This window comes from Gossypium raimondii, chromosome 7 (assembly GCF_025698545.1).
Source record: "Gossypium raimondii isolate GPD5lz chromosome 7, ASM2569854v1, whole genome shotgun sequence".
NCBI classification, from domain to species: domain Eukaryota; kingdom Viridiplantae; phylum Streptophyta; class Magnoliopsida; order Malvales; family Malvaceae; genus Gossypium; species Gossypium raimondii.
The window spans coordinates 19,825,447-19,897,535 of NC_068571.1; the positions used below are offsets into that span (position 1 = coordinate 19,825,447).

The 72,089-nt window shown below is 33.7% G+C and overlaps 2 protein-coding genes and 1 pseudogene across 2 annotated transcripts; 1 reads left to right on the plus strand and 2 right to left on the minus strand.

Moving 5' to 3' along the window:
* Positions 1 to 30,741: 30,741 nt before the first annotated feature.
* LOC105799651 (pentatricopeptide repeat-containing protein At4g26680, mitochondrial-like) lies at positions 30,742 to 32,994 on the minus strand (annotated as a pseudogene).
* A 12,227-nt stretch (positions 32,995 to 45,221) lies between these two features.
* LOC105799642 (uncharacterized) lies at positions 45,222 to 48,513 on the plus strand. The gene is made up of 2 exons (XM_012630315.2): positions 45,222 to 45,546; positions 46,112 to 48,513. The coding sequence occupies exon 2, from the start codon at positions 46,226 to 46,228 to the stop codon at positions 48,335 to 48,337; it is 2,112 nt and encodes a 703-aa protein (XP_012485769.1). The 5' UTR covers positions 45,222 to 45,546; positions 46,112 to 46,225; the 3' UTR covers positions 48,338 to 48,513.
* Positions 48,514 to 62,079: 13,566 nt separating this feature from the next.
* LOC128042506 (uncharacterized) lies at positions 62,080 to 62,679 on the minus strand. The gene has a single exon (XM_052633868.1). It carries the CDS (start codon positions 62,677 to 62,679, stop codon positions 62,080 to 62,082), a length of 600 nt encoding a protein of 199 aa, XP_052489828.1.
* Positions 62,680 to 72,089: the final 9,410 nt, after the last annotated feature.

The window sequence follows — 72,089 nt, forward strand, 5'->3', positions numbered from 1 at the left end:
TTAGTTGATAATATGAGTTTATTATCCGTACGAACTTCCTAAGCTTTATAGCTTACTTTGTGTTATTTTTTTATGTTTATAGTGTTTCGAAGGCTCGCTCGGGTTGGAAGTCGTCGGAGATCCCATTAGACTATCCAGCTATGGTTTCTGTACTTAAAAGATTTGTAATTTTGGTTATGTGGCATGTATAGGCTAGTTGGTTTATTAAGTGTATAAGTGATTTTGGCTATTGGTGCCTATATGTTTGAAATGTATTGAGCCATGAGATTTGGCTTGTTTATAATGTGAGGTTTGATATGTAGATGACCATATAATTGGTATGTGATTGTGGTTATGTGGTAAGCTTTAATAAAGTTATTGATGCATTAGTGGAAGTGTCCAAATTGATATTCACGATTGATGAATAATAGTATTTATGCGTATTTTTGTATTGGTATTGAGAGGTTTGCAATTGAGATGATGAAAAAGGAATGGAGTATTTTAGGTCTAAAAGACATTGATTTACATGCCTTGTTAAATTTGTTTAAATGATGATTGTTTGGCTAAATAATAAATGATATCGGTTTGGTATGTTTGTGGTTAGGCAAAAGTTTGTGTATGAATAGATGAAATGGTTGAATTGGTATGGCATGTTTGATGCATGAATTCACAATTTTTAAGCTGTCTATTGTGTATAAGAATGGTATATTTTGTACTTGTGTAAGGTTGACCCTTATGGGTGGTGAATTTGCCTTGCAAATGACCTATATTCGTCCACACGGTTGTTCACACAGGTGTGTGACATCTGTTACTTAGAAAATTCTTAAAGCTTCGGAAATTTTTATGTGTAACCAGTTTAGTCCCAAACCTTCTTAAAAGCATGTTTTATATCTCGTACACCTATTTTTGGGACAATGTAATAATGAATGAATATGATATGATGATACATGATCAATGTATATGAAATGTTTGTATAATAATGTGAATTATTCGGTAATGCCTCTTAACCCTAGTCTGGCAATGGAAACACCCTACATAATGTTTGCCTCAGTCTCTATCAAGGTATCCCACTGAAGCAATCGAATGACTATGGTGTTCTTTTGATCTATTTGATTGTGATTGATATGACTTTTTGATCAACCTTTTTCTTAATCTCTGGCTTCAAAATCAGCTTTTCTTTTCTCTTTTCTAAGCTCCTCAGCTTTATGTGCTCTATCAACTAAAACAACGAATTGAAAGCTCAAACATTTCAAATCACATCAATAATGATATTAAAACCAATTCAAAACATACATATTGTCCCTTAAACGAGCCCTGAGGCCCTCAATACGCGTTAGAAACAAGTCAGGACTAAATTAGAAACTTAGAGAATTTTTCAGGAAACAAGGAAAATTTTCAAAGTTGCAGGGGTCACACGACAAAAAGACACGCTCGTGGCTCAGGCTTTGTGGGCACTCGAAGTAGGGGCACATGGTCGTGCCCTAGCCCATCTGTGCCTATGTAACTCACTAACTTGGGTCAGACGACCAAGCCACACACCCGTGTGCCAGGCCGTGTACCCTTCGAAATAGCCCCACACGCCCGAGTTCCAGGCCGTGTGCTAGGCTGTGTAATAGCCTAACTTGCAACCCTTCGAAAGCTACATAGGACACACGGCTGTGTCACCTTGCCGTGTGTCACACACAGTTGAGACACACGCCTGTGTCTCTGCCCGTGTGGACGAAAATAGACCATTTTACAAGCCATTTTTCTCACCCAACATGCCATGAACCTACAACCAATATTTCACATTTATGCAAGCCAAAAAATGGCACCAAATTCAAGCATAATCAAGCTACAAATTTAAGGTATACAATTATACAACCAGTATGCCCATGGGGCACCTCAACTCAACATTTAATCTTGTATAAATACGATATCAATTTGACTAAAATGTTCAACTAAACTTGAACTAATCTTACATTAATAACCAACCGTTGAATTCACCTACTAAAACATACCAATTGGTATCAAAATTTCCATTCAACAACTAGCACCAAAATGTACATATATTTCATATAAAACAAGGTACCAATTCATCACATTTCCAAAACATCACAAGACACTTATAGCTTCCATTTTAGATTACCATTTCATCCTTAATCATCCAAGAATCAAAATCAAAGGAAACAACCACTTAAAGACTAAATATTTACATATAAAAATAAGTTCACATTAACACACAAAATCCTAAATACAAGTCAAGCAAATGGCAACTTCAACAACCAAAAGCCTATACATGCCATTATAACCGAACTTAAAAATATACATAGGGACCGATATAGCCGATGGAGAGTGTGATAGTTCCCCGATGACTTTCCAACCCGATCGAGCTTCCGATGAACTACAAAATACATAAAAACAAACACAACGTAAGCGTGCCATGCTTAACAATGATCCCGAAAACATAAAAATCATTAAAATCATTAAAAACGGGACAAAAATCACTTACCTATGAGCAAGATGAAGTTGCCCAAAGTTTAAGCTCAACAATGGCTTCCTAAAGCCCTAATTTCGGTTGAAGAATAACTTAAAGATGATATTTTTAATTTCGTTTTATTTAATTTATAATTTATTTACCTATTTACATATATAACCTTTGATAACATTAGTAATTACACAAATGCCAAGCCATGTACATCCACTATCACTATTTATGGTCTAACCAATTAAGGACTCATACTTTAAGGTTCTATAGCTATTTAATCCTTTAGCTACTAGAACTAAACTTTTACACTTTACGCGATTTAGACCTTTTTATCAAATTGAACATGTAAACGGAAAAATTTCTTAACAAAATTTTTATAGTGAGTTGTATGATTGTATACCTTAAATTTCTTTATGCGATTTAGACCATTTTATACACTGGCCACACTCACTATAGACGTAGCCTGATGTTTCGGGCTATTACAACTCACTTGAATTTAACATAAGGTAAGCCATTATACATGAACATACTTCATTTGAATTCATGATTTCCATTAACATAAGCATACTTCTATTGAAGCTTACCATTTCAATCCTTTTAATAATAAAATGATATAGTTTATTTGAACACTTACCATTCCTTTCCTTTTCATGCCCGTTGAACCATTTAGAATATCATCAGATACTCGGGAAAGCTCACACAAGTGTGCTCACACGAGCTGTGAAATGGGCTCGCTCACACGAGTTGTGGGTCGGAATGTAAGCGACACGATACTCCTCACACAAGTTGTAGAGTATCCGCAACAAATGCAGGACCTCAGCCATGGGTAGGACATTCAAGACCAGCACCCGAAACACGAAAACCCTAATGACATGTCATTTGTATCCTATGAATTCCTAAAGTTCAATCGATACTCTCAATTGTCATATAATTGTTGGATATTCTTTACTCAATTACATTAAAACTAACATATTAACATATAATTGAAAATAACATTAAAACGACATTTATTCATACAAACTTACCTCGACGATTAGGGCATAAAAAAAGTTGATTAATCCGAGGCTTTAGCTTTTCCTCGATCTAGATTCATACGTGGTCTTTCTTGATCTAAATACACAAATTCAATCCATTTAATACTTCTATTATTCAATTCAGTCTGTATTTCATGTTTTTGCAAAGTTATTATTTTCCCTAACATTTTAACATTTTACAATTTAGTCCTTAAGCTCATAAATTGAAATCTAAACATTTTCATCATTTCCTCAAGCTAGCTGGTTTCTCTAAGGACCTATATCAATCTATACAAATAATAATTTCACAATTTTACCAAGAACTTTCATCATTTTCACCAAAAAGTCCTTCAATGTCATTTTTATCCAAAATCAATTTACAAAACTAGTTTATTCATCAACAAAGACTTATAATCTTTCACTAATTAAATTACTTTATTAACCTTTCATTTTAACTTAAAATCACTTAATTTGTGTCCATAAAAGTCCACCAACTATTTAAATGGTCTAATTACTATCTAAGTCTTCTCACTTTAAAGTTGCATAACCATTTGACCCTTTTACAAAGAGAACTCAATTTTTGTATCTTTTATGATTTAGTCCTTTTCACTTAATTAAGCATGCAAACGTCAAAATTTCTTAACGAATTTTTTATACGACCTTACTAAAATTCCATAGACATTAAAATAATAATTTACTCATCGTTATTTTGGTCCCAAAACTACTCTTTCGATTTCACTAAAAACGGGTTGTTACAACTCTCCTTCTAAAGGAATTATCGACCCCGAAAATCTTACCAGAAAATAAGTTCCGGTATTGCACTTTCATAGCTTCTTCCAGTTCCCAGGTGGCTTCTTCTCTTTCGAGACGTTGCCAGAGAACTTTCATAGCTATACTTTTATTTCTCAATTCTTTAACTTTTCAAGTTAGAATTCTATTCGGTTTTTCACTATACGTCATATCTGGCTGAATTTCAACATCAACAGTTGAAATCATGTGTGAAGGATCCGATCGATACCGTTGTAACATCAATACATGGAATACATTGTGAATCATTTCTAACTCTAATGGTAAAGTTAATCAGTAAGCTACTGGCCCAATTCTCTCAATGATATCATACGGCCTGATAAACTGCAGACTAAGCTTTCCTTTCCTGCCAAAGCGAAGAACTTTCTTCCAACGTGACACTTTCACAAATACCTTGTCACCAACTTGAAATTCAATGTCTTTTCTTTTCAACTCTGCGTAAGATTTCTGTCAATCTGAAGCTGCTTTCAAATTATCTCGTATCACTTTGAGCTTTTCTTTGGTTTCCCGTATTAAATCAACGCCAAATAACTTTTTCTAATTCAGCTTAGTCCAATATAACAGAGTTCGACACTTTCGACCATACAAAGCTTCATACGGTGCCATCTTAATGCTCGATTGATAACTATTGTTTTATGCAAATTCAACGATAGAAATCTCTCCCAGTTACCTTCAAATTCTAAAACACAAGATCGAAGCATATCCTAGAGTATTTAAATTACTCACTCGTACTGAATATCGGTCTGAGGATGAAACGTTGTACTAAAATGCAGTCGAGTACCTAGAGCTTCATGTAATTTGCTCTAGAATCGAGACATAAACCACAAATCTCTGCCAGAGTCAGAGATAATAGAAACTGGCACACCGTGGAACCTAACAATCTCAGCAACATACAACTCTGCCAATCTCTCTAGAGAATAATCCACTTGTACCGGAATAAAATGTCTGAACTGCGTCAAACGATCTACAATGACACACACAACATCTTTTTTTCTCGAAGATAAAGGCAATCCTGATACGAAACCCATCATGACACGTTCCTACTTCAACTCTAGAATCGTTATAGGTTGTAACAAACTAGAAGGTTCCTGATGCTCGGCTTTAACTTGCTGCCAAACTAAACATTTCGATATGAAATTTGAAATCACTCGTTTCATACCTAGCCACCAGTGCATCTACTTCAAATCGTCATACATTTTATTACTACCAGGATGAATCGACAAGCTACTACTGTGAGCTTCCTGTAAAATTTTCTGCATGAGATCAGAATTTCTCGGAACACAAATTCTGCCTTTCAAGTACAAACTATCATCGGGACCAACATGAAAATCTAAACATTTTTCATTTCAATTTATTTCCTTTTAGCGATAAAACATCATCACATTTCTGAGCTTCGCAAATATTTTGCAGATCTGTTAGTCTAGCTTTTATTTTAGCTAAAATTGAACCGTCATCAAACAACACCAATCATGTGTTCAACACTTCTAAAGCAAACAAAGATTTTCTACTCAGTGCATCAGCAACGACATTAGCCTTTCCCAGATTATAATCAATGATCAAATCATAATATTTCAATAACTTGAGCCATTTGCGCTGTCTCAAATTCAAACCTTTTTGCGATGTCAAATACTTCAGGCTTTTATAATCTGTGAAGATATTAAATTTTTCTCCATACAAATGGTGTCGCCAAATCTTCAAAGTGAGCAAAATAGCTGCAAGCTCTAAATCGTGTGTTGGATATTTATTTTCGTGTAGTTTCAACTGTCTAGAAGCATACGCTATTACTTTGCCTTCTTGCATCAAAACACAGCTCAACCTGTTCAATGAAGCATCACTGTAAATAAAAAAATTCTTTATCAAACTCTGACTGAACCAACATAGGTGCCTTGGTTAACAAAGCTTTCAACTAATTAAAACTTTGTTGACATTTCTTGACAAAGCTTTCAACAATCTCGTCAACGGCATAGCAATCATTGAGAATCCCTTGACCAATCTTCTATGATATCTAGCTAAACCTAGAAAAATTTTGACTTCAGATTCATTTCTAGGAGGTTTCTAGTCTACCACAGCTGAGATTTTACTTGGATCAACTCTATTGCAGAAACATCTATTGTAGGTTTCTAGTCTCATCAAATTTTTTATCTTCGCAAATCTATTGCAAAAACGTCAGTCTAGCTTTTAATTCAGCTAAAATCGAACCGTCATCAGTCAATGCCAATCACATGTTCAACGCTCATAAAGGAAACAAAGATTTTCTACTCAGTGCATCAGCAATGAAATTAACCTTTCCCGGATGATAATCAATGATCAAATCATAATCTTTCAATAACTCGAACCATCTGTGCTATCTCAAATTCAAATCTTTTTGTGACATCAAATACTTCAAGCTTTTATGATCTGTGAAGATATGACATTTTTCTCCCTACAAATTGTGTCGCCAAATCTTCAAAGCGAACACAATAACTGCAAGCTCTAAATCATGAGTCAGATATTTCTTTTCATGCAGTATCAACTGTCTAGAAGCACACGTGCCTCGGTTGACATAGCCAACCCGTTCAATGAAGCGTCAATGTCAATCAACACTTCTTTATCGGACTCTGGCTGAACCAACATAGGTGCCTCGGTTAAAAAAGCTTTCAGCTGATTAAAATTTTGCTGACATTTCTCGGACCATTCAAATTTAACATCTTTTTACTACAATTTCGTCAATGGCGTAGCAATCATCGAGAATCCCTTGATGAATCTTCTATAATATCTTACTACACCTAGAAAACTTCTAACTTCAGATACATTTCTCGGAGGATTCTAGTCTACCACAGCTGAGATTATACTCGAATCAACTCTAATACCATCTGCCGATACCAGATGTCCCAAAAATCTAACTTCTCCAAGCCAAAACTCACATTTTCTAAACTTAGTGAATAGTTGTTTTCGCGTAAAGTTTGCAAAACAATTCTCAATTGCTGGGCATGCTCTGTCTCATCTCGTGAATAGACCAGAATGTCATCAATGAACATAACAACAAATCTATCTAAATACGATCTAACTATTCTATTCATCAAGTCCATAAACACAACAGGTGAATTAGTTAAACCAAATGGCATCACAAGAAACTTATAATGTCTGTACCTAGTTCTAAACGCAGTTTTTGGCACATTCGAGTCTTTAACCCGTAACTGATAATAACTAGAATGAAGACCGATCTTTGAAAATACCATCACACCTTTTAACTGGTCAAACAGATTATCAATACATGGAAATGGATACTTGTTCTTGATTGTGACTTTGTTAAGCTATCCATAATAGATACATAGTCACATGGATCTATCTTTTTGCTTAAAAAATAACACAGGAGCACCCCAAGGAGAAAAACTAGGTCGAGCAAAACCCCTATCTGTTAAATCTTACAACTAAGCTTTCAACTCTTTCAATTCTATAGGTGTCATTCTATACGAAGCTATCGATATCGGAGATGCTCCCGACCAATTATAAATTCAATTATGAAACCTTAGAATAAAATATATTTTTCTGTTGACATAGCTGAAATAACATTAGACGTACTATCCGGTCTATCTGATTCAATTCAAAGTTTTTCACCATTCTGACATTTTAACGCAATATGCTTTCGTCAAAAATTCACAACAGCATCATGCAGAGTTAACTAGTCCATACCCAAAATCAGATCAAACTCATCAAAGGGGAGTAACATAAAATCAGCCGAAAAGTTGCAACCCCGAATCATCAAAGGACAATTTTTACAGACATTATCGACTAACACATACTAACATAAGGGGTTCGTTACTTTAACCATAAACTCAGTAGACTTGAAAGGCAATTTCTTATCTGACACTAAATTCGTGCATACATATGAATGTGTTGACCCCAGGTCAATCAAAGCATTAACGTTAGTATCAAAGATAGAAAATGTACCAGTAATCACATTAGGCGCTGAAGCTTCCTCTCAAGCACAGATCGCATAACCTTTTCCTGGTACTCGCGCCTCAAATCTCACAGCAGAGTCTTTCATCCCACTACGACTATTATCTGTATTTTCAGTGTTTTAAAGTGGTCTCCCTCTCGCAGTTGTATTACTTTATCGAGTAATCTGAGCCTTTTCCTTATCTGACCTTTCTGGGCAATCTCTAAGATACTGTTCATACAAACCACATTTAAAACATGACGCATCTTTCAATCCACATTCACTGAAGTGTCATCTATTACAATGTTGACATTCGAGCTTATTGTTTCTGACATTGCCTGCACTCGTTATAGACGTAGCCCGAGGTTTCAAGCTATTACAACTCACTTGAATTTAATATAAGGTAATTCATTATAAATGAACATACTTGATTTGAATTCATCATTTCCATTAACATAAGCATGCTTCCATTGAAGCTTAACATATCAATCCTTTTCATAATTACATGATATAGTTCATTTGAAGACTTATCGTTCCTTTCCTTTTCATGCCCATTAAACCATTTAGAATATCATCAGATACTCGAGAAAGCCCACAAAAAGTGTGCTTAACATATAACCGTAACCTTTCTTCTCACATGAGCTGTGGGTCAAAATGTAAGTTACATGATGCTAATCATATGAGCTGTGGAGTATCCACAAGAAATGAAGGACCTCATCCATCGATAGGACATTCAAGAACAGCACCCGAAACATGAAAACCTCAATGACATATCATTTGTATCCTACGAATTACTAAGGTTCAATCGAGACTCTTAACTTTCATACCATTGTTGGATATTCATCATTCAATAACATTAAAACTAACATATTAACATATAATTGAAAATAGCATTAAAATGACATTTATTCATACGAACTTACCTGGACAATTAGGGCGTAAAAACAAAGTCGATTAATCCGAGGCTTTAACTTTTCCTCGATCTAGATCCATACGTGGTCCATCTTGATCTAAATAGATAAATTCAATCCATTTAATACATCTATTATTCAATTAAGTCCATATTTCATATTTTCCAAAATTACTATTTCACCCATAACATTTTAACTTTTTACAATTTATACCTTAAGCTCATAAATAGAAATCTAAACATTTTCATCCTTTCCTCAAGCTAGAAAATTTTTCTAGGGACCCATACCAATCTATACAAACCATCATTTCACAATTTTACAGTGAACTTTCATCATTTTTACAAACTAGTCCCTAAATGTCATTTTCATCCAAAATCACTTTACAAAACTAGTTTATTCCTAAACAATGACTTATAATCTTCCATTAAACATCAAGAATCATGCAACAATATTCATGGAAAAACCCTAAATCTTTAATAGTTTAGCAAATTGATCCCCGAGCTAATTAGATTAAGCTACAACGACTTCAAAAACAAAGAAATCATTAAAAACGGGATCAAAATCACTTACATGCAAGCTATAAGTGAAGAAAGCTTCAAACCCTAGCTATGGCTTCTCCTTAATCAATTTTTGGTGGAAAATATCAACTAAGAAGATGATACATTTGTTTTTACTTATTTTTCTTTAACTTATTAATTAAATTACTTTATTAACCTTCCATTTTAACTTAAAATCACTTAATTTGTGTCCATAAAAGTCCACTAACTATTTAAATGGTCTAATTACTATATAAGTCCTCTCACTTTAAAGTTTCATAGCCATTTGATCCTTTTACTAAGAGAACTCCACTTTTGCACCTTTTACGATTTAGTCATTTTTACTTAATAAAGCATGCAAATGTAAAAATTTCTTAATGAAATTTATATATGACCTTACTAACATTCCATAGAAATTAAAATAATAATTTACTTGTTGAATTTGTGATCCTGAAAAAACTATTCAAATTCACTGAAAATGGGCTCTTACATAAGTTATCATCGTTAATGAAAAACAAGAAAGAAAATTGAAAACATGTTGAATAAAAAGAACAAGAACAAATATTAAGGAAGAAGAAACTTCGAATAATTTTGACAATCCTCCGAAAATTGATCGCGATGGCTTTCTCTGATCCTTGTAATTACTCCTTTGAAAAATGCTCCTCAATGTGGCCGCTAAGAGAGAATTTTCTCCAGAAATTGCTAGCTAATTGATAGCGGATAATGGATGGTTTATGTGTGAGAGGAAGGGGAAAAGAGATGAGAGAAAAGATGATACAATGTGAAGTGAGGGATTGAGGGATTATTGAATAAAGGATTGTATTTATAGTAGAGGGATGGCTAAAAAGTTTACTAAAAGTAGCTTGAATAGCCATTAGGTTTCTCCTTTTCTTGGCCAGCCATGAATTGTGGAGAGGTGAGGTTGTTGGTTGCTTGAGTCATGTTTGATTTCATGCAGGAATCAAGCAAGGGTTGGATGGCTTCTTGGGCGATTGTTGGGAGCTGAGTTTTAATTGTTTTAAAAATGTAAAGATCTCTGAATAAATCTCCCAAAAGCTTATTTTGGGCTACTCATATGCCCATGCAGATTTAGGCTTCTTTCCCCCTTGTTTGGACAGTTTTATGACCCAATTACTTCTCAAACTTGTTCTTCAGTTAAACCAACTTTAACTGGATCAAAGTGACCTTCTCTTGACCCAATTTGTTGTCCCTTGTCCTCAAACTAAGGTGAAATAAAGCTCATGTCCATGTATAATTAAAATAAGCTTATTAACTTATTAATTCCGTGGTTCCATTACAACAATTAAATAAAGGAAATTACTATGTAACATGAAATAATTAAATTATGTAAAAATTTAGTACATAAAAGCATAAAATTGTATAATTTACTAAATCATGTCCAATATTTCAACGTAAACAAAATTCACTTAATTTAATAATAAATACTCGAGATTAACATAATTTTCAAGTACAAAGGTGCCATAAACAACTAAAAACCCTATATAATTTAGAGTTTACAATATTCTGTTTCCCTAATCGGGCAACGGAAACAGGATAGGGGCATTACATTTAGTGGTATCAGAGCTATTGTTTAGTTAATTCTAGGACAAACGTAGCGCGTATTGAGTCTAGTATGTACATGCCAAAAATACAGGTGGTAGTGTGATGTTTTTTATCCGATCTAAACCTAATTTCTTGTAATTTAAAAGATGTTGGCCAATGCTAATCGTGTTGTTACTGATGAAATCGAAAGTAATGTCCTGGCTCCCGAGCAAGGAGCGAGTATCTAGCGTGCTAGCTCTGCAAATGTTCGAAAATAAGGTAAAGAATGTTCTTTTGGCTTAATAGGTCATTATATTAATGAAATTGTTATGAATTAATCTTGTGGCTCTACAACCTTCATTCCCCTACTGTGCCTACCCCGGCACCCTGTGGTCCTCAAAGTTTCCCTCCTGTATGTGTATCTAGATTTCCCATGGATAAGATTCATAAATGTGGGGCCGATGAGTTTAGTGGTAAAACATATGATGATCTAGTTAGAGTTGAATTCTAGTTAGAAAATATTTAGAGAACATCTGATGATTTGGCATGCTCACTTAATGATTTCTTAATTTGTACAGTGTTATTATTAAATACAAAGTGTATCACTGGTAGCACAGTACTATCTATTGTATCGAAAGAGAAAGTTAATTGGAATTACGAAGATGGATTGACTATTAAAAACTAAAATGTTGGTTCAAGTAATGTAAATATGGGGAATTCTTGATTTGTCTAATCGAGCACAATAAATGGAAGAGATCTATGATAGTAACAAAAAGGTTGAAACAAAATTTCGTGACTCTAGTAAAAGAAATATATCTAATTTTGGCTGCAGATAGTAACAATAAATCGACTTTTTCTCGTAGATAGTAGAAGTCAGTATTGGCAGTGTTCGTAATGTTGATAAATTTTGTTGTGATCATTTTTGAAAGTTCTACAGGGATATGCGTCGAGCTATGACTGGAGCTTGCTTTCATAGCTTCTTCCAGCTCCCAAGTGGCCTATTCTATTATGTGATGTTTCCAGAGAACTTTTACTAAAGATATACTTTTACTTTTAAATTCTTAAACTTCTCGAGTTAGAATTCTGCTTGGTTCTTCACTATACGTCATATCTGGCTGAATTTCAACATTAACAGGTGAAATCATGTGTGAAGGTTCTAATCGATAACATTAATACATGGAATACATTGTGAATCTTTTCCAACTTTGACGGTAAAGCTAATCGGTAAGCTACTAGCCCAATTCTCTCAATGATCTCATACGGCCCGATAAATTACAGACTAAGCTCTCCTTTCCTGCCAAAGCGAAGAACTTTCTTCCAAGGTGACACTTTCAAAATACTTTGTCACCGACTTGAAATTTAATATCTTTTCATTTCAAATCTGTGTAAGATTTCTGTTGATCCGAAGCTGCTTTCAAACCATCTCGTATCACTTTGACCTTTTCTTCGGTTTCCCGTATTAAATCAACAACAAATAACTTTTTCCCACTAAGCTCAGTCCAGTATAACGGAGTTCGACACTTTCGACCATACAAAGCTTCATATGGTGTCATCTTAATGCTCAATTGATAACTGTTGTTGTATGAAAATTCAACCAACGATAGAAATCTCTCCTAGTTACCTTCAAATTATAAAACACAAGATCGAAGCATATCCTCATGTATCTGAATTACTCGCTCAGACTGACCATTGGTCTGAGGTGAAACGCACTAAAATGCAGTCGAGTACCTAGAGCTTCATGTAATTTGCTCTAGAATCAAGATGTAAACCGCGGATCTCTGTCAGAGGTAATAGAAACTAGCACACCGTACAACCTAACAATCTTAGTAACATACAACTGTGCCAATCTCTATAGAGAATAATCCACACGTACAGGAATAAAATGTCCGGACTTCGTCAAATGATCTATAATGACCCACACAGCATCTTTCTTTATTGGAGATAAAGGAAATCCTAATACGAAATCCATCATGACATGTTCCCACTTCCACTCTGGAATCATTATAGGTTGTAACAAACCAGAAGGTACCTGATGCTCGCCTTTAACTTGCTGACAAACTAAATATTTCTATACGAAATCTGAAATCTCTCGTTTCATACCTGGAAACTAGTACATCTATTTCAAATCGTCGTACATTTTATTGTTACCAAGATGAATCAACAAGCTACTACTGTGAGCTTCCTGCAAAATTTTCTGAATGAGATCAGAATTTCGCGGAACAAAAATTCTGCCTTTGAGGTACAATCTACCATTGGAACCAACATGAAAATCTGAATCAGATGTCGTTTCAATCTATTTCCGTTTAGTGATCAAAAAATCATCACATTTTTGAGCTTTGCAAATCTTTTGCAGAACTGTCAGTCTAGCTTTTATTTCAGGTAAAATTGAACCATCATCAATCAACGTCAATCATGTGTTCAACGCTTGTAAAGCAAACAAAGATTTTCTACTCAGTACATCAGCAACGACATTAGTCTTTCCCATATTATAATCAATGATGAAATCATAATATTTCAATAACTCGAGCCATCTGCGCTATCTCAAATTCAAACCTTTTTGCAACGTCAAATACTTCAATCTTTTATGATCCTTGAAGATATTACATTTTTCTCCATACAAATGGTGTCGCCAAATCTTCAAAGTGAACAAAATAGCTGCAAGATCTAAATCGTGTGTCGAATATTTATTTTCGTGTAGTTTCAACTATCTAGAAGCATACTCTATTACTTTGTCTTCTTGCATCAAAACACTGCCCAACTCGTTCAATGAAACATCACTATAAATAAAAAATTCTTTATCAGACTCTAGCTGAACCAACATAGGTGCCTTGGTTAACAAATCTTTCAACTGATTAAAACTTTGCTGACATTTCTTAGGTCATTCGAAGTTAACATCTTTTTGCAACAATCTCGTCAACGGCATAGCAATCATTGAGAACCCCTTGACAAATCTTCTATAATATCTAGCTAAACCCAGAAAAATTCTGACTTCAGATTCATTTCTCAGAGGTTTCTAGTCTACCACAGCTGAGATTTTACTTGGATCAACTCTAATACCATCTGTCGATACCAGATGTACCAAAAATCTGACTTCTCCAAGCCAGAACTCACATTTGCTAAACTTAGCGAATAGTTGTTTTTGCGTAAAGTTTGCAAAACAATTCTCAAATGCTAGGCATGCTCTGTCTCAATAAGCATAACAAAAAATCTGCCTAAATAAGGTTTGAATATTCTATTTATCAAGTCCATAAACATAGCAGGTGTCTTAGTCAAACCAATTGGCATCACAATAAACTATTAATGTCCATACCTAGTTCTGAACGTAGTTTTCGGCACATCTGAGTCTTTAACCTGTAACTGATAATAACCAGATTGAAGATCGATCTTTGAAACAATCGTCCACCTTTTAACTGGTTAAACAGATCATCAGTACATGGCAATGGATACTTGTTCTTAACCGTGACTTTGTTAAGCTATTGATAATCAATACATAGTCACATGGATCCATCTTTTTTCTTAACGAATAACACAGGAGCACCCCAAGTAGAAAAGTTGGGTCGAACAAAACCCCTATCTGTCAAATCTTGCAACTGAGCTTTCAACTCTTTCAATTCTGTAGGTGGCATTCTATACAGAGCTATCGATATCGGGGATGTTCCAGACCAATTATAAATTCAATTCGAAAATGCTGGAATCAAATATATATATGAGATACGTTTCACAGCCTTTTCTAACATATTTCTATGCTGACATAGCTTAAATAACATTAGTCGTACTATCCGGTCTATTTGATTCAATTCGAAGTTTTTCACCATTCTGACATTTTAACACAATATGCTTTAGTCGACAATTCACAACAGCATCATGCAGAGTTAACCAGTCCAAACCCAGAATCAGGTCAAACTCATCAAAGGGTAGTAACATCAAATCAGCTGGAAAGTTGCCACCCCGAATCATCAAAGGACAATTTTTATAGATGTTATCGACTAACACATACTGACATAGGGGGTTCATTACTTTAACCACAAACTCAGTAGACTCGAAAGGAAATTTCTTATCTAACACTAAAGTCGTGCATACATATGAATGTGATGACCTCGGGTCAGTCAAAGCGTTAATGTTAGTATCAAAGATAGAAAATATATCGATAATCACATCAGGCGCTGAAGCTTCCTCTCAAGCACGGATCCCATAAGCTCTTCCTGGTGCTCGTGCCTCAGATATCACAATACAGTCTTTCGTCCCACTACGGCTATTACCCGCATTTCCAATGTTTCGAGGTGGTCTCCCTCTCGCAGTTGTATTACCCATCGAATAGTTTGAGCCTTTTCCCTATTTGACCTTTCTAGGCAATCTCTGAGATACTGTTCATACGAACCACATTTAAAACATGACCCATCTTTAAATATACATTCACCGAAGTGTCGTTTATTATATTGATGAAATTTGGGCTTGTTGTTTCTGACACTGGCCACACTCGCTATAGACGTAGCCTGAGGTTTCGGGTTATTAAAACTCACTTGAATTTAACATAAGGTAAGTCATTATACATGAACATACTCGATTTGAATTCATCATTTCCATTAACATAAGCATACTTCTATTAAAACTTACCATATCAATCCTTTTCATAATTACATGATACAGTTTATTTGATCACTTATCGTTCCTTTCCTTTTCATGCTCGTTAAACTATTTAGAATATCATCAGATACTCGGGAAAGCTCACAGAAAGTGTGCTTAACATATAACTGTAACCTTTCCTTTACATCGTTGCTCACACGAGCTATGGGTTAGAATTTAAGTTACACGATGCTGCTCACATGAGCTGTGTAGTATCCACAACAAATGCAGGACCTCAGCCATCATTAGGACATTCAAGACCCGCACCCAAAACATGAAAACCCTAATGAAATGTCATTTGTATCTTACGAATTCCTAAGGTTCAACTGAGACTCTTAACCGTCATACCATTGTTGGAAATTCATCATTGAATTACATTTAAACGAACATATTAACATATAATTGAAAATAGCATTAAAACGACATTTATTCGTACGAACTTACCTTGATGATTAGGGCGTAAAAATAAAGTCGATTAATCTGAGGCTTTAGCTTTTCCTCGATCTAGATCCGTATGTGGTCCATCTTAATCTAAATAGACAAATTTAATCCATCTAATACTTCTATTATTCAAATCAGTCCATATTTCATATTTTTGCAAAATTATTATTTTACCCATAACATTTTAACTTTTTACAATTTAGTCCTTAAGCTCATAAATTGAAATCTAAACATTTTCATCCTTTCCTCAAGCTAGCAAATTTCTCTAGGGACTTATATCAATCTATACAAACCATCATTTCACAATTTTCCCATGAACTTTCATCATTTTTACAAACTAGTCCCTCAATGTCATTTTCTTCCAAAATCACTTTACAAAACTAGTTTATTCATCCACAAGGACTTATAATCTTCTATTAAACATCAAGAATCATGCAAGAACATTCATGTAAAAACCCTAAATCTTTAATATTTTAGCAGATTGATCCCGAGCTAGTTAGATTAAGCTATAACGACCTCAAAAACATAGAAATCATTAAAAACGAGATCATAATCACTTACATGCAAGCTATATAAGTGACTAGAGCTTCAAACCCTTACTATTGCTTCTCCTTCATCAATTTTTGGTGGAAAATATCAATTAAGAAGATGATACATTTGTTTTTACTTATTTTTCTTTAACTTATTAATTAAATTACTTTATTAACTTCTCATTTTAACTTAAAAATCACTTAATTTGTGTTCATAAAAGGCCAATAACTATTTAAATGGTCTAATTACTATCTAATTCCTCTCACTTTAAAGTTTCATAGCCATTTGATCCTTTTTACTAAGAGAACTCCACTTTTGTACCTTTTACGATTTAGTCCTTTTACTTAATTAAGCATGCAAACATCAAAATTTCTTAACTAAACTTTTATATGACCTTACTAATGTTCCATAGAAATTAAAATAATAATTTACTTGAAAGATTTGTGATCCCAAAATAATTGTTTCGATTTCACTAAAAATATCGTTAATGAAAAACTAGAAAGAAAATTGGAAACATGTTGAAAATAAAGAACAAGAATAAAGATTAAGGAAGAAGGAACTCTTAATAATTTTGGCAATCCTCCAAAAATTGATCGTGGTTGCTTCCTCTGATCCTCGTAATTGCTCTTTTAAAAAATGCTTCTCAAGGTGGTCGGCCAATAGAGAATTTTCTCGAGGAATTGCTAGCTAATTGGAAGGGTATAATGGATGGTTTATGCATGAGGGAGAGGGGAAAGGAGATGAGAGAAAAGATGATAGCATGTGAAGTGAGGGATTGAGGGATTATTGAATGATGAGGGATGTATCAACGGGGAGTAAAGGATCGTATTTATGGTATAGGTATGGCTAAGGAGTTTACTGAAAGTAGCTTGAATATCCCTTAGGTTTCTCCTTTTCATGGCCAGCCATGAATTGTGGAGAGGTGAAGTTGTTGGTTGCTTGATTCATGCTTGATTTCATGCATGAATCAAGCAAGGGTTGGATGGTTTCTTGGGCGATTGTTGGGAGTTGATTTTTAATTATTTTACAAATGTAAGGACCTCTGAATAAATCTCCCAAAAGCTTATTTTGGGCTACTCATACGCCCTTGCTGATTTGGGTTTCTTTCCCCCTTGCTTGGACAATTTTATGACCAAATTACTTATAAGACTTGTTCTTCAATTAAATCATCTTTAACTGGATCAAAGTGACCTTCTCTTGACCCAATTTGCTTGCCTTTGGTGTCCAACTAAGGTGACATAAAGCTCATGTCCATGCATAATTAAAATAAGCTTATTAACTTATTAATTCCATGGTTCCATTGCAACAATTAAATAAAGGAAAATACTATGTAACATGAAATAATTAAATTATGCAAAAATTTAATACATAAAAGTATAAAATTGTATAATTTACTAAATCATGTCCAATATCTCATCGTGAACAAAATTCACCCAATTTAATAATAAATATTCGGGATTAACATAATTTTCAAGTAAAAAGGTGCCATAAACAACTAAAAACCTATATAATTTAGAGTTTACTATAATCCATAACCGTAATCTGGCAACAAAGACAAGATAGGGGTGTTACATTTAGTGATATCATAGCTACGGTTAGTCGATTCTAAGACAAACGTAACGCGTATTGAGTCTAGTATATACTTGCCACAAATAAAAGTGGTAGTGTGATGTTTTTTATCCGATCTAACCCTAATTTCTTATAATTTAAAAGATGTTGGCCAATGCTAATCGTGATGTTACTGATGAAATCGAAAGTAATGTCCTGGCTCCCGAGCAATGAGTGAGTATCTAGCGTGCTAGTTCTGCAAATGTTCGAAAATAAGGTAAAGAATGTTCTTTTGGCTTAATATGTCATTATATTAATGAAATTGTTATGAATTAATCTTGTGGCTCTACAACCTTTATTCCCCTACTGTGCCTACCCCGGCACCCTGTGGTCCTCAAAGTTTCCCTCTTGTATGTGTATCTAGATTTCCCATGGATAAGATTCATAAATGTGGCGCCGATGAGTTTAGTGGTAAAACATATGATGATCTAGTTAGAGTTGAATTCTGGTTAGAAAATATTTAGAGAACATCTGATGATTTGGCATGCTCACTTAATGATTTCTTAATTTGCACAGTGTTATTATTAAATACAAAGTGTATCACTGGTAGCACGATACTATCTATTGTATCAAAAGAGAAAGTTAATTGGAATTACGAAGATGGATTGACTATTAAAAACTAAAATGTTGGTTCAAGTAATGGAAATATGGGGAATTCTTGATTTGTCTAATCGAGCACAATAAATGGAAGAGATCTGTGATAGTAACAAAAAGATTGAAATGAAATTTCGTGACTCTAGTAAAAGAAATATATCTAAATTGTCTTCAGCTCCGCTCTCGAAGAAACTGAGGTACTCTTACTTGCAGTGTTATATTTTCTAGATTCACCAGAAGAAATAAGTCGAGGTAGAACAATTCGATTCTCATAGACAGCAGAAGTCAGTATTGGAAGTGTCCATAATGTTGATAAATTTGTTTGTGATCATTGTTGAAAGTTCTATAGGGATGTGCATTGAGTTATGACTGGAGCTTGCTTTCAATGTGGATATACCAAACTTTTGGTGAAGGTTTTATCAAATAAATCAAACATTTTCTTTTTAAAATCATGTTGTTTCCCAAATATTTGTTTCTCAAGGAGATAGGCTACTAAGTCAAAGCAATAATATCAGAATTTACACCATTTGAGTTAAAGAAAATACCTCTACCCCAGATATATTAACTAGTTATACTGAGTATGGGCTACTTGACTCTGCATGTTGATGAAGTGAATTGTACTAAAAAATGAATCATTTTGAGATATCAGATTTAATGAGTTAATTACTATTAAGTCAGACAGAACTGATTGTTGTGATTTTTACTTCGAGAATGGTCTGTAAAGTGTGTAAAGCATTATTAGTTCACTTTCTACATTCACGGGCATCAGAGTTGAAGATTGATTAGTTATTGACAGACAGAATGTACAGATATGTTTTTTGAAGAATTAACCGATTTATCATCAAAATAGGAAATTGAATTTACTATTGAGATAATGCCCAAAACTACTGTGGTATTAATTGCTTCCTATAAAATGGCTTCTGTTGAATTGAAAAACTTAAAGACACAGTTATAAAAGCTGGTTGATAGAAGTTTCATATGACCAAATACATAATTTGAGAAAATGACATTGTGTTAATGAGAATTATTTAATGATTTCAGATGACAAATTAGAGACAGCATGGTGAACCATAGTTTGTTATTTTATAGAGATGAATTAATTATTTTTAATAAAAGGGGCTACTGTATTTTTAAGTATTGAATTTTGACTAGATGGTTGCCAGTTAAGAGTTATAAGACAGATGTTTTGTTCAGACCTTTTGGTGATAGCTCTATCATTGATGAAATTGTTATAATTGTTAGTTTTGTTTGATTGAATAAATATCAACACAGTTCCGAACATACGAAAGTTATATTAACAGAAGTTTCAGAATTGAATCTGAGATGGTACAAATGTATAGACTTATTGAAAGTTTGTTATCTGATCCTTGATTATCAACTAGGGATTTGAAGAATTTTGGAAATATGATCTAAAATGGTTAACTAAACAGAAACTTGTTGAAAATGATCAAATTTCAGTGTTCATTTAGGATAATTGTAGGAATCTGTGTTTTCGAAATTGTTGATAGAAAATGGAAAATATTAGAGTTTGTATCCAAATGTTTGATCTGTCAACGGGTGAAAACCGAATATGACGTTCTGTCAGGTTTGTTGCAACTGTGATAATCTCTAAGTAGAAATGGAAGCGTGTCACTATAGATTTTGTTTCAGGATTATCGTCGACTCTGAAAAGAAAATATTTGATCTGGATTATAGTTAACGTGTTAACGAAATCTGTTCACTTTATTTTGGTTTGAATAGATTTTCACTTGAGAAGTTTGTCAAATTATATAATTTCTGAGATTTTTAGATTACTCAGTATGTTGTTATTCATTATTTCTGACTGTGATCCTAGTTTTTGGAACCCGATTAAATTTTAATATTATTTTTATTCGCAAGTAGATGGTCAGGCTGAGTGTGTAGTACATATTCTGGATTATATGTCATCATGCTGCGTAAATGAGTTTGAAATGGTAATAAAAAGTAATTACCGTTAGCTGAGTTTGATTACAATAACAGTTATCAACCGAGCATAAAAATAGCACAGTACAATACTTTATATGAGCGTAAATGAAGAAGTATGTTGTACTGAACGGAACTGAATGAAATAAACTTAGTTGGAGTTGATTTTTTATAGAAATTGAGAAAAAAGACAGAGTTATCCATAATAATTTGAAAGCAGTATCTGATCGTCAGAATCCTAAGTCAATCTAAAACGTAAAGATATGGGCTTTCTATTGTGAGAAAGTCTTTCTGAAAGTTTCGCCCTGGAGAAAAGTGTTACATTGAACCATATGAAATCTCGGAAGGAATCATAACTTGACGATATCCATAATGTTTTAATACCTCGATGCTTCGTCGTTATTGTCCTAATCCATCACATGTACTTTCTATGGATGAGATTGAATAGAAGGCGTTTTGGTTTATAATGCATAACTGGTTAAAAATTTTAGCTTAGGAAGTGAAAGAATTACAGAATAATATATACCGTTGGTTAAAGTATAATGGCATCGATACGAAGTTGAAAAAAGCTACGTCGAAAATAGAAGAATCTATAAAATCACAGTACCCGAACCTATTTTCAGGTAAGAAATTTCGAGGATGAAATTTTCTAAGGGGGAGAGTTGTAACAACCCATTTTCAGTGGTGTCGGAAATAGTGGTTTCAGGACCACAAATCTGACAAGTAAGTCCGTATTAATTATCATTTAATTCGTATGAGTCAATTATAATTTGATATTAAGTATTGACTTGGTGAATTTTAGTTAATTGAATAAATAGTTATGTATAAGTAGTTGTCCCGAAAGTCAAGTGGTTTTAGGAAATGAGATATCGAGGCCTTGTTTTTGAAAACTGAGCTCATAAATATTTTCATTAAATATTTACGGAGTTATTATTTAGGTATGTAAAGGATCAGTTCAAAAATTTTATTGTTTAATTAGTTAATTGAAAAGGACTAAATTGAAAAAGTCGTAAAATCTAAGCATTATTTAATTTTATTGATTAAAAAATTTATTTATTGGATGTGTGAGGACTTATGAAGTAATTAGCCCATGTTTCTTTAATAGTGGACGGGTAAGGCATTTATTTAAAGATTTTATAGGTTAACGATTAGTGAATTAATAATAATAAGTAAAATCATAAAGTAAAAATTAAGTATCATCTTCCTTACCTTTTTCCACCACCAAAAATACGGAGAAAAAACTCCATTAGAGAAACATAAGGTTCAGCCATTGTTTATTACTTGCATGTAAGTGGTTTTCTCAATTATTTCTTGTATTTTTTACGTTTTATAGATCGTTACAACTAGGTCTAGCTAATACGTACCTTCGTTTTTGAAACTGTTAAAGATTTTAGATTTTTCCATAGATGAATCCTAGTTATTTTTTATGTTAAATGATGAATTTTAGTTTTGATTTTTGTTTAGGACGATTTTGTAAAGTGATTTTAGTTAATTTTTAGTTAAAGGATTAATTTGATAAAATATTAAAATTGACGTGGAATTTTTGTGAATTTTGAAAAATTTGGACTATATTAAAATAGAAATAAGTTCGGGTAGCATTGGGTATTTGAGAAATTTTGTTAAATTTGAAATTTCGGGTTTAGGGACTAAATTGTGATAAATGTAAAAGTTTAGCGAAAATGTGTAATTAATCAAAATTAAGGGTTATATACATAAAATGAGTTGAAATTTTTATTTGAATTTGATATGTTGAATTTAATCATTATATAGATCAAGAATTAAATCTTACGGAGGTTAACTCCGGAAAAGAGAAAATTATTTATTAGTCCCTATGATTTAACCTAAGCATAATCTAGATAGGTTCATAGTATATTGATATGTATATGTGTACTTCTTTATAATTATATTATTTTTCACTAGTTAATTGTACAAATGTGAAAATTTTATTAGTTATACATATATTATTACATGTTTCAATTAAGTACAATTGGAAAATGAATAGTTAGTGATGGTAATTCTTGTGATTTCACCTTATTGAACTGAATGTAATAGATTTATAAAATGTGTACGAAAATATGAAAGTGCCTTTGAATAATTGATTTATTGATGTTATGCGTTTAAGTATAATGCCCGGTTGAATGTAGTAAACGGTTAGCATACAACTGGCATGCCAATGGGGTTTGTACACACGCTTGTACGGGATTGCACTTCGGTGTCTTTAATTGCATATTTTTACCTTTTTCTGCACTTTGGTGCCTCTGTAACAAATCTATGATGCCTTTGGTGTGGTTTAGTTACCTGAGTATCCAAGTCAAGTTACTATAGTTCATCGGGCTATGTGTTAATTGATCTACAGCTTAATTAATTGCTAAATTTTATTGCATATTTATGATGTTATTAAGTGATAAATGTTACAATGAAATTCTTGCTTATAAATGTTGTTGGTTATATTGAGAAAATGTGGTTGATGGAATTGGTTAAGCCTTTTTGGAAGGTGTCATTTATGTATATATATAAGTATGAATTTCTGGTTTGGAACTATTGTGGTACATGAATTATTCTATTGAATGCTTTGATACTAATGTTAAGTGACACTTGTAACAATTTTTAGGGTATGGTTATGAAAGCTCTTTTAATATTAATTTATAAGTTAAGGTAAGATGATATTGAATTCATGAATCATATGGATATGTTAAGTGATGAAATTGAATATTTGATTTTTATGTATTTAAAAGTTGTTTGTAACAATATTGAAATGATAGGAAAGTTTATAGTTATAAGTATGAAACGAGCACTTTGTAAATGTGACACTAATGTCAAAGTTATGTGTTTAAAAGAAATGGAATATGTATGTGAATTGACATTGTCAAATGGATGATGCATTTTACGTGTTGGATCTTCTTATTGAATGATATAGAATTATGTCATATTAAATGATTAAGAGATTATACGATTGATAAATGAAACACTCACCTAATTGTTTTAAATGTTTTGTCAGGAAATAGTATTAAATTTAGTTATATTCATTTTACTTAATTGAAACCAAGGTAAGAGTTTTGTTTAAATACCTATAAACTTACTAAGCTTTATAAGCTTACTCTATCTTCTTTTTGATGTTTTATGAACCTATTGTTTTACGGAACTGGTCGAACGGATCAAATTCAGAGCTCACACTATCGAACCCCTTTTTCGGTAGCATTTGATTTTGGATCATTTTGGTTTTTGGCATGTATATAGTGTTTGATGTTTTCAAAGTTAAAAATTTAATTGAATTTTAATTAAGCTTATATGGTTTTGGATTAATAATCTATGTTTTATGTTGACGTTATTTTGGATGTGGTATCATTTGGAAAACTTGTTATTTGGTATTATTTTGGTTTGGTTTCTTTTTTGATGTTGAAGCACGGTCAATTTGGTAGGTATTTAATGATAATGGACATCTTTGAGGTGTCTTTAGTATGTGATTTGGTAATTGACATTTTGAGGCTTTATTGATAATTGAAGGACATGAATATGAATGTGATGTTGTAGGTGAAGTGCTTGATTGTTATGTATAAAAATTATGGTGTCAATGAGGACACATTGGTTAGGCACATAAAATGTGAGACTTGGTACATTTGGTATGTCTTTGAATGTGTTTTTAAACATGTGAAACAAGCTAGGCATGGTGTGTCTTCATGCAAGAATTGGTGTTTGTTTTAGCTAGCATTAGGGGTTAAAAATGGAGCACAGGGCCTAGAACATGGACTGTCACACGATCATGTGCCACACACGGCCACCCCACACGGTTGTGTTTCTTTATTACTTTAGGTGCAAGTTTCACATGGTCTGCGACATGGTCGTGTATCCCAAGTCAGTATGTAGTATGGTCTAACACACTGCTTATGACACGACCATATGACCCAACATCGAATGCACACACGGTTTGGCACACGACCTGTGACACGGCCGTGTGCCCTATTTCGAATATACACACGAGTAGAGACACAGGTAGACACACGGACTGGGATACAGCCGTGTGTCCAAACTTCCAATGTTCACATGGTCTGGGCTATGTCACACAACCATGTGACCCCTATTTTAGAAATTTTCATGTTTTTCTAGAATTTTCTGAATTGTTTCGATTTGATCCTAGATTGTTCCCAAACTTTTTTTAGGGCCCAGCAGGCTCGATTTAAGGCCCATAAGTATATTTTTTTCATGATTAGATTCAGTTGTTATATGTTAGGATTTAATTTGTATGATTGTTTCTGTTGTGAAGTTAAATGTTCTATTTTTCTCAGTAATACTCCGTAAACCTAATCTAACAACAAAGACGAGATAGGGATGTTACACCTAGTGTTCGAATATTGTTTATCTAAATATGGTGTTTAGAGCAAGTTTTGAGTGGGTAAGGTATTAATTGTGACCAAGTATGTAAGTCTGTGAGTGTGCCTTTAGGCGAAGTTTGTGGGCGAGCTTGGTGGTTTGGTGGACTCCCCAATAAAATATACGCCCCCTAATTATTAGATGAATATGTTAAGTCCTTAGTTTGAAAAAACCATTTACTATATCATTATATTATTATTCTGGTTGAACAAATTAGTTAGACAAATGAGAATTGGTTAGAATAGAACTAAATTATTATAGTCGATAGGACTCACATTTATGATGAGAGACGAAGTGCTTAGTCACAAGAATCGAGGGGGTTTAGTTGGATAATCAGACTTATCCACTAAACCCAACTTTCATGTATAGTTGTGAAAAGTTAGTATTGGCTTCATGAGCAAGTTTTACGTTTTCCCTTGCACCCATATTTTCTTCTCAAATTTTTCTCTGCAGCTTTCTCTCGAAAAACCTAAGACCAGAGACCTGCTTAAAGGTTTGGATTTGTTGTACTTAGCCAACTCCTTTGTTGTTTTAGCACCTGCTAAAGACACACCTGAATGTTTTCGTGATAAGGGAAAAGTTCCTGCAGTTTAATCTTGTTGTGTTTTCCGGTGAGTTCCTTCTTACTCCATGTGTGTGTAATGCTTTTTTTTATGTTTGGTTTAAGGTAACCTTACATATTCTATGAAGATGAAATATTTTTATGAGAGTGATGGATGTTTGTTGTTATTAGTCTGATTTGGTCAAGTCCGTGTCAAATATGTAAGAACTTTTCTTCGTGTTTAAGCCACTACCCCATGCTTCTGAAATGAACTATATGATTTGAAACATAGAAATGAATTCACGGAGTTGTCTTCAATGAAATAAGCATTGAACTGGCAGGTCGCGATACATGAAAATGATTGTGTAGCCTCTAGTAGGGCAAGTGTTATTGCAAAGCATATTGGCAAATCATGATAAAGGAAAATGAATGAACGAACGATATGGATTTGAACAAGGATTAGGATTTGTGGCTAACACGAAGAAAGTGGTATGTGTGAATGCATGGGCATGGTGTATACGCCAAAGGAATAGTGTCTAGTGTGTAGCCTATCTTCTTTGGTATCCGCCAACTGGCGAACTGTGTGACTGTACTGAGTTGGAAAGATTTACTTGAATAATTTATGGCTATTACAATGTTTTTCCTCTAGAACTCACTAAGTTCTTTGAACTTACTTTGTTACCTTTCCTTCTCAGGCCTGCTGATTAAGTAAAGGAATCTCTAAAGACTACGCTAGTGGACTATCGTCGTCGTGAGACTTCTAATATTTTGTATTATGCATGACATGTGGGTGGTGTTAAGGCATTTGCATTTTGAAGAATGTATTTTGTATCTAAACTTATGATTATGAATATATGGTTCTAATGAAATTTCAGTGAAGTGTTTATGGTTTTCAAATAGTATTATCTTATTTATTCTTGAATGACAAATAGTTTATATTTTATACTAATTTGAATTGTAGTTTAAATTAGTTTACACTAGATATAGTTTTAAAGATAATGATTTTAAAGTAGTGATGTACCATACCTAAATCCTCCTTAAGGATTGGGTTTGGAGTGTTCCAAGTTTGGTATCAGAGCCTAAGTTTAATCGATTCTCAAAAAAATCGTAGGTAATGTCACACCCCTGTCAAGCACAGTACGCCTCTGGCTTAGTCTCTATTGTTTTGTACTAAGATAACACTTCTTATGTAGCGAGTAAAAAAAATGTTTGATAAAAAAATGTTTGATAGTTCTAGAGAAACCACTAGTGAGTAAAAGAATTCGAAAAAGAGGCACCAAGGATTTTCTTGGTGATAAAGGAGATGACCCTACTGTAGCTGGGCAGTGGTTGTCTCAGTTGTGTGGAGTTATTAAGGAACTAAAATGTAATAATGAAGATAGCCTTCGAAGTGTTGTGTCATTGTTGGAAGGAGAAGCTTACCAATTATGGGAAACCTTGGTTAGTGTTACCTCAGAACCAATGATTGACTGGGATTTCTTTCTAAAAAAGTTTAGAGAGAGATATGTCAATCAGATGTTCACAGAGTTGATAAAAAAGGAATCCTTGTATCTAAAACAAGGAAAAATGTTTGTTGTGTAGTATGAGCGTGAATTTCTCTTGCTTAGTCGCTACGCTAAAAATATGGTTCAGAAAGAAAAAGAGATATGCAATAAGTTTCAATGGGGACCTAGAGATGAAATTCGAGTTTTGGTGGCAGTTTCTAAATGCAAGACTCTTGCGGAAATGACAATTAAGGCCCACAAAAAAGAATAGATTATCAGGGATAGAAGTAAAAAATTTGAGAGAGAAAGAACCATACGTTTTAAGAAACCGAAGAACCATACGTTTCCAGCTTCAAGGAAAGATTCACAGTTCATCAACTACAAGCGTGAGGGATTCGGCAAGTTAACTGTGTCTATGGCAAGTTCTGGTGGTTCCAGAATGATAAAAAGTGAATGTAACTACTATGGTAGAGTCACGGTGGTGAGTGTAAGAAGAAATTGGGAGCTTGTTTTGGTTGTGGATCCAAAGACCACCTGGTTAAGGACTGCTTGTCTAAGTCTAAATTTAGTACTGAACAATCAGATAGAAGTCCTCAAAAGTTCCAAAATGAGAGTAAATCTGATATGGTAGCTAAGTCTAGTTTAGTACAGGTATCACAAAGTAAGAACTTTTGTAACATCCCGCTCGACGAAGCTCTAAAGGTTCAAAACATTGTTTACTAAAGTAAGGCTTAAAAAGTAAGTTTTAAGCGTCTGATGTTAAGATTTGATTTAGTATATGAACTTTTCGAGTGCGCCTGTAACACCCTATTCTGGCATATTCTGAAAGAATGAAGCTTATGGCTAACTATGAAGAATGGTAAGTATAACAAATCAAGGAATAATGGCATGAAAATATATATATGAATATGGTGCATGGTCATAAAAGAAGTATGAGCGAAATAGTATTCGCCCAGATACTTTTTTTGGCGTTCAAAATGGGCGAACTTCAATATGAAAATAAGCAAAAAAAAAAAAAAGATATCATGTCAGATTACTATGAGTGGTGAAATGAGACTTGTGGTTACGTAAAATGATAGGGATATGAGTTCACGCCATTAGCATAATACACCCTGTAACAATTGCGGTCTTATGCCAGTTAATTTGTAAGGTAAGCTGGTTAGGAACTAATCGAATGTGATCTAGAAGGATTATAGGCTAAAGGAGTAATTGAGTAAGTTTCTTCAAAATGGCAACTTTTGGATAAGATAACTCAGTATTGATGTGACGTTTACTAAGTTCCAATAGAGACTTGGGTTAAGTTAAAAGGGAAAGTCAGGTTTAGTTAAGGGGAGTTATTTCTTTTCCCCTTTCCTCTTAAAACATGAGGATTTAGGGCTAAAGAAATAGAAATATTACTCTGAGTTGATTACCTTTGTCTCCAAGCTTGAGGACAAGCTCTATTTCCAAAGAGGGGTGTATTGTTATAGATAATTGTTAAATAGGAATCTTAGAAGAGGTTGTTAGGATATGACTTAGAATAAAATTGATTTGGTACTCTTAAAATAGAAGTATCTTCATAGGACCTTCTTTAGTGATATATTTATTTAATTTTTGTAACCTCTATTTAAAGGGACCTATAGAATAATAAAAGCTAAGTAGAATTTTTTTTTTTAAATCCTTAAAAAGAGATTTGAGTTTTTCTTAGGAGTCTTTAAGATTTCAGTCTCTCTTGGATGAGCTGAACTATCAGCCCCAATTACAGTCGTAATTATTTGATATCTATTTGGTATTAAAGGCAATGATCCTCAGCAACCTTTTATCTTATTCTTTAACTCCTTTTAAACTCATATCCAACAACCCGTTTTTCTTCTTTAAACTCTAATTAAAAACCCCCATACTCTATATTGGAAAAGATTAATGAGTCTACTTGTTACGTGAACTTGAAGCACTTGTAATATTGCAGTCACTCTTGCCGCATTTTTCTTTTCAATGAAAGACAGGATTAAATGCAGAGATGGAAGCATCCCCACCAGAGTTTCCATGAATGGATGCAGAATAATGGTAGAAATTAGTTCTACCAGAATCTTAACTGGTCAACTTTATAGGGCTGAATTCTAATCTTGCTCCTAACCCAGATGTATCACACCGTATTCACAGCTTGTTTTCAGTACCTTTCAATCCGTTCATAAGTATTGCTCTTCAATTCACATAAAATAACAGTTCTACTGACCATTGATGTAGAACAACCTTGAACCATGGTTCAGATTGAACAACAAAAGCTACAATTTTCATCAAATATACGAATTTTAAGCCTCATGGAGCCAGGAAGATGTCAAATTCTAATGGTTAAGTTCTTAGCATGTCTATAAATAGAGAAGCTACCTACCACAGGGAACTTCATCATCGAGTGACCCAAAACCGCATCCCACCTTGAGAACTTTAAGCTGGAAGCTTGTATCTTTATGCCAGCCAACTACAACTAGGTGAACACTCTTGCTTGATTAGACTGCATTTATTTCTACCGCCTTCTCTTGTTGAATCTTTAATTTATTATCACAATCTCAGGGAAAAGCCAAGTCTCAATAATACCTTCTCATCTTGAATTTTCTCTCAATGGCAAATAATAACTGGAAATTTTCAAAACGAGTGCTGAGTTCAAGTTGAATTCATTGCACCAAGGAGCTTTAAACATGTCATTCCCTGGATTCTTTTGTAACATGTAGTAAAATCTTAATATATTCCACTTGAAGATGGTAGATGGATGCATGCAGTCATACCTTCCAATATCCCAAAATTAAACTACTGCTTCCTCAACTGCAATACAGGAAGTTTCCAAGTTGGACAACAGGAGATTTTGTCATGAAGAAAAGTATTGACATGGCTCAGCAGGAAAAACAAGTGTACTTAATTTCCATACCTCACATTCCATTTATGAGAGCATGAAACAAAATAATAAAAATAATAATAATAATAATAATAATAATATTATTATTATTATAGATGAAGATATAGGAGTTTACCAAGTTTTAAGTGATAGAATAATGGTCCTTAATAACAGGAAATTACTCTGACTCATATTTTGAAATTGAATATCTTGGTATGATAGGTCAAAAGCAGAAAGCAGAAAGCTATCCATGTTATTTAACAAGACAACTGAGTATAAAGTAGAAAATGAGATAGGAGAAAGCCATAACTCAACATGATCACAGCATTTGGAGAAATAGTTAAACAAAAGATTCAGATGCAGCTAGAGACCTACATGCATAGAGACCTACAATTATATATGGTGACAGTGTTAGCAAAATCTCAGAACTTAGCGTATGCATGTATATCAGGTGCAGCATGGGCCAACAAGAAATTTAACCACATATTCTTTGTGAAACTTATAAAATTCATAATATATCAAAGACTCAAACATGGAAGATGTTATCTGAAAAAAAAAACCATAAAGCAATAAATGGAAAAAATGGTCCTCAATAATAGCAATATGCAAAAAGAATCAAATACATAATCCTAATGTTTATAGGTCAAACAAAGGAATTTACATAACAGAAGCAGACAAAAAAAAGAGTGCCAATGCAACAACCAGCCTATAAGTTGTTAAAAAGCATATTTGTAGGCCATTTGCCTCATTCCAAAATGTATAATATTTAAAAAAATTAAACAGGGGATGGTTTGTTTCAACGATCAACAATAGGCACCTTCCTATTGCTTTGGTACAGACAATAGGAATCTTCCTTTACTTCAACTAAACAAAGTTGTCTTTGGGCATACTCTCAAATAAAAATGCACTCCACAGTGTCAACTTGACAGTATCAGAGTAATGGAGTTGGAATATACAAAATCCACAAGTTATATCAAGATGTCTTGTCCTCATTTTCTGGTTGAGAACTGATAATTTTGGATTTATCAAAACCTTTTGGCATCAGATGTCTATCTTCCAGTTTTTTGCATAGGATCATTGCCAATTGATTTTTAGCACATTGGCTGAGCCCCTTGTGCAGCTCAAACAAAGTACCAGAGTCGGGAACCATTGATCTATCATCATATCATTTAGGACCTGCACTGCTCCATCAAAATCTTCATTCTTGCACAAGGTAGAAATCAACATACTATAAGTGTTTTCATTTGGATGAAAACCACTCCTGATCATGGTCTTATAAAGCTGGAACGCACGGTCAGAGTTCTTCCTGACACACTGCCCACTAATAAGAGCAGAAAATGTCGAAGCATTTGGAACCAAGTTGTCCTTATCAAGTTCTTTAACCAGATAGGCAGCTTTCTTTGTCTTACCCTCCTTGCATAATCCCAGTATCAATGCGTTGTATGTCAGTATATCAGCCTTAACCCCATTCTTCAACATGTCCTCATAAAGCCTGTTGCTCATCTCACTCTTACCTACTTGACTGTACCCACTTATTAAAGTATTGTAAGTCACAATAGTTGGAGCCAGATTCAGAGCTTTCATCTCATTGAAAACCTTATTTGCTTCATGTAATTTCCATTCCTTACAAAAACCATTAATAAGGGTGTTAAAAGTACCACATTTGGATGCACTCCATCTTTCCCCATTGAGCTTTTAAGCTTCATGGCTAAGCTCATTAGACCCTTGTTACAATACCCTGCAATCAATGTGTCGTAAGATGCTACAGTAGGATTAAAACCCATAATCTCCATTTCTCTTAACACTTCCATAGCCTTCTCAAGTTTTCCTGACTTGCAAAACGCATGAATTACTATATTAAAAGTGTATACATTGGGAGAAAGCCTGCAACGCCGCATTTCTCTGTAGAACCCCAAAGCAATATCCACCCTATGTAAATCAAGCAATGAGCTCAAATATGCATTACATGACTTAGTAGTTGGCAAAAGACCCATAATCTTTCATCCGATAAAAAGCATCCGTAGCGTTCCTAAACTTCTTGGCATGTGCATATGTCTTAAACAGTAAATCAAACACACGAGGAGAGGAATCACATATTCGATAAGAATACAGTATCACATCAAACATCTTAGCTGGCAATTCCAATGAACCAGACACAAGACTCCTCAAAACCGATTCAGCGGATTTGAATTTCTGGTTTTTGGTGAGAATGTGGAGAATCACTGAATGAGTTTCAAGGGAATGTGAAGTGAGGTTTCGAGTTTTAGCCCAATTGAAGAACTCAAGAGAAAGAACATGGTCCTTTTGAATCTTTAACAAAACATGCTTAACTCTAAATGGGGTCACGTGGATGGATAAAGCATTAAGCTTATTCCAATCAGAGTGAACGAGGTGACAATGGGCAACATTCACAAAATCAAGGTCTTGACCTCTGGGTTCAGGGATTGTTCTGAAGGGAATTGGAATTGGATTCCAATTCTTTCTCCTTGAATTCACATCAATTAAGGGTTTTAAAGAAGTGGGTTTTACTTTAACAGAATCGAACGAAGTTGAGAAGTGACGACCTAGGAAATTATTCATGAAAGATAGCAGATAAAAAGAAACTTGCAATCTTAGAGTTTAAAAGAAACCAGCAATAAAGGGGAAATTTTGGCAGCTTTAAATTTTCGTTATCACCTGAAATCACCATTTGAACGCAGCTACTGAAGTAGTGAAGGTTTCTCTGCTTTCTAAGACCCCATTTTTTTCCAGACTTTCAGAGTTCAGGAACAGTAGAGTTTTCTATTTTTATTGAAACGTGGAATAGTTGAGATAAAAGGTGGGCTAAAGGGAGAAAATGAAGGTAGCCTCTCTATTTTGACAAACATCTAATTTTAAAATATAGAATTTAGTGAATACACTTTTATTATTAAAATTTCAGTTGTTTTATTTTTCAGTTTTTTTTAATTTAGATTTTAATACAGTTAATTTTATTGTTAAATTTGTTGGCATTACTTTTTAAAATAAGAAAAATACTTATTTAATAGTAATGTAACTAAAATAAGGGTAAATTACACCAACAGTCACTCAATTTAAGGTAGTTGACAAAATAGTCACTTTAGTTTCATTTCAGTCACTCAACTTTAGAAAAATAACAAAACAGTCACTAACGTTATCAAAAAGTGACAAATCAGTCACGCACTAACATTTTCCGTTACAGACCTAACGAGACAGGTGACGTGACCAGTTAACAACCACGTTGGATGTCCACAGTGGAAACCCACCCAATTTAAGAAGAAATTGAAAAAAAACCTTAATAACAGAGAAGAAGAAGAAAAAGAAGAAGAAGAAGAAGATTATGATGATGATGATGATGATGATGATGATGATGATGATGATGATAAGATTGTAAAAAAAAAAGTCTTCTTTGCCTAATTTGGTGGGGTCTGATTCTTTGCCATTGAAACACCATGTAACATTGGCTCTCCTCCTCTGTAACCTTCTGACATTGTTGTCCCAGCAAGATCGATCCTTCAATTTCTCCAATTTCTCATGGACTTCATTTTAAAACAAGTTTCTTATCTCTTCAAACAAAGTCTTCACTGCTGGGTTTAAGTCAATGGGTTCTTCTGCAAATCTCTACACTTTCTATGTTTGGTATTACAACATATCTGGAAATAACACGCTTGTTTGGTTGGCTAGTGATGATTCTCCGTTGACTCGATATTCGTCTCTTATCATTGACGATAATGGCGAGCTTCGTTTAATAAACTCTTCGGGCTAAAACTTGTTGTCGGGGCAACCATTAGCGACTAGTAATTGAAATTCGACAAGGCTGGTATTGGAAGATGGGGGAATCTCGTTTATGGGAATTGGCAGAGTTTTGATTTTCCAACCGATACCATTTTACCCAACCAGACAATGAAAACAAATGGGACGACTATTCATTCAAATAACGATAAATTCATCTTCTAGAATAGTAAAAGCCTGGTTTTTAATTCATCTCAATACTAGGCCACTAATAATCCATTTCAGAGAGATTGGAATCAAGTGGGGAAGTGGTTTAAGCTAATGGCGCGACTTTGGTTTCTTCCGATTTTGACCACTGATAATCCCTTCTTTCCTTTTGGTAACCCCTTTGTATTGGACAGAAACCATCCCAAATTCTTTTTTTCTCTTCTTCTTCTTCTTCTTCTTCTTCTTCTTCTTCTTCTTCTTCTTCTTCTTTTGATAAACGCTAAATTGTTGTTCATACGGCTGTTTAAATTGGTGCTAACCGGCCAGCTGGACGGTTAATGACACCAAGTAAGCCGTCATTTGCCACATCACTTTGCCGTTACGTCTGTAACGGAAAACGACATAAAGGACTATTTTGTCATTTTTTTAAAGTTGAGTGACTGAAATGAAACCAAGGTGATTGTTTTGTTACCTACCCCAAAATTGAGTGACTGTTGGTATATATTACCCATAAAATAACATTATCATGAACTTGAATTTAATAAAAAAAGTTTTAGCAAGGTTAACAACAATAATACTTGCATTTTTAAATCATAAAAGTAAAAAATTAAATTCCTTAAAATAAAAGTAAAAGAATAAATTTTAAAATCACTAAGAGTACATAGACTTAAAAGACATATTTGAATAATTTAGTAACCATTTTGTAACATTTCATAGTAGGGTGATAAAAAGAAAATAACCATAGTTGGATGACCACTAATATAGCTTACCCTTTTTTACAAAATATTTTAACTTATCTTCCTAATTTCGGATTAAATTTGTACTAACTATTTTTCTATTTCTACTTATTGTAATACATATGTAATAAATAAGCTTTTTTTCTCAATCTATCACATTGTTACCAAACGATACAAAATTTAATAGAATATATTGACCACGTCAACATATATGAATTGTTATTGTTTTTACATTAAGTTAAATCTCATCCGGTTGGGGTAAAAATAATAATGTTTAGAAAACAAAATTGAATTAGGAAAATAAATAAAGATTAATAATCAATATATCTTTGACAAAAAATTAATTTATTGTTTTTACAATGATGATTCAAACTCAATTTATTCTTAAGGAAGATGAAAGTCAAGTTAATAAACCACAACTTAGGATTCAAAATTTATTTTCCATTAATGTTATCATATTCAAAATAGTTTATATTATTTACAACACTCCTATGACTCGTTAAAACCTTTTTAAGAACAATGAAAAATTTAGTTGAATAAAAACATAGAGAAGGAAAATAGTGCACAATATCAACACTTGTTTTCTTATTAAAACTTATATTAGAGAAATCTAATGGGACAAAACCTATGTTAAAGAAAAAAATAGCACAAAATATTTTTACTCTTCTCATGACAATATCACTTAATATATATTGTATACTATCTTTTCAAATGTTAAAGTAAAAATGTTTTGGTGAAAAGATGTGTTGAGTTATTACTTGAACGATTTTTTTGAAAATTTACATAAAATTCTTTCGAAGATTGTACATAAAGAAAAACTCTGAAAAAATAACTTCGATTCAGTCTCCTTTAATATATTTTTCGTTCAACTAAGCTATGCGTATAGGATTATATTCATTATAACACTTCTCGTTCATCCCGATGTATGGTACGATTGAGAGGTGTTATCAGAGTATTTTCCAAACCATAGTCATAATTTTCTTTTAATAAAACACCATTTGACAACCTTGTAGATTTTCTTTAAAACAATTCCCAACATTCAAGAAAGAGTAATATATGATTTTGAAATCATTTTTTATCATTGAATACATGTTAGGACCCATTTAGATCAAAAACCAAATGTTTGAAGCTTATCTACTTAAAGCAAGGTCATTCGGGTTTAGGGAAATAAGAATTTTACTAAACTTGAAAGTTTAAAAACATTTTCAAAAATCATTGATCCAAGTTTAGATCAATTAAAAGTCTTTAGAGGCAATTTAAAACCATTTTGAAGATGCTCGGTGGTGGTTGGAGGTGCTTGGGGACTCAAAATGGACCCTAAAAAGTCAAAATGGCTCAAAACAGTGCAATGGCTTGAGTTTGGGGCACTTGTTGCAATAGAACTGCCTAGATGTACCAATACAACTGCTCCAGATAGCTCATTGAGGCATTCTATCTCACTTGTGTTGATAACCCTGAGCCCAAGTTCGAAAACCACAACCCCTAGAGCCAATAATTGCCCTGAAACACCCCAATTTTCATCCCCACTCTTCGCCATAACAAAAACCAAGCTTTGGGATCTTAAAAATCACATTTTATTGGCTGAAATCAAATATTGGAACACCTCAAAATAAGTATTCACTTATACCATGTCAGAATCAGTTTATTCTTAAATTCAGAATTAGTTAACCTTAGCTCTTAGTAAGCCTAGAAAAATAAAGAAGGGATACTAAGGATGAGTTATCCGAAACTAGAATAAGAGAATCACTGAAGTACTCTCAACATGAGTACATGTAACACCCCTCACCCGTCTCGATGGCTAGGACAAATGAGAGATGCCACCAAAGCATGTACAAGTAAGAAATCTCGTTTTTATTTAATAATAAAGGCTTAAATAATTTATTTAAAATAATTAAAATATATTTTAGACAAATTGAAATTTTATAAACATTTAAAATTGATGTGGAGTTTATCAGGGGCGATCGGGACTCAAAACAAGCCCTAGAAGGTCAAAACGACTTAAATATACATGCCAATAACCTATACAAATAACCTTTAATAATTAAAGAACAACCTCAAAAACTCGATGGGTGCTGCGATGCTCATGAACAAAGCTTCATGTTTCTCAAACAAGGTCCTTTACCTACGCATTTTAAACAACTAATGCATGAGCTTAAGAAGCTTAGTAAGTATCAATGGATAAACTTACTTATCCTATGCTTTGTTAGTTTTTAACCCTTCTTAAGCATGTCTTTTTCAATTCATTCAAGCTACATTTTAATTCAATTAACAGATTAATTAACGCAAATCAACTTATAGGGCTCAACTTAAAACCTTATAGTTCGTTAACTTATCATATTATGAAATTCATATCAAAAGCTTTTATGAATAGGTAATATTGTAACACCCAGATTCCAATAAACCCAAAAGTAAGAATAATTAAAGGATTAAACTAAAAGAGATCGCAAGTTGGCAGCCTCTATTAGAAGAAATAGAAAAGATGGAAACCAAACTGGACAAGGTTGAGAATGAAACCTACTTTGATTAGAATGGAACCAGCTGGTTCCTTAGTGGGAGACATAATAATTAGAAATGGATGGTTCTCATAAGGGTGGTAATAGCACAGGAAGAGCTATAAATAGCTGGGAGATGATTCCTAGCAATGATTTTCTTTCTGACTTTGTTTCATTTTCTCTTCTTCACCTTCTTCTATTGTTTTGAAGAAGAAAAGGCCATGGAAGGATCTGCATGGAGCAGACTTCATGAGGATTAAGCTGGAAGAGTAAGGAAACTAGCAAGCTGGTAAGGTTCTTAATCCTTTTGTGTACATAAAGGTTAAAGAAATGAAGTCAAGGAATTTAGAATCATTTTAAAGGTTTCGCATGCTTATTAAAGTTTAAGCTTTTAAGATGAAGTGTGGGTTTAACCAGTAAACTTTTGGTTGTAAGTTGTTGCCAGAAGAATGTAAGCTCTAGTGTGTAACACCCCTAATCCATATCCGTCGCCAGAATAGAGTTAGGGAGCATTATCGAAGTTTATAGATCAACTACAGACATTTCATGTCATTTCACATTCATATAAAAAATCAATCATAAATCAATCATATTATCCTTTATATGAGCCCTCAAGGCCCAAAATATGTATTAGAAACAAGTTGGGACTAAACCGGGTACTAAGAGAATTTTTCAGAAAATAACAAAATTTTTCCAAAGTGTAGGAGGATACACACCCGTGTGGCCAAGCCGTGTCTCATATGGTCAAGAGAGACGCTTGTGTCTCAGGCCATGTGGACATTCAAAATAGGACACACGACCATGTCCCATTTAGGGTGCTCTCTGACTTGGGTCACACGGCCAAGCCACACGCCCGTGTGCTACGCCGTGTGAGCATACTGACTTGAATTAAATAGGTGCAAGGGTCGAAAGGCCAAGCCACACGCCCGTGTGCTAGGCCGTGTGAAAATATCTGAATATACTGTTTTGAAATTTTAAAGATGCAAGGGACACACAGCCAAACCACACGCCTATGTGTTAGGCTGTGTGTCACACACGGCTGAGACACACGCCCGTGTCTCTACCCGTGTGGACGAAAATAAGCCATTTCTTAGCCACATTTCTCACCCAATTTGTCTTCCACCTACATTAACACTTTAATACATTCACAAAACAATACAAGTCATTCAAACCAAGTCAAAACTAAGTCTTATGCATGACATATTAATTCATATGTTCAAATATCCAAACTTATCAAAAAAATCATACACACTTATATGCATATTTTACTAATTATACTATCTTAAACCACTCATCAATATGCCTATGTGACTTCCATCATTCATTCACTTCAAACATACATCAAACATGTTAAAGCCTTATATAAATATACATATCAAACTATACCAATCACAAGTCATACCAATGGCTAATTTCAACCAAATATTTACATGTCATCATTGGCCCAATTTAGCCTATACATGCCATTATAACCAAAATTTAGTTTGTTACTTATACCAAAATGAGCTGATGGATAGTGTGAGATATCTCCGCCAAGTTTCCAACCCAATGAGCTTCCGAATTACTACAAAACAAAAAAAAATAGAGTAAGCTTTAAAACTTAGTAAGTTCGTATAACATGGAATTTAACTTACCATTTAATTCACATTTAAGGTAAGCACACAAAACATGCTCAAATCAATTTGGCCAAATGCCTAAACAGATATCCTCATCAAGCATGTTAGTCATTAAGTTCATGTAATAACTCATATTCACAATTGTACATAGTCATTAAGCAAGTTTCATACACATCTATCTTTCATCCCACTTTTCAACATGTCAGTCATTGTTGGATATGTGATTAATTTCATATACATGGCAATAATACAATCACATACATACAAACCAATTAACACATATAAATTCTCAATTTAGTTACACGAACTTACCTCGACAATTGTACGTTGATTTGTAAGCTACTAATCCGTTACCTTCTCTTTTCCACGATATAAATTTGTATTTAATCTATTCGGATATATATGAATGAATTTAACATTAATTTATATTCAATTCAATCCAATTCATATCTTTGGAAAAATTACCATTTTTCCTCTATACATTTGATTAATTACGATTTCGTCCCTAGGCTCGGAAAATGAAATTCATGCAATTTAATCCTTATTCCAAGCCTAGCCATTTTTACATAAAACATTAGCAGCTCATGTATTTCATAAAATTTAGAATTTTTTCCATGAATTTTACATCTTTTCAATTTAATCCTTAAATCATATTTTCATCAAAATTCCCTTTACAAAAGTTGTTTATCTATCAACAACCTTTAGTTTTCTACCATCAAACTTCATAATTCATACATACTCATCCATTGAAAAACCCTAACACTTTCATAACTTTACAAATTAATCCCCGAGATAGTTAAATTAAGCTATTACGATCTCGAAAATATAAAAATCATTAAAAAGGGACAAGAATACATACCTAATTAAGCAAAATAAGTTGGCTTGAGCTTAGGTTTCCATGGTTAGGGTTTCCATGTTTTATTTTTAGGAAAGATTATATAAAATGATGATATTTTGTTATTTAATTATTTTATCATCTTTTATTAGTTCTCTTTCCAATTTAGTCCTTTTTTTAATGAATTTTCCAATGATGAATCACCATACTTATCTACTAACTCCTCTAAATGGTCTATTTGCCATGTAAGGACCTTAAATTTTGAATTCTGTAGTTATTTGATCCCTTTAGCTATTAGAATCCAACTTTTGCACTTTATGCAATTTGGACTTTTTCATCAAATTAAACATGTAATCGGTAAAATTTTCTCAACAAAATTTTCATACGATATTTGTATCATAATGCAGACCCTAAAATAATATTAAAATAAATTTTCTTCCAAACTAGAATTTGTGGTCCTAAAACCACTGTTCCGATTTCACTAAAAACGAGTTGTTACATGGTGTTAGAGATAAGGATAAGCTATGGAGGCGATAAGGTTTCATGTGATTTTTAGACTCCAAACATGTTATTATGATATATGTTGTCTAAGTATGTCATGTTTGCATAAACATGAAATATGATTGTATGTGCATGTATTGCATGACTATGGGAAAAACCTCAAGGAGATAGATGAAGATAGGAAGGGAAATAAGGAGAGAACCTATTAGATACTACCTCGGGTGAAGCTCCGGGCCTTGCAGAGGAAACACTGTGGTGTTCGAGCATCAATGTTAAGTGGTGTAAAGGAAGTAATGGAAGAAGGATTCTGGATATAAAAATTAAGGAATGGTATTTATCGCAACAGCGGTATCGACTAATCCTTCAGGGCGACATCGTGACGATGATATATGGCATAAGATCATAGATGAAAGACATTATGGTAGTTTGGTATGAGGTACGTAGTGTAAGACCATGGATGAAAGATGCCATGGCAATATGGTACCAGGTAAAAAGGTATATGGCGTAAGACTATGGATGAAAGACACCATGGCAACACGGTATAAGGTATAAAGTTGCGGTGTAAGACCATAAATGAAAGATGCTATGACAGCCAAGTATAATGAGTAAGACCATGGGTGAAAGAATCCATGACATCATATGATAGTGCGCCAGGATCATTGAAGGCCCCCCAAGTCAAGTTTGTTGACGGTATCACGATATCCAATCCTTGGGTATCGCGATACCCACATTGTGAGGGGACAAAAAATAACGTTAAGCGTAGTATTTATCTAACTGAAGAACCAATCATTGAAAGCCCGTTAAAGGGCATTTTGGGTACAAAGAGGGTCAGAAATTAGCTGCTAAAAATAACCAAATTTGGCTAAGGAGAGGGAGACATTTAGGCTTAGTTTTTAGCTAGTTTTCCCTTAAGTTTTTTTTAGTTTTTCTCTACACTTTTCTAGGGTTTTCATTTTTCTTCATCTTCCATAGCTGTAAAAGTTATCTTTTCTACATTTTCTTCTTGCTCTTAGTGTTCTTGTAGTTAATTAAAGTAGTTAACACTGTAGCTTAGGTTTATTTGCAAATTTAGTCCTTTTACTTTAGTTGTAATGACATTTTTAGTTTTCGTTTAATGAATTTCAGTTTCTTTTTATATTAATCTGTTAAAGCTAGTTCCTTTTATGTTTATTACTTTAGATTTTTATGTAATATGCTTCTCTTTACATTTCCTTTAAGTTCTCTTGCATAAAAATCCAAACTTTAACATTTTTCTTAAGCTTTTCTTTAATGGCTTCCATGTTCTCCAATTTTATATTTGTTAGTTTATTTTTTCATATGAGTAATTAAAATTTTAAAGGGGTGGTTGATAAAGATATGGCGAGCTGATTTTTTGGATGAGGGACTAAATTGTAATAAATTGGACTAATTTGAATGAACCTAAAAACTTAGGATTGACAACCCTAAGGGAATATTTAGGTAAGTGAGATCGAGAGGAGATCTTGTTGAGCACTGGTTCATTAGTCCCGAGTTGGCCAGTGATATCGAGAGATAAACCGGACTTACTTATCCAACTTGGTAAAATTGAGACCAAGAGGTAAAATGGAACCATTTTAGGAGTTTAAGCAATTTGAATCCCTAATTCATGGATAAGTGAACCACATCGAGATCAATCAATCACCGTTTCTTATCTATTTGTTAATTTCATAATTTCACACATTTTACATTTTAGTCATTGGTAGCTAAATAGTAGGTTAGTGTAATCACTCTTGACTTTATGATTTGCCATAATATAATTTTCTGTGATTAGTTGCTTAGACTCTCCATTTTGCATACTCGTTAGCGAGAAATTGTTCAATATCCAACTCTCTTGGGTTCGATCCTCGGAATACTCTTGTATCGCGTTGTACAAATATATTAAAACTGACCTGTCACACTTGCAAACACCGCGCATATTAGTTTTATTCGATTGTTGTCTTTAATTGTTGATTTCTCTCCCTCGTTCGCATGAGTAGGGAAGAAGGGGTCTAATATTCATAGAACTAACTAAAATTTTGACTAAGACAAGCTTACTTATCAATTAATAGTATAGCTACAGTGAGCAAAAATATCGTTCCCACGAAGACTAAAAATATTAGTAATTGCTGTCTTTCTATTATTTAACCAAATAATTCGAGTGATTGATTAAAAATTAAAATTAACTAAATTAATTAACTAACGAACACGACAAAGAACAAAATAAGTAAATAACCGATTAATAACCAAGAAGCAAAACAATAACTAAGAAAGAATTCACCTAGATTTCATCTATCACTACCAATTTAAATTATGCAATTTCTTTACTTAGTATCTTGCTACGTAGAAATCCCTAAATTATGCAAATATATCTTTCAAGCATAAGAGCAACTGACTCTAGGTTGATTAATTGAAATTTCTTTCTAATTAAAACCCCTGCTAACTCATGCTATGGATTCCACTATTAGATTTAACTCTAATTTGGTATATTTATGCCGTCCTATTTCTAGGATTGCATGCAACTCCACTCAATTACGCAAGATTTACTCTTAAATAGGGTCTATTCAACCACCGATTTAAGCACATCAAACATAGATCAATAATCTAGAAATATTAAACCAAGAATTAAGCACATATAATTAAGAACAAGAAACTAAGAATTTATTGCATAAAATAAAAAATTCAAACGACATAATCCATCATAAGGTTCATCTCCTTAGGTATTTAGAAAATTAGTTCATGCTTGAAAATAAAAACATCCAAGATACAGTATGACCGAAAGAAATAAAGAAACTTATGATAATCCCCTAAGAAATCAACTGAGAATCTTCAATCTTGATAGAAATCTGCTTCAAAATCGGCTTCAATGGTGTTTTTTGAGTTATTTTCTTGAGTATTCTCAGACGACTCCCTCCTATTTTCTTATTTTTTATCATATACACGTCTTAGAATGTCACAATTTTTAGTAGTTAGGTGCGTAATTCCGTGAAATCGGCACGGCCTACCACACGCCCGTGTGGGTCACACAACCATGTGGCCAGGCCGTGTGGAATGGTCCAGCTCGTATAGCTCATGTAGCTTGCTCAAATTTTTTGGTTTTTGCTCGTTTTTCGCTACTTTTGCTCCCACATGCTCTATTAAGTATCAAAACATGAATTTAAAGGATTAGGAGCATAAAATTCACAATTAACATCGAATAATCACCCAAAAACGCGTTAAAAATAAGGTTAAAACATGTTATTTTTAGCACTTATCACTGTCAAGTCACAAATTATTTTCATCACACCAAATCATATTCCAATCCATTTAATGAAAATTAATCCATAATATATTTTTCTACTTTTGGAATGCTTTGCATAATGATCCTCGTACTTTTCAAAATTTACGATTTGATCATTTTTTTTCTTCATATTTTCACTTTTACAATTCGTTTCACATACCGCCATCTCCAATATGGGTATACACCAGCATTAATGTTAATACCACACTTACCTGATCCATATTTAAAATTTACCCCTAACATAGGGATTTCAGTACTTAACTTTACTTCTTGCGACCTTACATCACTTATCGTTGTACATTCTTTAAGCCAAATTCATAATCCTATCACAATATCATACGTATAGGATTCACATTATCAACACTCCTTAACTCATTCAGCCTTTAGTGAATAGTAAAGAATCAAGATAATTACGCGAAAAAGATCACTAGGCAGGAGTACGATAGTACTATTTAATAGAAGTACATAAGTGGTTAAACCTTTAAAAGCATAAAATTTAGGCGAATAAGATAATAATACATAAATATGTTGAAGTTTATATCAATATTTAACTTGATTATAATGTAAAACAACTTATACTGAATATAATATATACGGATCATCTACTGAAACTAGATGGATTTAAAGTTTTATTAATGCAAATTCCATGGAATTTAGCTAGTATCTTGTTCATCATAGGCTAAAATGATACATAATCACCGGATTTTACCGTAGTTCAACCACTTAAATAGTCACTAAAAATAATTTCATAACCCAAGTTATATAGTTTCCCAAAAATCTCTTCGTAAATTGTAAAAAAAATACAATAATTAAAGTTAAAATAAAGTTTTAGAATCTAGCTAGTATTTAAATCAATCAGTTATTGGTTCATCGATCCAATCGATTAAAAAGTTTGATTAAATAAATTATTAAAATTTATAAAATAAAAATAAAAATAAAAATCATTTCAATTATTGGTTTAACTGGTTTATTGACATGATTCTTAATTTAATAGATTTAAAATTTTTCTTAGACTGATACCTCTACCGATTTCTAATTTGATCGATCTAGATTTAGATAATTAAAATTAAAATAATAAGAATAACTTTTTTAAGAAAATAATGAAAATTATTAGCTATATTCTAACTTTGATTTTTATATATTTATAGAAAAAAAGTACTATGATGAAAACTTAAAGAAATATAACGTATGAAATAAATGAATCTTATTTTGCTTTTCTTCTACGTACCAAATATACAAAAAGTAACCGAAGATTTTAACTTTTTATATTAATTTAATTATTTATCATTTATTTTATGCATTAATAAACTTTTTATTTTAATTTAAAATATAAACCATCTTAATAATTTTACTTATAAAATTTAATCATTTAAATTACCCGGAAAATTTCTGATAATTTATTACCTAAAATACACACACAAATAACCGAAAAGGAAATTACGCAACTGTACTTTTTTCCGCTACCAAACATTTTCCTTACAAATATTATTTTCTATTATTATTAATATCATAATTATCGCAATACCTAATAATGTTGTCTTTTTATTTTAACAAAAATATATAATTATTTTTCATATCAAAATATAAATATAAATAAAATATAACTGTGCGTATTACGCATCAGAGTGTAAAATAGCTCCTCTACCATTAAATACTATTAACACCGTTTACTTTCACTGAAAATTATCATTTTTATTTTTATTAATTTTCGCCCACCCTCCATTTTTCTGATCGACGATCGACCGAATCCCAATTCCTCGCCGCCAATTTTAATCCCTCCAAATTCCCAATTGAAAACCCTAATTTGTTTCCCTCCACTTAGTTCAGTGCATTTCTTCCCGCAAAAAACAAAAGTTTGATTTTTCGTTTCCTTTTTTAACTTCACTGAGATTCAAAAATTAGCTCAAAACCTTGATTTGCTCAAGCTATAAAGGACACGTGGCGATCTGCGTCTTGCTTCGCTTCCATTGCTGCTCAAATCTCGGTGAGTTTAGTTTAGTTTAGTTTTTTTTTTTTTAAATTTTAAACTGTAGTTTATGCGTAAATGTTTGCTTATACACTTTAATTTTGTAAAAATTTTTAACCCTTTAGTTAAAATTATGAGTTAAATTACTTAAATTAAATATTTTTGAGCTGTTGAACTTGGATCCATTTGCTCTTTGTTATTTAGCTTTGAAATTAGAGGATTTGGGTTTTCAAATTTATTCAAATTTAGCTGTTTCTTTAACTGAGAAAAATGATAGAAGGAAGGGAAGTTAACTGTAAATGTATACCTTTTTTGCTCTAAGATATGGAATAACCCAACTCTAAAAAATGCTTGAATGTGGCTTAACTCTGATGATTCATTGGTTTAGCTTAAAAATTTCATCATTTTTTCCCCATCCCGTGGTTTCTCAGAGCTTAAAAGTTAAGATCTTGAATTCAAGGATAAGTAATTTGGTTTTAAGTTTGTTTGAAGGTTGCATGACTTGGTGGAGTAGAGTTTTACTTGGAAATGTGAAGCTTGATTTGCGAAAAGATCTAAATGTCTTCTTGATGACCTTATGCAGGAAAAATGAAATGGTTGAATATGACAATTCAGCTACTTTTATGGTTTATCATGTTGGGATCTCTATAACGTTTGTTTCAAGAGTTTGGTTTTGAAAATCATTTGAATTTTCCAAATGGAAGCGAACAAAGCGGAGGCTCTTAAAGCGAAAGAGATTGCTGAGAAGCGGTTTGGTGAAAGAGACTTTAAAGGTGCTAAGAATTATGCAATAAAGGCTAAAGCGTTGTATCCTGAATTAGAGGGTATATCACAGATGGTGTCCACTTTCGAAGTTTATGTTGCATGGGAGACTAAATGTAATGGTGAAATTGATTATTATTCGATTCTTGGATTGAAGCCTTTTGCGGATAAAGAGGCAGTGAAGAAACAATACAGAAAGATGGCTGTGTTACTTCATCCTGATAAGAATAAATGTGTGGGAGCTGATGGGGCTTTCAAACTTGTATCCGAGGCGTGGACTTTGTTGTCGGATAAAATCAAGAAAAGTGCCTATGATATCAAGAGAAACAAAAAGATGCCTTCGGGAGTGGTTCAAACTCCAACATATGCCTCTGGGGTTACTGGTGTAAGCAACTCTTTGAATTCAACCTCACAAGGTAGACTTGATACTTTTTGGACTGTATGCACATCTTGTAAAGTTCAGTATGAGTATCTTCGGAAGTATGTCAATAAGAGACTTTCGTGTAAGAACTGCCGTGGCACTTTCATTGCTGTTGAAACTGGGTCTGCTCCAGTGAATGGTTCGTTCCCCTATTGTCCCTGGTCTTATGTGCCGAATAATGGATATGCAAGTCATGGATATGATGGGGTCACATACATCCCGACGAATGCTGCTGCTTTTACTGGAAATGTGGTCTCAGGTTATCATTCTGGGCATGGGTATGATTATGTTTCTAACATGTCATTTCAGTGGAGTTCATTCTCTGGAACTTCAACTGGGATCATGAGCCTTAATGGAGTATCTGCCATTTCCACTGATTCTGTTTATCAGACCAACAGAGAGGGTAGAGGAGCAGGGTCAAAGGTGAAGTCAAGTGCCAATGGAAAACATTCCATGAAAAACATTGTCACGCCGACAATTCCAAATTTGTTCAATGGCTATAATGATTCTTCAGGATCTAAGACTGGTGGAGTTGAGAAGAAAAGGAAGGTTATTGTTAATTCCGATTTTAAAAGTGGATACGTAGACAAGGGATTGAAACCTTCAGAAGCAGGATTAGCAAATGGACATGGTGTTGAGCCTGATCCAAAGCTTTCCAACCCAAGTGAACCTCCAAATAGGCGATGCTTAACACAACCAATGTTTGATGCTAGAAAGTTGTTAATTGACAAGGCGAGGACTGAAATTCGGAAGAAATTGGAAGAGATTAGGTTGGCTTCAGAGGCAGCTGCTGCAGCCTCAGCAGTTAAATTAGGCATTGAAGGAGTTCAACTGCCAGCAGCCGGAAAGGCTCCCAAGATATCAGATTTGACTTTTTCTGTTCATCAATTAGCATCAAATAAAAGTGCACCGGTCTCAATTACTGTTCCGGACTCTGACTTTCATGATTTTGACAAAGATAGGTCAGAGGAATGCTTCAAACCAAAGCAAATATGGGCACTGTATGATGAAGATGATGGTATGCCTCGATTGTATTGCTTGATTCGCCAGGTTGTTTCTGTAAAACCATTTAAAATTCTCATTACTTACTTGAGCTCCAAGACTGATAACGAATTTGGCTCTGTGAATTGGGTGGATTCTGGGTTTTCTAAATCTTGTGGACACTTCAGGGCTTGGAATTCTGACATTATTGATCAAGTCAACATTTTCTCTCATCTTCTGAGAGGAGAAAAGGCTGGAAGGGGAGGCTGCGTTCGCATATTCCCCAAAAGTGGAGATATTTGGGCTGTGTATCGGAATTGGTCTCCAGATTGGAACAGGTTGACTCCCGATGATGTGAGGCATCAATATGAGATGGTGGAGGTGCTTGATGGTTACTCTGAAGAGCTTGGAGTTTGTGTTACTCCCCTTGTCAAATTGGTTGGGTTCAAGACAGTATATCAAAGAAATACAAATAAGGATGCAATTAGATGGATACCGAGGAAAGAGATGTTCCGCTTTTCGCACCAGGTTCCTTCGTGGTTACTTCAAGGAGAATCCGGTGATTTACCCAATAATTGTTGGGACTTAGACCCGGCTGCAACTCCAGATGAGCTTCTTCATGCTGCAACAGAAGCAAAGGCTTAACATTAACCTTGTCATGCATGAAAAGATACAGAAAAAAGCATGATTAGTTTGGAATTTGGTTTACCATTCTTACAGAATTTAGATTTGACTGTACAAACATTTCACACTTTGTTTAGCAGCCAATGCAAACATTAATTCCTGATGAATTTAGAGGATGTAATATTGCTGAGGATCAATATCCTATGCATCTACAATTCTGAATCTGTTGAATGTTTTTGGTTACCAAAAAATGTTCTTGTTCATACAAGCTTTAACATCTCTTGTTAGTTTTGGAACTCAGAACCGATGCAGCATGTTTGATCCACAAGGTCTTCCTCTGCTAGCGGTCTGGCTGGTGCAGGTGATAGCTGCTTTACTCAAGTATATGCATATGTTCGACACAGATGTTCAATCTTCTAAAAAAATTTAGAAAGTTATATCAGTATATTCATTAACAGTTATTATCTGTTAAATATAGATATTGGATATGAATATTTTAAGAAAAATGAAAATTAGAATATAAGGGTAAGAGTAGGTTTGATTCCTATGGTACCGAGGTTTTTTTTTTCTTTTTTATTCTTTCAATTTTGATCTTTATATTTGGCCAATTGATGTTTTATGCTTCTTGATTTAACATATGAAAGCACATGAACGATAAATGAAGACGAAGAAATAAACATATGTTTTAACTGTGAAAAGTTTTGATGAGTTTTGGCCCCTTCTTTTTTTTTTTCATAGTTTCTATTGTTGTATTTGTCTTCATATAAATTTCCATGAAATGAAAGGTCGTTCGTGGCTGCATGCTCGGTTGACACTCTCTACATGTCATTTGTCGAGTCTCTGTCCAAATGTGTTAATTATATATATAGATCTATATTTTATTATTTAACCATGGTTGAATTTGTGTCATAAATCAATTGGATATAACTAAAATTTATTGGTTAATTCAATTGGGAAATATATAACTAAAAGTAGCAAATATTTTTATGAGATGATTTTTATCTTTTATAATTTTATACCAGATTTATATGTCGAAATCATCTTTTGAATAAAATTGACTTCACAATATTTGATAAAATTTGAATATTTTATTGTTAAACCGTTGAATTTTAATAAAAAATATAAGTTACCATTAATTTTTTGTTAGGTGTGATCGGGACTTAGAAAATCATCTTTAAAAAGAAATTTAAAATTCTTTTAAAAAGACGATTTATGGGCCTACGTTAAAAATAAAAATTTGAGTTTGAAAGTTAATAACGCACGAAGAAAATTTTAACAATCTTACAACGCTCAAAATTAATACATTATTAAATTTGAAGTGTCTCAAATTTCAAATATTACAAGTTCAAATCAACATATTTAATTATAATTCTTAAAATATTTAATATGAAAATAAATTATTTAATTGAGTGAATTAAAATTGAAAATTTGCGAAATGTGACATTTTACTTTTATTATAATAAAATAAAATTTTTATTTACTGGAATTGAAGAAGGATATTCCAACATTAAAAAGATAAAAAAGATAACATTTCAATAATTTTGGCAACCACCTCATCTTCTAATGCTAGTGTTACCTTATTATTTGAAAAGAGAAAGTAAGAAAAACGTCAGAATTATTTAACGAGTATACATGCTATCCACACTCATCAATAGGTAAAACACAAAATATACACGAATGGCTACACATATAATATATTAACGTTAGCATTTTTGTACAATCACATTACAAGACAAACAGAAACAATAGTCAAATAATAATAATAATAAACATTATCAAATTCATCTTATTTCCAATCATGGATCACCTGGAAATAAATGGGATAAAACATATTGCAAGGGCCAGCGATTAAAGTAAACATGAATCAAACATAGAGTGACTCCCACCACAAATATACACTCGATGTGACTAATGTTTTAAGAGGAAAAAAAATTGTATGAAACGTTAAAAAGCTAATTTTAGATAAAAAAAGAAAAGAAAAAGGTTTCATTCTCTTCAGCGTTCAAAAATCATATATGCGATTGAACTTGTAAATACCTTGGACCCTTCGTCTAGTTGTATCTTTTCTGATCGTCGACAAGTTTCGTTGCAGCCTCTTCAATGTGTGTGAAAGCTCGGACCAGGGAAGAGTTGGAGATATCCGGCGAGAGAGACGGCAGTTCCCTTCTCCCTTTTCTTAAAATGCTTTCTCCCCGTTCTTTTTCTTTTCTCAAATCGTCACCCTCCCCCGTTTCGTTCTTTTCTGTCCTTATCCCTATCTTCAATAACTGCCTCTTTTAACCGCCTCATGTCCCTACATTTCTAATATATATTACATATATGTAATATTACATACTACATATATTATGCGCGCGCGTACATATCTATATAAGTATAGAATAATAATTAAAAATAACATGATGAGATTTCGGGCCATCAAATTAATATGCGGAAAACAAATATTTTATTTTCGAAAGGAGTGGATGGGGACTCAAAGGAACGCATAAGTAGAATTTTTTATTTTCAGGAAGTGTGTAATTTCGGTCTTTATTTGGGAGTACCCCTCTTCCATGATAAGGCCACTAATAATACTTTGCGTTTTGTTGTTGATAAGGTACACATTAAGTTTTCTGGTTGGGACGTTAAACAACTCTCTCTAGCTGGTAGGGCTTTTGATTCTAAGTTATTTTATGCAGTTAATGATGATCCCTGAAAGCTTGTGTGAAGAGATTGAGCACATGGTTAGACAATTTATCTGGGGTTCTTACAATGGGGCTAAAAAGATGGCTTTAGTGAGTTAAGATTCGGTGTCTACTTAAATCACATGGAGGTCTTGGGTTGAGACATTTAAAGGACCATAATACTTCTTTCATGATGAAGGTTGGTTTCAGTATTGTGATCAATTCCAATGCCTTTCGGGTTCGGGTTCTCCTATTAATGTATGGGGTTCAAAGTAGATTGCCTGAGTCTTTATCGAGAGGATGCTGCTCTTTCTTATGGAGATCCCTTACTAAGGTATGGCCTCTTATTCGTGAAAATTTACCTTGGTCCGTAGGTGATGGGAAATGTATTAATAGCTGGCGGGACCCTTGATTTCCAAATATTGGACCCTTGTATAAGCAGATCCCTTCTTGCTCTAATCTTGACATGGATTGTCCTCTTAGTAATATGATTACAGATGACGATTCTTGGAATTTAGACTTCTTTCGGCTGTGGGTTACTGAGGAGATCATTAATAAGATTGTTGGAATTCCACCGCCTCATTCTTTATCTGGACCTGATAGGATTATTTGGGGGGGCACTTCGATAGTTTCTTTCTCCCTTAAAAGTGCATATGGTAAGCTTCGGGAAGGAGCCTGGAATTTGAAAGAACTGATTTGACAGTTTCCTTGGAGGTTTCAAGATCTGCAATGAGTTAGATTCTTTATGTGTGTAACACCCCTAACCCGTAACCGTCGCTGGAATAGGTTAAGAGGCATTACTGGACTTTCAACTTAGTTCAGATCGGTAATTCATCAAACATTTAACAAATATCAAACTAATATGATTCAACCTCATACCTATCCTAATATCAAATAACAGTCAAGCATTTTCCAATTCACCAACTCATCACATACCGATATTATCATATGCATCAAATCCTTCATAAGCAAACTTCCTAAAACATATCATCTTATACACATTTGACCATTATAACAACTAAGCCAAATCTCATGGCTTAAGAACATCAAAACACATAACTATACAATAAGCTAAAGTAACTAAAAACATATTCCCATAAACTAGCCTGTACATGCCATATTTACACAACTTCCATGAGTTCAAAAGTACCGAGAAATCGACTGGATATTGTGATGCTTATTTCTGATGTTGTCCGAATTGAGCTAGCTAACGAACCTCTATAAAACACGAAGAAATAAACTAACTAAGCATTAAAGCTTAGTAAGTTGATATATAAATAATAAGCAATCTGTTAACATGATTTTACCAATCCTCACAACATGTTCTCAAGATAATACAATCAAAATTGCACATAGTTCCACTATTTACTCATGTTCAGTTCAAGTTGTCTACTCGAGTCATAGTTACTAAATTATTTATATCTTGCGCTACGGAACTTCAAATTAGGATCTGCTTGATTTTCCTGAAACTAGACTCACATATCTTCTTACCATAAAATTTTAAAATTTTTTGGTTTAGCCAATAAGTACAGTTAATTCTTCAAAGTCATCTCTATTCTGCTATCTGACAGTCCCGACCCTCTTCTCTAAAAAATAATTATCTATTAGTACGGGGTTTGGATGATATTACCATTTGTTTCTCTTGAAAATAGACTCATTAAGAATTTTAATCATATAAATTCTAACCAATAGTTCTTTTTATACAATTTTTAATGATTTTCCAAAGTCAGAACAGGGGATTCTAATATCTCATAATACGAGATTCTTTTGCTTACACCATTTAATGAAACATCGAAGGATACCCGGGTGATACACACTATGTGCATTAATCAGTAATCCGTCAATTCATTATCATTTATGCTCTTTCGAGCCATGATCGGTAAGCTCATTCTGAGCTGAAGAATGGTAAGCTCTATCGTGCTAAAACGGTAAGCTCATAAGAGCTAATATATTGGTAAGCTCATACGAGCTGTGGTGAGTCCGCAACAAATGCAGGAGATTGATCAAAATGGTAACCCTAGTGACATGTCACTCGTATCCTATGATTTTCCATAGTTTAAATGGGACTCGGTATTACTCAATACACTTCAAATTAAGTGATTCAATACCGTTTATTTCAACCATTCAATTCACATATATATATACATATTCATTTCATACAATTGCAATTAAATGAAAGTTCAATTCTAATTATACAAACTTACCTCAAGTTGCTCGGGTGAAAATTATCAACTATTCTCCGCTTTTCCTTTTCCCCGATCTAATCCCAATCTCGACTTATCTTGATCTATATATTATCAAAATTAGCTTATTTAATCAACTATTTATTCAATTTATTCCAAAACACACATTAGGGCTATTTTACACATTTGCCCCTAAACTTTCACATTTTTACAATTTAGTCCATATTTCAAAACAACACAAAATACACATAATTGCATTAAACCCATGCTTGGTCAAATTCAATACATGTTACTAGCAACCCATATTTTCATTTTATTCACACTTTTAACCACCACATTTCACATTTTATCAATTTAATCCCTTTTTGACATTTTTGTCAAAAATCACTTTACAAAACTTGTATATCTAACATTAAACCTTCATAATCTATCATTAAACACTTAAAAAACCAAGCATTCAACAATGACATCATTTGAAATCTATAACAGTCTCAAAAATGAAGGTACGGGCTAGCTAGTACTAGTTGCAACGATTACAAAAACATAGAAATTATCAAAAACGGGACAAAAATCACTTACCTATTGAAAAAATAGGGTTGGCCAAACCTAGCTCAACAATGGCTTCCTTTTTCTCTTTTAATTTTGGTTGATGATGATGAATAAAAGATGAAGACTTGTTTTATTTCATTTGTTTTTATCATTATTTTAAAAATTACTTAAATAACCTTTAAAAACACCACTAATTACACAAATGCCAAGCCATCACATTCCACTATCTTCATTAGTGGTCTAATTACCATATAAGGACTCTTAATTTGAGGTTCTATAGCTATTTAATACTTTTAACTACTAGAACTCAACTTTTGCACTTTATGCGATTTAGTCCTTTTTATTAAATTGAGCATGTAAACAATAAAATTTCTTCACGAAATTTTCACCTAATAATTCTATCATGATGTAAACTTTAATATAATAATAAAATTAATATTTTAACTTCAGATTTGTGGTCTCAAAACCACTGTTCTGATTTGACCCAAAAACGGGCTGTTACAATGTGGCTTACTCTCAAACAATGTTTACTTACGAATGCGAAGAATGCAACAAGAGGAGTAGGAACCGATAATGCTTGTGAAGTTTGTGGACATGGTTCCGAAGATGTATTGCATGTGCTTAGGGATTGCCTTGAGGCTAGGGGCATTTGGAACAAGCTCATTCCAACAGATAAGCTCTCTAGATTTTATTTTGGACCCATTTTATGAGTGGATGATAGAGAACCTTCATAATAAATAGATTTTGGCCTGGGGGGAGTTGATTGGTCTTGCCTCTTTGGGATGGTTTCTTGGTGCATTTGGAAAAATCGCAACATTTTTATTTTTCAGGGCATCTCCTTAAATATTGATGAAATCATCAAGGTATCTTATAGTTGGGCAAAAAAGTATGCTTCTATTTCAAAATCTCCATCATACAGAACACAAAGTCTTGTTGCTAGCTCTCATCTAGAAAGGAATTCAGTGTGTTTGACTATAAATGGTTCGGTTAGGATTGAAGATGGTTTTGCTGTTGCTGGGGGATTTGTGTGTGATCACAATAGGGGTGGATTTTCGATTTTAGTAGATATTTGGGTACGTGCATGGTTGTAGACACCGAAATTTAGGGTATCTTAGATGGTTTGAAACTTATTCTGGAATGGGGTTATGGAAGTGTTCTAATTAAACCGATAGTCTTAAAGCTGTTAATTCCATTCAAGATGAATCGTTTGGGGGTTCCAATTTTTCTCTTGTCAGGAGAATTCATCAGCTCTTGAAAATTGTAAGGCATTGGAAAATTCAGCATATCTCTCGTGATGAAAATAAAATCCGGGGATGGTCTTGTTAAGATGGTTTGTGATAGGAGATTTGGTCTACGATTGTTTGAAGATTCTCTCTTGGAGGAATTAGTTTAATTACTATTGTGTAATTTGTTTCTTTTCACCAAAAAAATAAAAAATAAGATGATGATAACAAATAATATTAAATAAAGCCAATAAACACTATAAAATAATTCATACTAAAAATCATAAAATTTAAACTTGACCCAAATAAATATAGTTACTACATTATAAAACTAGAATAAATCTAGAAGGGTTAATATATACTTTACCCCTGAATTTGATAATTTGTAATTACTCACAATAAGATTAAAATTTATCAAAAGTTGTTACAAAATGTCTCAAGCCTCATATTTATAGGCTTTACAAGGATCCAAGCGAATAGGCATGAGATAACAATCAAAATAAATGTGTTTGATGTCCATTAATTCATTCAAAGCATCCCTTAATAGTTTCTAGACGTTGATGATGCCAAAAGCCTTGTTCACATTGTGAATTTTTTAATCCCAAACAACCAAATACATTGGTCCTTGAGAGTTAACTGATTGTGCATGGAATTGATTGGTTTCAATAATGTGAACATGAGTTGAAGCTGCCTTGGTGACTGAATGGACACTTGGGATATGTAGATCATTAGTGCAGACTGTGTCGCACGAAGAGTCTAAAGGTGTGAATAGCAAGAAGCGAATAGTTCCATAGGTGAACTTGGTAGCCAATCGAATGGTCAAGTGTGAACACACTTGATGCTTTACTTCTCATGAAATGGCTCATGGAATGTTGTGTTCAGCTCTTTAAATGTTGTTTACGCAACACGAATAGTTTGGGAGGAATCTTCATGCAGCATATTGCATGGGATGCATGATCCGCATGAAATGTATGGGTTGCATGGAATGCATGAAATGCATGATTCGTATGGAATGCATGGAGTGCATGCCTAAACTCGATCAATTAAACCTATGGTAGCTTCTTTAAAATTTTTGGCTAGTGCACGAGTAATTGGCCCTCTAGGAAACTCGTTTGAATTGGGCAAGGTTTCTCGAGTTGCTTGTTCGACATCAAGGCCTTTGGTTGGGTTCATGCTCGCATCATTACCTAAGTAAAATTAAATGAAAGGAAAACACAGAAAATACAACAATTCATAAGAACAAATCTCAATGACATAAATGTGCTAGGTTAATTGTCTTCTTCAACTATGAATTATTAAAACCTAGTAATGATGTTATGAAAAAATCCATTGGAACTTGGCTATTATTGAAATCATATTTATTTAATTATTAAAATTTTCCAACACAATTGTATGTTAAATCAACTTAGTAATTTCATAAGAAAACATTCATATTAAGTGAGGTAACAAAATATTTCTATCTTTGAAACAATATAATCACATAAATTCTAGGGTTATGCAAGGTAATAAAGTTTTTCAATATTATTATTAAATTTGACCTAATTTTATCAAAAATAAGATCAAACATGCACCAATCAAATATTGTGTCAATTAATTAAAATCTAGGTCGATTAAATAATTAATTCAATTGCACCTATACATTCGTAATGCACAGGTAACATGTCATGATTTTATCTGACTGAATAAACAACCAAAACACATAACATCATTAACAACATTTTAACAAATATAAGCTAAGAACATTCAATCTAACAACAATAAATTTAAGTAATTATGATGAAGTTGAAAACATAAAAATATTTGACAAGCATGTTCATCAGTGCAAAACAAAATAAGAGTAAAAAAAAGGAAGAACAAGAAGACAAATCCAGTGTTTTTCTACTTGTGCTCCCTCCATTCTTTCTTTCTGCTTCACTTTTCTTGCACAAATCTCCTTAGGAATGTCGAAATTTTGCTGCCTAACATGCCTTTGAGTTGCTTCTCTCAACTTTCTATGTTTTTCTCTCAACTGAGAAGTAGAAGAATGAAAAATAAGAGAAGGAAAGATGAGTGAGTGATAAATGAGTTAAATGAGTTATCAGCTAAGGCCTAGTTATACATAATTAGGTTAGCTATTTTTAGAAAATTTGAATCCTTAATTTTTTTGCTTGAAGGAGAGTACGTGGAAGAATTTGCTATTTTTAGTCGATTCATACATGATTTACGAGGGAAAGAAGCTTAAAAATGGGAGAAGGGTTGGAAGAAAATTTCATGGAGTTTTGTGGTTTTTTAAAATATTTTAATCATCCTTGAATTACTGATTTGGGCACATGCATGGACGGTTGGGCCTCTCTTCCTTAATGGACAATTCAAGCTATTTTTTTCTTAGCAGTCTGGCTAGTTTTTCTGCCCAATTTCTGAGTTGGGTCAAGTATGTTAGATGACCCAAAAATTAATTAATTTGGGTGTCCAAACTTGATTAATAATCATACCTTCTCTGCATGGCGAGTGCTATAGGGATGCTATAACATTTGACCTTCAAAAGGTGAGCTTCAAGACTGCCTTTTCTCCTTTTGCACCAAACTACTTCAAAATTGGCAAAATTGTGTCAGTTTAGCATATAAATGATTAAAAATAGAGACGTGTCTTTAATTTTGTCCAACTTAGTTATTTTGTAATAAAATTAAAAAATTTTCTATCGAAACATTCAAAATTCACATGAATTAATAGTCAAAAGGTTCTATAAAAGTCTATATAATTTAGAGTTGTCACAGCCCTAAACTTAATTCATTGCTTGTCCCGAGTAATGCTAACTTAAATTAAAACTCAAAGAACCATTTATGCAATAATCCCTTCAAAAAAAATCAAATATTTCCCATAGTCACGTGTTTAGGAAAATCATGCTCAAAAATAGAAGATTTGAAAACATGTGATTTCAGTACATGTAACACTCAATTATTTCAAATATTAATATGCTAACAGAAATATGTACTAAATACCTCCCCTTAACAAATGTGTGCTAAGTACTTTCCAATCAAATTTTATTTCATTCGATTAAACTAAGCAACAATCCCTAAGTTTAATTGTGCCTTCATATGTTGACCTTAGTAATTCATCTCTATTACTGTAGTCGACATAGTAACCTAAATCAATAGGTCTTTCATAAGGTTGTAATGGGGTCAGGGTTAAAGTATAAAAAAGAGATAGATAAAGATAAAACCTTAGACTTAGTTTGAGTTTCAGTATACATGCTCTCTGTACATCTTTTTCAACAACTGATTTTTTTAAACAATAATTGTTGCTTTATTTGTGCATATAATTCACCATTTTGAACATTCCAGTACTTCTCTCTAACTCTCCAAAACTTTTTCACAAAAATAATATAGATGTACTGAGTCTAAGATTTGGGACAAGTAAAGACAAATTCAAAGAAAGGATTACTGTAAGGTTCATAAAACAATTAGGCCATATAACTCAAAGTGAGGTTTCGAGGGATAATCATTACTTAGGTTGGCTTGAAAGGCTCAAATGGTCCAAAAAAATATTTGCCTAAATCATTTTCAAATTACCATGCCTCCTAGGATTTCGCCTCAAGAAAGTTACTAAGTCAATTCTAAAGACTTAAACTTTCATGCATACTTAATTTTTCTAAGGAATTAAATTTTCATGGTTTGAATTATACACAATTACTAAGTTCAGTATTTTTGTCATAATTAAGCTAACATAAAAAGAATTGAATTAATAGAATTTTATACATACTAAAGCTATCATACTTAAACAAAAATTAAATTTTGAGCAATATTTTACATAAACATAATGTGATGGAAACAAATAATTTTCATAAAAAATTTCCCAAAAAATTTATAATCCCCAAAGAAATTAATTCCTGGTCCCTCCACTAAAGAGAAACAATGTTCGCATTGTTTAAAATATAAAATAGAAGGGACAAAAATAAAGAAGTGAATGGACACTATGCTCCAAGTAGGATCCTAGGAAAGGGAGGTGAGTCAAATTTGACTGCTTAAATACCAATTTTTTCCTTAACAGATCCAATTCTAGACATGCACATATCCATTACCACACTTTTCTTTTTTCGTGGATTTAAAAATTAATGTGAAAATTTGCTCAATTTTATTCATAATTGCAACTTAATATTTATTAAACTAAAAACGTAAAATAATAGTAGACTTGATAGACGACATATTAGCCTTTCAATTGGTTTGCTAATTTTCGATTAGATTAAGGACATGTTTAGGTTCGTCTACTAATATAAGTTGTCTTTCTGTGTGACACCCCAAACCCAGCCTAGACGTTATGGTCGAATCTGACGTGTCATATTGAAGTGTCTTTCGAAAATTTAACTCGTTGGTAAAAGTTTCTTTCTAAGCTTAAGATAAACCCTTTTATTATTAAATTAACAAATCAACTAGACAAAACATTTGTCTTGTTATCTGATATTGTTTTAATAAGTTGGTCTAAAATCGCGGAAGCTTGTTAAATTCTATTGTTTAAAACTCGTGTCTTTGAAATCAGTAATTATTTTAAAAAATCGTCTTCTCCTATCTAGTAGTTTAAAATATGTAAGTAAAATCCCAATTAAAAATTTAAACCAACTCAAAGGCCTTATTACAAAAACAAAACCCAACTTATAATTTAAATTAAAATAAAAGCAAGCGTGAACAACAGCAGTTGTGTGGCTACCTCCGAGTATATCGCAGCACTGAATCGCCTAAGGCTGAGGATTACCTGCACAGTTAAAATGAGAGGGTGAGTTTACGAAACTCAGCCTGTAATCCCCTAACAGTCAATCAGTAATCATGCAGTATCAGTCTAGGCCTGAGCCCTATATAGTAACAGTACAGTGTGGGCTTTAGCCCAAAACAGTAACAGTGCGGGCCTTAGCCCAATACAATAACCAGTACAGTGCGATAATGCAACCCATCCCAATCCAGTCAACACACCACTCTGTACCACCAACACACCATGTGGGGATAAAATCGACCCACCCAGCCAACACACTAATATCGCAGCAAAGCTGCCAGTAATAGAATCGCAGCGAAGCTGCATGTAATAGTATATGTGGCAAAGCCACCAGTACAATATACTTCTCCCATATCAGTATCCCAACCCCATGCAATATGTCATGTCATAAATCATACGTAAACGCAGAACATCATACTCAATAACAGTCATATATATATATCATAGAACAAATCATCCATACATATCATAAGGCTGTAACGGTCATTTCACCTCCTAGGAGTATAACAATCATTTTACTCTATGGGGGTATTTCAATCATTTTACCCTTCGGGGGTATTTCGGTTATTTTACCATTCGAGTGTATTTCGGTTATTTTACCCTTCGAGGGTATTTCGATCATTTTACCCTTCGAGGGTATTTTAGTCATTTTACCCTTCAGGGTATTTCTGTTATTTTACCTTTTGAGGGTATTTTGATCATTTTACCCTTCGGGGGTATTTTAGTCATTTTACCCTTCGAGGGTATTTCGTTCATTTTACCCTTCGAGGGTATTTCAATCATTTTACCCTTTGAGGGTATTTCGGTCATTTTACCCTTTGAGGGTATTTCAGCCATTTTACCCTTCGGGGGTATTTCGGTCATTTTACCCTTTAAGGGTATTTCAGTCATTTTCCCACGAATCGTAAGTTGGGCTTACCACTCGAGAGATCGCACGTCCGTGTGGTCTCAAATGCCGTATCTACGGCTTTTCAGCTTTTTGCCGATTTATGGTTGTAGTGGGGCGATTACACACCTAATTGTGAAAATGCACCAAGATCCACGAGCACCCAAAATCTACATTCATACAAGTTTTCCATTAGTCGCTAAACAATAGGGTTAAACTCCTTTTTTTACATCCTTTAACCAAAACTAAATTAATACTTGCGTTGCCTGAAAAAAGTGGCTTAGCCCACCTATACCATTGACAAAGGTTGACTAGAATCTTCTTGACAGATATCTACATTGCAAACAAATTTATTAGAAAAGATTGCTTAATTATGTGGTTTAAATCCACTTCATGAAAACTTACAGAAATACAACCAGCATTTGGCCTACCCCTAGAATGCTAGCCCACATACCTGCCTTAGATCGTGAGAAGAGAGAAAGGTTTCGACGACTTGATATTACTTGATACTCCCTCAATCCTCGAGGAGTTCGAACTGACAGAGAAGAGTGATATACAGTTGAACCACAAACAATAAAGGGGGATAGCTCTGAATTAAAAAGGAAATAATAGGAAGTAGAAATGAAAGACAAAAAGAGAAGGTTATTTGGTCAAGGAAGAAGAGGAGAAGAGAAAGAGTTTGGGTCCATAGAGAAGAGATGAGGAGCAAAGAGAAGGGAAATTCAGCAACAAGAAAAGAGGGAAGAGGAAAGTGTATTCGACAGAGGGCAACCACAATTATTCAGCCAACATACAAAAAGCAAAAGAGATGAGCAGAAAAAGATATCAAACACACCCGAGAGAAGCACCAAGTCTTAGCAAAAATCGGCACCCTAAAGCGAAAAGACAAGAACGCGAAACTGACCGAAACCAAAACTGATTACCTCAGTGCCTACTGACCAAATTCGGCACAAGAAAACCCCCAGCCAAAACCTCTAGCTAGAGTTTTCCCAAAACGACACAACCCTCCTCACAAACAACTCATTGGTTTTCTCCTAAAATCTCTCCCCTTATCCCTCCTTGAATCACTCCACCAACAACTCCATTCAAACTTCATTCAAACTCCCCTTAGTTGTGTTTCAATCCAACTCCACTACCTACATAGCTCAAGCAGCAAAATAAGTATTCTACTGCACAACCCAGGACTTGAACCTCAGACCTCTCAGTTACACAACATGCCACCTTGCCACTTGACCACAAACTCTTTTAGTGACATAAAGCCAACACTAATATTTATAAGGCTTATATGCCTATGCCCAGATTCATTTAAGAGCAAAACTAAAAATTCTGCCAAGGCCAAGACTTGAACTTAGGCTTCTCAAACACTCCCATACACACCCAAATCACTTAGCTATTAAAGCAAACAAGCAATTTGTGTCAAAACATGCAAAAATTAAAGACTTAGATTTTTGGGGCGTTACAACTCTACCCCCTTAACGAAATTTCGACCTTGAAATTTACCTGGTCAGAAAAGATGAGGGTATTATTGTCGCATTACCTCTTCAGGTTCCCACGTGGCTTCTTCTAAACTGTGATTATGCCAAAGCACTTTGACTAATGGAATAGATTTCTTCCTCAGTACTTTAACCTCACGGTCCAATATCTGCACTGGCTCCTCCTCGAAGGTCAGATCTGGCCTAACCACGATCTCCTTGACTGGCACAATGCATGTGGGATCAGAGCAATAATGCCTCAACATGGAGACATGGAACACATCATGAATCTGGTCTAATTCAGAAGGCAACTCAAGTTGATAAGCAACCGGTCCCACATGCTTTAGTATACGGTACGACCCAATGAACCTAGGGCTAAGCTTACCCTTCTGCCCAAACCTCAATATCTTTTTCCATGGGAAGGCCTTGAGAAATACAAAGTCCCCCGTAGAATACTCAACCTCTCGGTGTTTAAGATCCGTGTGTGACTTCTGTCTATCAGATGCTTCCTTCAATCGATCTCGAATCAGTTTTTCCTTTTCTTTGGTATCAGAAACTAACTCAGGCACTAGAACTCGCCGCTCACCTAACTCAGTCCAACAGGTAAGAGTACGACACCTACGACCATATAACGCCTCGTACGGTGCCATTTGAATACTAGACTGATAGTTATTATTATACGCGAACTCTACTAATGGAAAATAGTCTTCCCAACTGCCTCTGAAATCTATTACACAACACCTCAACATATCTTCCAGTACTTGAATCACTCTTTTCGATTGACCATCTGTCTGGGCATGAAACACAGTACTAAAGTCCAGTCTTGAGCCCAAAGCCTCGTGTAACAGCCCAAAGCCTCGTGTAACTTCTTTCAGAATCGAGACGTGAAGAGAGGATCTCTATCTAAAATAATAGAAACCGGTACCCAATGCAGACTTACAATCTCAGCCACATACAGTTTAGCCAACTTTTACAAAAAGTAATCAGTACGAACTGGTATGAAGTGAGCAGATTTAGTCAATCGGTTAACAATAACCCATACTGAATCTTTCTTGGTAGGCGTTAAGGGCAGCCCACTCACAAAATCCATGGTTACTCTCTTCCACTTCCAAAGTGGAATTTTAACAGGCTGCAGAAACCCTGAAGGTAACTGATGTTCAGCCTTCACTTGCTGACAAGTTAAACACTTACCCACAAAATCAGTAACTTTACGCTTAAGACCAGGCCACCAATATAACTCATGAAGGTCACGATACATTTTATTCCCACCAGGATGCATACCATAAGGACTACTATGCACCTCTCGCAGTATAGACTGCCTCAAATCGACATCCCTCGGTACACAGACTCTCCCACGGAAGCACAGTACTCCTTCACCATTCAACCCAAAATCTGAAGTTTCCCCACTCTTAACCTATCGAAAATGAGGAACAGTGACTTATCCAACAACTGTTTACCCTTAATCTGTTCATTCCACGTCGGTCTAACTTGCAGCTCAACCAATAAGCTACCATCATCAAACAAGCTGAGACGAGCAAACATCGCTCTCAAATCAGATACAACCCTACGGCTCAGTGCTTCAGCTACCACGTTATCCTTACCAGGGTGATACTCAACTGAGCAATCATAATCCTTAAGCAGCTCTACCTATCTTCGCTGCCTAAGATTCAGCTCCTTCTGAGTGAGGAGGTACTTAAGGCTCTTGTGATCTGTGTATATAGTACACTTCTCACCATATAAATAGTGCCTCCAAATTTTTAGTGTGAATACCACCGCGACTAACTCCAAGTCATTAGTAGTGTAATTCGCCTCGTGAGGCTTAAGCTGACGAGACGCGTAAGTAACCACCTTACCCTCCTGCATCAGCACACAACCCAAACCAACATGTGATGCATCAATGTAGACACTGAATTCCTTCGCAGACTCTGGCTGTATTAAGACAGGGGCCTCGATCAGAACTTTCTTCAGTTTCTCAAAACTTCCTTGCTGCATATTAGTCCAGTTAAACGGTACCCCTTTACGCAAAAACTTATTCAGAGGCACAACAATCAAGGAAAACCCCTCAACAAAATGTCTGTTTTGCAGATCCAATAGTCTCCCGCTTACGCTAGTGAAGTAGATGAATCATGTTTCACATTCCTATGCCCCTTCATACGTTTCCCAAAGAGCTCTCTAGCTAGAAGAGTCTTGGCAAAAAAAATCCCTAGGGTTTGTTCTTAGATGCGATCTTTGACTACATCCATTATTCCGTCAAACACTATCGTCTGCCTTAATGTGTTTTGTTCTTATGTGGTTTCTTTTAGGTTTGGCTAAATCAGCACTGTTATAATGCCGTAGCTTTTCCATACCTCATATTCAACCTTTCATAGTGAAGTTAGCAGTGTAACCCTGCTTGACACTTATTCACACTATGGACTCGCCGTTTAGGAAAAAAGCATAGTCCAATGTCAGTTTCCTCAAATCTTTACATGTTTGGAAGTCATAATCAGTATATTTGATAGGATTAATATCTCCTTCAAAATACACAAGCATATAATCTCTCATTATCCGTAAATACGAAAGTATATGTTTAACTATTTGTCAGTGTCTTGGTTCTGGATTTGTCTGATATTGACTCACCAACCCCACTTCAAAACAAATATCTGGATATGTGCATAGCATAACATACATGAGAATTTCTACTGCTGCAACATAAGGAAACTTTCTTATGTTCTCTATTTCTTTCATTGTTTTAGGACAGTATTCCAAAGAGAGATGAAATCCCAAAATAGAAGGTTGATTTCCCTTCTCCGAATCGGTCATTGAATAACGCTCCAATATCTTGTCTATGTATGAAGCCTGAGATAGTGCTATCACTTTGTACTTTCTATCCCTTAGGATTCGAATGCCTAAAACAAAATTAGCTTCTCTCAAGTCCTTCATGCTAAACTGTTGACGTTGACGTATAGGACAAGAAAAATAATCTTTGCATCCCCTAAACATTTTTAAAGTTCATCAACGTTTTTCTTAAATTCAAAATTTTTGATCGCTTGATCAAATCTTTAATTCCATGAGCGGGGATGCTTACTTAAGTCCATATATGGATCTAAGTAGTTTGAAAACTTTAAGCTCATTTCCTTTAGCTTTATTATCAGGTGGGTTGCATCATCTAGATGCTTTCTTCAATATAGTCATTCACAAACACTGTCTTAACATCCATTTTCCAGATCTCATAATTGAAAGCCAGCGCAATGGATAGTAATATGCGAATTGACTTGAGCATGGGAAGTACAACCTTTTGCTACAAGTTTGGCCTTATAAGTTTCCACTTTTCCATCCGAATTTCTTTTCCTCTTATAGATCCACTTACACTCTATGGGTTTTATCCCTTCCAGTAAGTCTACAAGTTCCCACGTTGAGGTTGAATATATAGAGTCCATCTCAACTTTCATAACTATTTTCTAGAGCTTGGAATCAACACTCTGCATCGCTTCGTCATATTTGAGTGGGTCATCATCTTCCTATTTGGTAGAATTTGTGTTAAAAACACTTCCACCAGATTGGAATAACTTAGGCCTACGAGAGACCCTCCTATTGTGATAAAGTACCCTATGTTGCTGATCATTTGCATGTCTACTAGTAGGAGTTGGTTCTAGAATCGTTTCTACAGGGTTTTGTATATGTCCAAAAGTTCCTTAAGTACTTCTTTACTCCAAGGTTTAAGGTCATTGATGTAAACTTCTTCAAGGAAAGTAGGATGAGTTGACACTATAGCAATTTGCTCTTTTGGGTTATAAAACAAACCATTCTTTATTCCCTTTAGATATCCTACAAACATGCACAATTCTATTCTTGATTCCCCAAATCCTTAAATGATTAAGATTCAATTTCTTGCCATGCCATAATTCGTATGTGGTTTCGATGCTGCCTTAGTTAGCACATCATTCAGAATATAATAATTATCCCCAAAAGGAGATTGATAGATTCGAATAACTGAACATCAAATGTACCATGTCTAACAATGTTTGATTCATTCTATCTGCCACACCATTCTATTGTGAAGTTCCATGCATGGTCAATTGGGATAAAATCCCATTCTCTATAAGGTACCCTAAGAACTCATTTGATAAATATTCCCTACCGCGATCAGACTAAAGTACCTTTATGGGTAAACCTAATTGTTTCTCCACTTTTTCATGAAACTCTTTGAATTAATCAAAGGTTTCACTCTTGCTATGCATAAGGTACACCTACCCATATCTAGAATAATCATAAATAAATGTCACGTAATATTCGGAACCACCTCTTGCACATACACTCATAGGGCCACATACGTTAGTGTGCACAAGTTCTAGGGGTTTCACAACACTCGTTCCTTTTGCATTAAAAGGTCACTTTCGTATCTTACCTTCCAAGAAATGTACACATTGTGGAAGATCGATTTCATTAGAGAACTTAAGATGTCATCGTTCACAAATCTAGTGATTCTTTCTTAGCTAATATGCCAAGTCTCAAATGCCAAAGGTACGCCTCATTAGAGTGAGAAGTTTTAAGTTTCTTATTCGATATTTCAGTCTCAAATAGTGTGTACATATTTGGTTTGATAAAATAGAGATTATTTGACATCCATCCATTATAGATAAGATTGTGATTTCTAAATATTGCAATTTCATTATTAAAATTCATGATCAAATCATCTTTATATAAATATGCAACTAAAATTAAGTTTCTCTTGAAACTTGGTACATAGAAAATGCCTTTCAAAATAATCTTCCTAAAATTATCAAAGTGAAGATGTACATCTCCCACTGCTTCAGTTGTCATAGTTGTCCTATTTTCTGTCTGCAACGATAGATTCTTATCCCTAAGATCTTTCATCTCCTTGAACCCTTATTGAGAAACACAAACATGATTAGTGGCTCTTGAATCAATGACCTGGTGGTTTATTGAAACCTCCATTAAAGAAGCTTCTATCAGGAAGAGTTCCAAACATTTTCCTTTGGTGGCTAGGTATTCCTTTCACTCTCTACAGTTTTCCTTGAAGTGCCATTTCTTACTGCAGAAGAACCATTTAGGCTTAGATAAGTCTTTAGGCTTTCTAGTTCTCTTCCTTTCCACTTGTGGTGGCCTAGAAACCTTAGAATTGTATTTTTTAGCATGTTTTCCGTTCCATTTTTAGGAAGAAGTGACAACTATGTTTGCTTCTACTCTTCAGACAAGCTGACCGCCAATTAAAATTAACTCATAGGATTGGAAGTCTTTCATGAGTTGTGTAAGCCAGTAAAGTCCTTGGACAAGATCTTCAACACCATCTCAATCCAAGTTTTTGGTTTGAATTGGCTTCATTGCGGCCTCAAAAAATTATCCCATAAAAGTAATCATATGGCCTTTGACCGGAGTGTCAGGCTTTTGCTGGGCTCATCCAGCTAGTTATAGCAAATTATCGAGCCAAGGCAGTCTGACCTCCAAACATGTCTTCTAGCTTATCCAGAATTGCTTTGGTAGTCTTACAGCTCTCCAATTGCATATATAGGGTGTTGATCATGATTTCCAGCATATAGCAATGAGCTATCTCATCAGACTTGTTCCAGTATTTTCTAGCCTCAGCTTGAGTGGCCGGAGGCACTTATTATAAAACGTTGTTTTAATTTTCTTAGCTCAGGATAATTATTAGGTTTCTTTTTCATTCCTTATAGTTATTTTTGTTCAATTCGTTTTCAGTGAGTATGTTTAATAAGGGAGTTGGTGCCATTTTCGAATTGAAAATAAAACATTCATATATTAATATCTTTGTATTAATAAAATGTTTGAAAATGTTTTGCAACATTACGACATACATTAAGATGATGCATTTGTCTTACATTAAACCTTGAAAACATTTGTAAGTCGTTACAATGATAATTCTTACACCCATTGGATCAAGCCACCTTGGGGTGATTATGATCAACTAGTAAGAACATGAATTTCTATCCAATTAGTATATGAACCTAATTTCTTAGGCATTCACACGTACTAATAATCGTGTAACATTTGGCTATCATTCTAACTTAAGCATAGCTCTTTTGGGAGTTACTTAACTAGATATTCTTGTGTGTATAACCATCAACTCAATACCTATCGCATCATGCACCACAAATGAGTCAGTTTGGGACAATCTCACTGAGTAGCATGCTATGACTAGTTGTCCCCTTTGAAGATAGAATTTCTTGGTATATCACATGATAATACTTGCGAAAGAGGTCAATCCAAGTATCGTACGATTATAAGAAAATTCTACTTACTTTCTGGAAGTCTACTCAGTGAGATCCACATGACAACGTCTAACTTAAGGCAGGTCCATTCATGCCACCACAAGAGACCATTGATGGAGGCCGTAGGTCTTGTTTAGGGAATTTTCCCACTCAGTATTTTAAAAACATGCAAGGTTTTTAATTTTTGGTTTCAATCATGAATGATCAATATATGAATGACAAGTACATGTGACATGCTTCCCTAATCTATATGGCATGCTTATCTCATATCTACATAAACATACATTCGTAGTCATATAGTTATCATCATGCTTATCTACATAAACATACATTTGTAGTCATATGATTCCATAATAGAAAATAAAAATTGCAAAATTACAAAATTCACCCCAAACCATACTTTGGGTCTTCAATTTTGCAGCCACGGACTTTTGCTGCAGTTCTGGTTCATATTTATGTCATCGCTATCTTTCCGCCGCCATTTCCATGTTACTTCGACCGTCGAGCCACTAACAACCATCGTCACCGAACCCTCGTTGGTCATTGTCGTCGAACCACTGTCGGCTTAGCTGGGCCGTGTTTGCGTTGTCTCAGTTTTTCCAGATTTTGTCAATAAAAATAGGTTACAAAATTTCTATGTCCATTTCCGGCTCACATATTTTATTCTAAATAAATAATAAAATAAAACCTTGCGTGGTGATGATAGTCCACGATCTAAAATATACATGCCTAACAAATTAATAAATTACAATTAAATTTCTAGGAATCATAACTTTGACAAAATTACTTTATCATCCATAATAAAAAATAATAATAACCTACATCCATTCGCATACATTCCCCTAAGCATGCATACAATTGCAAGAATGCCATATCTTATCAAATATAATCACACATAAAGAAGAGAGAGAATTTTTGTCTTGGTTTACAATAAACATAGCACAACCTGGCTCATGATACCAATTGTTGGAAAAAATCCAGTTTGAAAACGATTTTCTTGCACAATAGAAAATTAAAATTTTGAAAATCGACCTGGTTTGTTATCTTTATAGCAATAAACCTCAAACTGAAATCGTACTTGTGTTTTTGGATAAGCAGGTCTTTAATGTTTTCTGGCTTTCAACCAAATGATCTTCTCCGCTATTCTCTTACCACGAACTATTTCAAGTGTGGGCTCGAACCAATTGAATCAAAACACAGAACTAGAAAAAAAATTCTTTCCTTTAGGGGTGAAACAAAAATTCTCTCTTCTTTAATAGAAACAGGTAAAATTATTATTCTGGAAAATATATTTAATAGTTGAGAATAAATTCTCTCTTTTTCGATAGATTTACAATCTCTCAAAGTTGTTTTTTTTTTAAATAGCTCAAAGTTGGGCCACTCATTGTATCGGGCCCAATTATATGTGCTTTCTTGACTTTTAACCCAACACTTTATAATTTAATTCAACCCAATACATATTTTTCTATTCTCCAAAATAAACATTAATTTTCAATTAAATAAATTTCTTATCTCAATTTTACCTCGATAAAATTATGACGATTTTACCCTAGTAAAATTTTCAAAAAATATGTTTAGTATTTCACAATTCAACTTGTTTACTATGATCGAATGATTTATTTTCATTTTGGGCTTTAAAATAGTGAAAAACATAAACTCATTCTCCGATCATATGTAGTTAATTCATCTACATTTGCAAATGAATCATTTCTCATTTCCATTTCTATTTTGAGAAAACTATATTCGGTTCCAAATGATTACATTTCTCCATTTAAGAGAAAACCATAATCATTTCTGAATGTTTTCCATTTCTCTATTTCTATTTATTCTGCTCATTTTGATTCAAACACACAATTCATTTTTAGTTTCAACGAGCTAGCAGATAGATTGATTGAACATATGTAATTAAAGCTTAAATGATTTATAATTAAGTTTTGGCTTTTTGCCTATTAATTATAAACTTATTTAGTCACAAAGTCATTCTACTATATTATTGTGACTGAGCTTTCCCTGACGACATACAATTACGAAAGCAACTACTTAGTGCTCGTCCAATGACCTTGTCATAAGTGTGTTACCCTCATAGGATATCCTTGATCTCTTTGGGATAATGTCTGTTATCTCAGTATGATCCTATTTTATCTCATGGTAACCATTACATCTTCCTTAATGAAAAGTAAATTACTATTAAATAGTAATGAGTTAAATATAAAATTGGTAATTGAACCTGTCCTCTTCTCTCAGATTAGTACTTACGGTTTTTTTGTCCCAGATTGGTACTCGAACTTTTTTCCGTCCATTATATTTGTACCTTAGCCTAACGACATTAATTTTTTACAAACGTGGAAGCGCTGGCCAATCGTGCGATGCTACATGGATGGTTATTTATACCTCATTTTTATTTTCTTTTTCATTTTCCCTCTTTTCCTTTCCTTTTTCTTTTCTTCTTTTTCTTTTTCTTGCCTTAGCTTCCTTGCTTCTACACCATTGCTAGGCCACCATCCGGCCTCCTCCAATAAGCTTTCTGACCAACGACGACACCAGAGTTGTGTGGCGATTCCCTTCTCCTCTTATTTCTCGTTCTACTAATACAACGACAGTGGTGATGATGAGATTCCCTTCCCCTTCACTTTTTTTTTTGAAAATCATTGCTAACAGCTCCCACCCACCAATTTTATTATCAAAAGACTATTTAGATTGGAATTTTCTTAATGGGGAAAAAAACAGATAAATAAATATTCTACAAAATTTAATTTAATTAAATTGAAAAAATAGAAAAAAAAAATTCATTTTCCTATTTTCTGTAATAAAAAAACCCTAACTTTTCACTTTTATCATCATGGTTGGATTGATTCATCTTCTCCGACGAATAGAGGCATCAGAAGATTCATCTTCTTCCCATATTTTGATTCCTCTAAGAAATATAAAATTTACCTAATAAAAGGAAAATATGTAACTGATTGATGATGGTAAGTTTGACCAAGGAATCATCTTTACCCATAATGGTTTTAGAAAACATTTCACTGCAATTTTCATATTCTTCTACAACAGCCCTTTGTAGACCACCCCAAATCCACCTAGGTCGAGCTTGTGAATGGGAGTTCAACTTTAGATATGAGAAAATGTGAGAGGAAGATGATCCAAATGAACATAATGAGCAGGGCTCATTTGGATTTGGATTTAGATTCAGATTTTTATTTTATTTTTTGAACGATGTTTTTAGCTTTATATATTTTTATTTTTTATATTATTATATTTTTTTGAACTTTTTCAAATGATGATGTCATTGCCATGTGTCTTAATTTTAGATTACCACATATCCTAAATTTAACACTGTTAGACTCAAGTACTGATTTAGTTGACAAAAAAAAAGTATTGGGTACCAATCTAGGACAAATAAAACCATAAGTACCAATCTGGGAGAAGAGGACAAGTTTGTGTAATATCTCATTTTTCAACAGTGACGAAAATAGTTGTTTCGGGACCACAATTCTGATATGTGAGATTGTAGTTACTATTTAATTATTATATATAGAGTTATATTAGAGTCGTATTAAATTTTGGTGAAGTAATTTTAAGGTTTAATTAGTTAATAGAATAAAAAGGGGACTTATGAAGTAAATATGCCATTATTATGTTGTGCGGATGGTTTGGTATATTTTTATAGTTGAAATGCATGTTAATTAAAAAGGGTAAAATGGTAAATAATAATTTAAAGTAAAATAATAAGAAAAACAACATGGTCATCTTCCACAATACATTTTGAACCGAAAATCTCAAAGAAGAACACCATTTTTGGTGCTTGTGTTTCGGCCAAACATAAGGTGCAT

Coding starts and splice junctions, on each gene's coding strand:
- LOC105799642 (XM_012630315.2), top strand. CDS start 46,226: ATGGAAGCGAACAAAGCGGAGGCTCTTAAAGCGAAAGAGATTGCTGAG.
- LOC128042506 (XM_052633868.1), bottom strand. CDS start 62,679: ATGGCACCGTACGAGGCGTTATATGGTCGTAGGTGTCGTACTCTTACC.